Source organism: Globicephala melas, chromosome 3 (genome assembly GCF_963455315.2).
Source record: "Globicephala melas chromosome 3, mGloMel1.2, whole genome shotgun sequence".
Lineage (NCBI taxonomy): Eukaryota > Metazoa > Chordata > Mammalia > Artiodactyla > Delphinidae > Globicephala > Globicephala melas.
In genome coordinates, this window is record NC_083316.1 from 157176080 (window position 1) to 157233876 (window position 57797).

A 57797-nucleotide genomic window follows, 5' to 3' on the forward strand; every position below is an offset into this window, starting at 1 on the left:
TCCCAAGAGAGATTCGTAAGCCCGCTGAGAAAGGTGCTCACCCGCTACCTCCCCTCGGGGGTTGATAAAATCCGGAAAAAGTAGGAGGGCTGAGTGGGATTAGGAAGGTGCACAGCCTCGACGTTTCCTAGGGAGGAAGGGACTGCAACCCTCTTTAGGGAAGTGCTTGCCTGCAACATCTGCTCCGAGGTGCAATGAGGCCATAAGCCTCATTGCGGGCGGGCTGCAAATCTAGTAGTCCCCCAATCTGGGCCCCCTCGCAGTTCTGACTCCCCAGAACTGGACTGGGATGAAACGAGTAGGGAGGGGGAATTGGGCTCCAGGGGCCACAGGGGAAACTCACCCAACCAAGTTGTCAGTTACTTGCCGCGCAGTCTTCATTTGGATGTTAGGTGGTCGTCTGGGTGGATCTTTTCAAGTCCAAAGGGATAGAGCAATAGTAGAATGAGAAAGACTGAGGGGGAAAAGCCTTGGCCTCAGTGCGCTTCTTCGCGGCCAGAGAACTGGTCTCTGCCGGATCCTGCAGGTGACGTCAGCTGCCCCTTAGCGGGCTACTTGAATCTACGTGGCTCAGGCTAAGGCCCAGCCACCTTTCAGAGGGGAGCCATAGCCCAGTAGGCGGATCGAGATTATGGCCTTTGAGGCCCCGCATTGGGTGCCAGAAAAGACGTTGCAGGAAAGAGAGTGGGGTGCGAGAGGATGGTCATATCCCAAGTCATGTCCGAGTCCCTGGGATGGCCGCCAAGTGTGGGTTCTTGGCTTCGTGCAGGCAAGCATTCAAGAGCAAGACGTAGTAAAGTGAAAGAAGGTTTATTCAGGGAGCTACACACTCCATAGACAGAGTGTGCGCCATCTTGGAAGGCAAGAGGCCTCAGGGTATGGGCTTGTCAGTTTTTATAGGGGTGGGTAATTTCATAGGCTAATGAGTGGGAGGAGTATTCCAGCTATTTGGGGGAAGGGGTGGGGATCTCCAGGAATTGAACCACCGCCCACTTTTGACCTTAACACGGTCAGCCTTGGAACTGTCGTGGTCCATCTTAGACCTAGGTGGTTCTAATCAGTTTATGTCGTGCCCTCGGGCTGTCATTGTTTTAGGTTGTGCCCTGCCCCCTTCCTGTGTCAGTATCACCTCAGTCTTGGCAGGGGAGAACTGACAGGATAGTGGAGTGGTAAGAATTTGAATTTGGGTTCTCCTCATTTCTCATTTCATTTCCTTCATGTTTTCCAAGTAGAAGCCTGGACCCCATTATCTTTTTTTTTTTTTTTTTTTGCAGCTGAATATGATATACATAGGTGTGGGTTTGGAGACATTTTTTCTGCTTGATATTCTCTGAGCTTCCTCGATCTCTGCCTGTTTTGGTATCTGATATTAATTTGGGGAAATTCTTGGTCATTATTGCTTCAATTGTTTCTTGTGTTTCTTCTCCTGGTATTTCCATTATGAGTGTGCCACAACTTTTGTGGTTGTCTCACAGTTCTTGGATAATCTGTTCCTTTTTTTTCTGTCTTTGGTTTACTTTTCAGTTTTTTTTGTTTTTGCGGTACGCGGGCCTCTCACTGTTGTGGCCTCTCCCGTTGCGGAGCACAGGCTCCGGACGCGCAGGCTCAGCGGCCATGGCTCACGGGCCCAGCCGCTCTGCGGCACGTGGGATCTTCCCGGACCGGGGCACGAACCCGCGTCCCATGCATCGGCAGGCGGACTCTCAACCACCGCGCCACCAGGGAAGCCTTACGTTTCAGTTTTTGAAGTTTCTATTTCTTGACGTATCCTCAAGGTCAGAGATTCTTTCCTCAGCTGTATCCAGTATACTTGTGAGACCGTCAAAGGCATTCTTCTTTTCTGTTAGTGTTTTTGAATTCTGGTGTTTGCTTTTGATTCTTAGAATGTCCATCTCTCTGCTTACACATTACCCATCTGTTTGCTCTTGTCTGTTGTCTACTTTTTCCACTAGAGCCCTTAGCATCTTAATCATAATTGTTTTAACTCCCTGGTCTGATAATTCCAGCGTCCCTCGGCCCTATCTGAGTCTGGTTCTGATCCTTGCTCCCTCTTTTCAAACTGTCTTTTTACCTTTTGGTATGCCTTGCTTTTTGTTGTTGTTGTTACTGTTGTTAAAAGGAACTGACTGAAAGGAACTGCTATAAATAGGGCTTTAGTGATGTGACCTTGAGGTATGGGGGAGGAGAAGCATTTTATAATCTTATGATTAGGTCCCAGACTTTTAGTGAGCCTGTGCCCCTGGGCTATGTATATCACCAGCTTCTCAGTGTTTTCCCACCCTTAGGTGGGGCTGGATGGCTAGAGGGATGGGGTTGGGTAGTTCCCTTCTCCCAGACTGGTGAGATTCTGGGAAGTTTCTCTTCACCGCAACCTTGTAAAGAACAGGCTGCTGGGGTGTATTTCCAAGTGGTTACTTTTCTCCTCCCCCCAGCCAGGATTAGGAGAGAATTTTTCTTTGATCTTCACTGCCAGAATCTGGGAGAGCTCCCGGAGGTAAAACTCACAAAGTGTGGGGACCCCCAGTGACTGGAGCCCCTGGAGTTTTTAACTTCCAGATTTGACCACGCTGAGCCCCCAGCAATTTGTCAATTACAGTTCAGGTTTTCCTACCCCAGCACCTGTGCCTAAGGAGGTTTCTGCTTGTGAGGAAGTTTTTAGCTTCATTAAGTTGTAGTTCTCTGAATCTGCGGGTCTCCCCAATTTGGGGAGCAGTGGTTTGCCCTGTGACCTCACTTCCCTGACAGATCTAAGAGGAGTTGTTGATTTTTCAGTTTGTTCAGCTTGTTGTTTGTTAGGATGGAGTGATGACTTCTAAGCCCCTTACATGCTGGACTGGAAACTGGAAATCTGGCCCCATTCTCTCTAGTCAAGGTAAGACATCAGCACCAAAGTCTGAACCTCAGGAGGGCCTGGGGGTGAGGTGAGCAGGGTCCTGGGATAGTCAGAGCATCAGGTGGACCTTGCCTTCCTCTGGGTTCAGGCTGTAACAGGTTTTGTTAGCACAAGTGTGTGAAGTGTGTGTATGGTGAGGGGCGGCGTTGCAAGGGTGGGTGTTCTAGGGGGTGGGTACAAGTATCTTCCTTCTCTCCCTTTTTTTCAGTATCAGAATGGCCTTGTGTGATGTTGGCGTTCTGTGAAATTGTTTATGTTCAACAGAACACCAAGTCCGAATTGTAAGCTGGTTGATGGTGTCAGGCCAGTTTCAAGTTGTCAGGGGCTGCTTTTATGTTTCCTGGCATTTCTCACCATAATGAATGTTTTTTTTTTTTAATTTTCATTTCATGTTGGAGTATAGTTGATTAACAATGTTGTGTTAGTTTCAGGTGTACAGCAAAGTGATTCAGTTACACACACACACACATATATATATATATCTGTTCTTTTTCAAATTCTTTTCCCATTTACATTATTACAGAATATTGATCAGAGTTCCCTGTGCTATACAGAAGGTCCTTGTTGGTTATTGATTTTAAATACAGTAGTGTGTATATGTCAATCCCAAACTCCCAATTTAGGCTTCCCCCCATGTTTCCCCTTTGGTAACCATAAGTTTGCTTTTAAAGTTTGTGAGTCTGTTTCTGGTTAATAAGTTCATTTGTATCATTTTCTTTTTTTAGATTCCACATATAAGAGATATCATATGACATTTGTCTTTCTCTGTCTGACTAACTTCACTTAGTAAGATAATCTCCAGGTTCATCCACATTTCTGCAAATGGCATTATTTCATTCTTTTTAATGGCTGAGTAAAATTCCATTGTATATATGTACCACATCTTTTTTTTTTTATTGGGGTATAGATGTTTTACAATGTTGTGTTAGTTTCTACTGTACAGTGAAGTGAAATAGAGTTCCCTGGGCTATACAGCAAGTTCTCATTAGTTATCTATTTTATACATATTAGTGTATATATGTCAATCCCTATCTCCCAATTCATCCCACCCCCACTTTTCCCCCTTGGTGTCCATACATTTTTTTCTCTACATCTCTGTGTCTATTTCTACCCTGCAAACCGGTTCATCTGTACAATTTTTGGTAGATTCCACATACATGCGTTAACATATGATATTTGTTTTTCTCTTTCTGACTTACTTCACTCTGTACGACAGTCTCTAGGTCCATCCACATCTCTACAAATGACCCAATTTCGTTCCTTTTTATGGCTGAGTAATATTCCATTGTATGTATGTACCACATCTTCTTTATCCATTCATCTGTTGATGGACATTTATGTTGATTCCATGACCTAGCTGTTGTAAATAGTGCTACAATGAACATTGGGGTGCATGTGTCTTTTTGAATTATGGTTTTCTCTGGGTATAAGCCCAGTAGTGGGATTGCTGGGTCATATGGTAATTCTATTTTTAGTTTTTTATGGAACTTCCATACTGTTCTCCATAGTGGCTGTATCAATTTACATTCCAGCCAACAGTGCAAGAGGGTTCCCTTTTCTCCTCACCCTCTCCAGCATTTACTGTTTGTAGATTTTTCTAATGATGCCCATTCTAACTGGTGTGAGGTGATATCTCATTGTAGTTTTGATTTGCATTTCTCTAATAGTTAGCAACGTTGAGCATCACTTCCATGTGCCTCTTAGCCATCTGTATGTTTTCTTTGGAGAAATGTCTATTTAGGTCTTCCACCCATTTTTTGATTGGGTTGTTTGTTTTTTTGATATTGAGCTGCATGTGCTGTTTCTATATTTTGGAGATTAATCCTTTGTCCATTGATTCATTCACAAATATTTTCTCCCATTCTGAGGGTTGTCTTTTTGTCTTGTTTATGGTTTCCTTTGCTGTGCAAAAGCTTTTAATTTTCATTAGGTCCTGTTTGTTTATTTTTGTTTTTATTTCCATTACTCTAGGAGGTGGGGCAAAAAAAGATCTTGCGGTGATTTATGTCAGAGTGTTCCTCCTATATTTTCCTCTAAGAGTTTTATAGTGTCCAGTCTTCCATTTAGGTCTTTAATCCATTTTGAGTTTATTTTTGTGTATGGTGTTAGGGAGTGCTCTAATTTCATTTTTTACATGTAGCTGTCCAGTTTTCCCAGCACCGCTTATTGAAGAGATTGTCTTTTCTCCATTGTATATCCTTGTCTCCTTTGTCATAGATTAGTTGACCATAGGTGCATGGGTTTATCTCTGGGCTTTCTATCCTGTACCATTGATTTATATTTATGTTTTTGTGCCAGTACCATATTGTCTTGATTACTGTAGCTTTGTTGTGTAGTCTGAAGTCAGGGAGTCTGACTCCTCCAGCTCCACTTTTTTTTTTCTTTCTCAAGATTGCTTTGGCTATTCAGGGTCTTTTGTGTCTCCCTACAAATTTTAAAATTTATTGTTCTAGTTCTGTGAAAAATGCCATTGGTAATTTGATTGTGATTGCATTGAATCTGTAGATTGCTTTGGGTAGTGTAGTCATTTTCAAAATATTGATACTTCCATTCCAAGAACATGGTATATCTCTCCATCTGTTTGTGTCATCTTTGATTTCTTTCATCAGTGTCTTATACTTTTCTGAGTACAGGTCTTTTACCTCCTTAGGTAGGTTTATTCCTAGGTATTTTATTTTTTGTTGCAATGGTGAATGGGATTGTTTCCTTAATTTCTCTTTCTGATCTTTCATTGTTAGTGTATAGGAATGCAAAGATTTCTGTGTGTTAATTTTGTATACTGCAAGTTTACCAAATTCATTGATGAGCTCTAGTAGTTTTCTGGTTGCGTCTTTAGGATTTTCTGTGTATAGTATCGTGTCATCTGCTAGCAGTGACAGTTTTACTTCTTCTTTTCCAATATGTATTCCTTTTTTTTCTTTCTTCTCTGATTGCCATGGCTAGGACTTCCAAAACTATGTTGAATAAAAGCACCTTTCCAAAATTTACAAACAGCTCATGTGGCTTAATATCATCAAAACAAACAACCCTATCAAAAAATGGCCAGAAGAACTAAATAGACATTTCTCTAAAGAGGCCAAGAGGCACATGAAAAGATGTTCAACATCACTAATTATTAGAGAAATGCAAATCAAAACTATAGTGAGATATCACCTCATTCCAGTCAAAATGGCTATCATCAAAAAATACACAAACAATAAATGCTGGAGAGGGTGTGGATAAAAGGGAACCCACACACACACAAAAAGTGGTGAGAGTGGACATCCTTGTCTTATTCCTGATCTTAGAAGAAATGCTTTCAGCTTTTCACTGTTGAGTATGATGTTAGCTGTAGGTTTGTCATATATGGCCTTTATTATGTTGAGGTAGGTCCCCTCTATGCCCACTTTCTGGAGAGCTTTTATCATAAATGGGTGGTGAATTTTGTCAAAAGCTTTTTCTGCATCTATTGAAATGATCATATGGTTTTTATTCTTCAATTTGTTGATGTGGCATATCACAGCAATTGACTTGAAGATATTGAAAAATCCCTGCATCTGTGGGCTAAATCCCACTTGATTGTTGTATATGATCCTTTTATTGTATCGTTGGATTCAGTTTGCTAGTATTTCGTTGAGGATTTTTGCGTCTATGTTTATCGGTTGTTTGGGGCTGCTTTTATCTTTCCTGGCATTTCTCACCATAATTAATGTTAAAATAATTTGTTTACTATTTAGAAAATAAACAGACCTCTTTAATTATATTCCAAACTAAAGAACAAGGAATTAAAAGTAAGCAGGCAAACCGAGGTATATGTTAACCTTCAGGTGACAGGGGAAGATCTTTCTAAATTTAAGAAGGAAATTTCACAGATTGATCCTTGAATATAATATCTGTTTATCAAGACACCCATGTATAAAGCAAACAGATAAGTGTCAAATTGGTAAATTTTGTTAAATTTCACGAAAAGAGAGATTGATTAACGTCCCCAATATATAAAGAGAGCCACTAAATAGAGACATACACTTTGACAGAAACATGGACAAAACCCCTGATTAGCAATTCATGGAAGAAATAGAAATAGCCAATAAAGATGCAAAACTAGTATGTTTATTGATTATTTTTTAATTTGAGATACCTTTCTACTTATCAGATTATTTCTGATTGAAAAACTAATGCTACCTGGAGATGGAATGGGAATGGAGCTGGCTGGGGTCTTGATGGACCCCAGAGATACAGCCCATCTGGGGTTTGTGTTCATAACAAGTTCCCAGCAGATGTCGCTGTTCTCTGAAAATTATGAATGGAAGCAACAAATCACGGTAGTGTGTGTCTCACCAACAAACATCACAGCCATTTACAGATTATATCGCAGTTGTTGCAGATACCTTGAAATATTGTTTATGTTGATCACTTCTTTGCAATTACATCATTTGTTAGTCCTACTGCTCTATCTTGTTATTTACTGTATAATAAGTATATGTTACTATTTGGTCGAACCATGTGGAGTTCCTAGTGGTTGTTAGACCATTTTGACATAGAAAAATGGCCCACCTAAATAAAATTTGTTTTAGTTTTGGATAACCAAGGGTTAATACAATAACTTTCCTTTGTAATACTGTGTATTTTGAATGTACCTCAAACATTCTGAGAAGGTGTCCATGGTACAAAAAGGGTTAAGACCCCTCCTTTGGTGCAATGGTATTCTTCCTAGGCTGCCCATTACAGTCACCCACAAGCCTTACATTCTTTTATCTTGCTCCCAACTGAGAGCTTTTGATTTAACTGGTCTGGGGAAGGGCCAAAGGTACTTTTAAAAGATATTCATGTGATGGATAAAGAAGATGTGGTATAGACAGTATTAGCCATAATTTTTAAAAAAACTTGACCATGGAGGGCAGTGGGAATAGGATGGAGAAGACACAGATAGAAGCTAAATTTCTTTGAATATACCTTGTTCTGTAGCCTTGACTCTGAACCCATGTAAATATTTTACATAATTATAAAAAAATTAAAATTTCAAAAATTCCTCAAAAAAAAGATGTGGGGTGTGTGTGTGTGTGTATACATATACATATATATATATATATATACACATATATGTAATGGAATATTACTCAGCCATAAAAAGGAATGAAATATTGCCATTTGCAGCAACATGGGTGGACCTAGAGATTATCATACTAAATGAAGTGAGTCAGACAAAGACAAATATATATTACATGACTTATATGTGGAATCTTAAAAAATATATACAGATCAACTTATTTACAGAACAGAAGCAGACTCACAGACATAGAAAACAAACTCATAGTTACCAAAGGGGAAAGGGGAGGTGGAGAGGTGAATTAGGAGTATGGGATTAATAGATACACACTGTTATATATAAAATAGATGAGCCACAAGGGTTTGCTGCATAGCACACGGAATTATATTCAATATCTTGTAATAACCTATAATGGGAAAGAATCTGAAGCTGCACACCTGAAACTAAACAATATTGTAAATCAACTACAATTAAATACAAAATAAATAAATAAAATATATTCACGTGATTCCGATAGGCAGCTAAAGCTTGGAACCATTGCTTGCGATGACCTCTTCTCCATCCTCCTCAAATCCCCGGGGCAGGAAGAGCAAATTGAAATGAACTGCTAATCCAGCTGGGAAAGCAGCAGAGTACAGTGTAGCCCTCTCTCCCCAGCACACTGTTAAGAAACTGGAGAAAGGCCCAGACAGACTCTCTGGGCCTTGATCAGTGGGTCTTTTCAAGTTGACTGCTTAAAAGCCACCCAGGTTGCTTGTTGATAGAGCAGATTTGGGGCGGCGGGGTCTACCTTCAGAGGGTCTGATGTAGTACATCAGGTGTGGGATCAGGAAGTCATTTTTCCACAAAGCTGCTGGGAGATGGTGGTGCAGGTGAGCCACCCGCATTTGGAGAAGCACTGCTTTGGGGGTGCTTCTCTCTCTCTTCATGCTTGGTTCAGCCCCCCTGCAAAGCCTGCCTCAGTGCCTCCTACTCAATAAGCACCTCTCACTCTCCCTTGGAAGCTGAGTCCCTCCCATGGCCATGCTGACTCAGTTGCCTCTCAACAGCTTTCTGCTGCCTTGGGGTGTGGGGTGCCTGGAGAAAGGAAAAGTACTAAGTCCCAAAGGAAGAGCCCCATTCACCGCCCCTTACTTCTAGTAAATGCTGAGGAAGTACAAAGCTTAAGTTCTTCCGTCCTCTGACCTCTCTCTGCCCACCTGAATAGCTTCTTGTCCTTTGCCTCCAGCCCCTCCCATCTCCTCCAGCCCTGCACTCAGTGACCGCCATCCCACTCTCTTCCCTGAGGCCCTGTGTTCTGCCCTCTCCTGCCTTCCATGTAACTGGCACCTTTCATCCTGCATTGCCAGTCCGCACTGTCAGTGACCTCAGTTTCCTCCACCTTTATCTTACCTTCCGCTGCAGAGCCATGTTCCCCCTGCTGACTGGCAGGAGAAGTGGGCATCCTTCCCAACTGTTTCCTGGAGAAAAAAGATCATCAGTGGTGCAGTAGAGGTGAGGGGTTAGGTGCCATCCTTGGAGTTTGACATCCAGCAAGATTTTGTTGTTGTTTTGTTTTATTTTTTATTTTTTGACTGCACAGTGGGGCATGCAGGATCTTAGTTCCCCGACCAGGCGTTGAACCTGTGCCCCCTGAAATGGAAGCGTAGGGTCTTAACCACCAGGGAAGTCCCACATCCAGCAAGTTTTGACCTCACCTGGCCTTGGGGGTGCCTCTGAGATTTTTCTATTCCTTGTTCTGAAACTCTCTATGCAGGTTAAAAAAATTAAAATCCCCAAGGGCCCTCCCCTGTGTGAGGCCTTCTTGTAGCTCAGAGAGTGGCAGCTGGTGGTTCTAAGGGTGAGGCAGGACCGAATTTGGAAGTCAGCGAGCCTCGTGTTTGTGCTGCAGTTGGGAAGCTGGTGCAAATGGAGAGCTGATGAAATCTGCACAATGGACTGTTAGGTCCCAAGAAGGAGGGGCACGAAGGACGAATTAATCTGTTCTAGAGAAGTGACTGGGAGATCAGGTGTGACTCACTGAATCTCCTCTGGAAGGTACACAGGACCTGCACTCCTAGAGAACCTTTGGGACAGTGTTCTCTTTTCACACCCATCTGGGGACCTCTGTTGAGCACAGCTGCTCTTTTAGCCTCACTTGTCCTTCCCCATCTATATTCCTTGCACACCCCATAACCAGCCCCACTAGAACTGCTAGGAAATATACTGGGCTCCAAACCTTCTCTGGCAGCGGTGACGACCATCAGCCCATTGCTCCCCTCCCCACAGCAGTCTGATTCTCCAGGCTCCTAAAATAGATCCACCTGAGTCAGAATCACCCAGACCCTGTTAAACCTGTGGGTCCTAGGGCTTCTCTCCCGACTTCCTGAATCAGAATGTTTTGGGGTGGAGCTCATGAATCTGCATTTGTGACAAGGCCCTGGGCAATTCTGAAGCGTCCTAAAGGATAAAGACCAGCTCCAGCACTTCCTGCTGTGGGGGCTGCTGCCTTTTTTTTTTTTTTGCGGTACGCGGGCCTCTCACTGTTGTGCCCTCTCCCGTTGCGGAGCACAGGCTCCAGACGCGCAGGCTCAGCGGCCATGGCTCACGGGCCCAGCCGCTCCGCGGCATGTGGGATCCTCCCGGACCGGGGCACGAACCCGTGTCCCCTGCATCGGCAGGCGGACTTTCAACCACTGCGCCACCAGGGAAGCCCCTGTGGGGGCTTCTGAAGCTCTGTCCACCCTGCCTTGCCTGTCTTGGGGCCTTGCCTGCTGATTTGTGATTGTTTCCAGCTGTCACTTTGCAACTTGGCCTCCCTGAGAACAGCATTCATCTTTGGTCTGCAGTGCCTGGCCCTTAGCGAGCTCTGATCCATGCTCCTCTTTCCTCCCACACCAACAGCAAATGCCTGATAAAGTCTCTCGTGGAGGCTAGTAGAGGAGGTAGGGAGAGAGGGCTGCAGGAGAAGCACAAGCCGCTGGATTTTTAACTGGTTGATGCGCACAGTGGTTTGGGGTCCCTCTGGAGTGGAATTTCCAGCAGCCCCGTCCGCTTCCACAGTCTGGAGGAGCTGCTGCGTCTGCAAGTAAAACGTGAGTGACCATCACTGGGACAGGGCAGGGCCCCTCTCAAGAGCAGAAATAGAATTCCTTGTGAAAACGGTTCAAGTTGGAGATAGGATGTGATAGGTTTCAGTCCGAGGGTCCACTGGTCCAGAAATCACCTGAACATCTCCAGGGTTGTGGGAAGGTGGCAAAACAGTGGCCAGGGCAAGCTTTAATATACAAGCTCTACTTGAGCTAGGTGACTTGCTTCACTGTTCCCCAAACAAAACACAACCTTCCCAATGTCAATCTGGCTGCGTTGGCTACAGCACATTCTGAATGGTTTCGGAAGGAAGTGATGGTGATCCTACTTTAATCTAGAGTCTGCAGGGAAGGGGCAGGCAGTGGGCTCAGCACTGTATTTCAGCATCCTGAGGGTTAGCTTGTCCAAATGGACAAGCCCTAAGGCAGGCTAGGAGACTAGGGCGAGCTACTGCCACAATCCAGTTGCCCATGATGGTGTCTCAGACCAGGTGATAAGAAGTGGTGCAATCTGGGTTTATTGGGGAGGTAAAACTGATAGAATCTGCAGACAGACTAGGCTGAAATGGGACAAAGAGGAGTTAAAGATGGCACCAAGGACTTGAGCAACAGGAAAAATGAAGTGAGTTAGCATTTCCTGCAAGGGCGGGGAGCAAGCTGGTTGGGGAGAGGGTAGGATGTCAGAGGCTCCCTTGTCTTCAGGTTATGTTTGCTGGGCCTCTTAGGCGTCCTGGTTACTCTCACCACCCATCCACGCCACCATTCCCTTTTGCCTACACCTGAGAAATGATCTCCTGACCTGTCTCCCTACCCTCACTTTTAAAAAAAATTTTTATTTATGTATAGTTGATTTTAAATGTTCTGTTACAATGTTCATTGCAGCACTATTTACAACAGCCAGGACATGGAAACAACATAAGTGTCCATTGACAGATGAATGGATAAAGAAGATGTGTCACATATGTACAATGGAATATTACTTTGTCATAAAAGAAATGAAATTGAGTTATTTGTAGCAAGGTCGATGGACCTAGAGACTGTCATGCAGAGTGAAGTAAGTCAGAAAGAGAAAAACAAATACTGTATGCTAACACATGTATATGGAATCTAAAAAAAAAGGGGGGTTCTGAAGAACCGAGGGGCAGGACAGGAATAAAGACAGACGTAGAGAATGGACTTGAGGACATGGGGAGGGGAAGGGGAAGCTGGGACGAAGTGAGAGAGTAGCATGGACATATATACACTACCAAATGTAAAATAGATAGCTAGTGGGAAGCAGCCACATAGCACAGGGAGATCAGCTCAGTGCTTTGTGACCACCTAGAGGGGTGGGATAGGGAGGGTGGGAGGGAGACGCAAGAAGGAGGAGATATGGGGATATATGTATATGTATATGTATAGCTGATTCACTTTGTTATAAAGCAGAAACTAACACACCATTGTAAAGCAATTATACTCCAATAAAGATGTTAAAAAAAAAACATGATACAAACAGATGGGGAGATATACGATGTTCTTGGATTGGAAGAATCAATATTGTGAAAATGACTACACTACCCAAAGCAATCTACAGATTCAGTGCAATCCCTATCAAATTACCAATGGCATTTTTCACAGAACTAAAACAAAAAATTTCACAGTTGGTACGGAAACACAAAAGACCCCAAAGAGCCAAAGAAATCTTGAGAAAGAAAAACGGAGCTGGAGGAATCAGGCTCCCTGACTTCAGACTATATTACAAAGCTACAGTAATCAAGAGAGTATGGTACTGCCACAAAAACAGAAATATAGATCAATGGAACAGGATAGAAAGCCTAGAGATAAACCCATGCATGTATGGTCACCTTATCTTGGACAAAGGAGGCAAGAATATACAATGGAGGAAAGACAGCCTCTTCAATAAGTGGTGCTGGGAAAACTGGACAGCTACATGTAAAAGAATGAAATTAGAACACTCCCTAAGACCATACATAAAAATAAACTCAAAATGGATTGAAGACCTAAATGTAAGGCCAGACACTATCAAACTCTTAGAGGAAAACATAGCAGAACACTCTATCACATATATCACAGCAAGCTCCATTTTGACCCACCTCCTAGAGTAATGGAAATTAAAAAAAATAAACAAATGGGACCTAATGAAACTTCAAAGCTTTTGCACAGCAAAGGAAACCATAAACAAGATGAAAAGACAGCCCTCAGAATGGGAGAAGATCTTTGCAAAGGAAGCAACTGACAAAGGATTAATCTCCAAAATATACAAGGAGCTCATGCAGATCAATATCAAAAAAACAAACAACCCAAATCCAAAAATGGGCAGAAGACCTAAATAGACATTTCTCCAAAGAAGATATACAGATTGCCAACAAACACATGAAAGGATGCTCAACATCACTAATCTTCAGAAAAATGCAAATCAAAACTACAATGAGGTATCACACCAGTCAGAATGACCATCATCAAAAAATCTACAAACAATAAATGCTGGAGAGGGTGTGGAGAAAAGGGAACCCTCTTGCACTGTTGGTGGGAATGTAAATTGATACAGCCACTATGGAGAACAGTATGGAGGTTCCTTAAAACACTAAAACTAGAACTACCATACAACCCAGAAATCCCACTACTCGGCGTATACCCTGAGAAAACCATGATTCAAAAAGAGTCATGTACCACAATGTTCATTGCACCTCTATTTACAATAGCCAGGACATGGAAGCAACCTAAGTGTCCATCGACAACTGAATGGATAAAGAAGATGTGGCACATATATACAATGGAATATTACTCAACCATAAAAAGAAACAAAACTGAGTTATTTGTAGTGAGGTGGATGGACCTAGAGACTGTCATACAGAGTGAAGTAAGTCAGAAAGAGAAAAACAAATACCACATGCTAACACATATATATGGAATCTTAAAAAAAAAAAAAAAGGTTCTGAAGAACCTAGGGGCAGGACAGGAATAAACATGCAGATGTAGAGAATGGACTTGAGGACACGGGGAGGGGGAAGGGTAAGCTGGGATGAAGTGAGAGAGTGGCGTGGACATATATACACTACCAGATGTAAAATAGATAGCTAGTGGGAAGCAGCTGCATAACACAGGGACATCATTCGGTGCTCTGTGACCACCTAGAGGGGTGGAATAGGGAGGGTGGGAGGGAGACGCAAGAGGGAGGGGATATGGAGATATATGTATACGTATAGCTGATTCACTTTGTTACACAGCAGAAACTAACACAACATTGTAAAATAGTTATACTCCAATAAAGATGTTAAAAAAATAAGAAAATTTAAAAAATTAAAAATAAAATTAAATAAGTATATAAATGTTGTTTTAGTTTCATGTATACAGCACAGTGATTCAGTTTTACATATATACCTATATTCTTTTTCAGATTCTTTTCCCTTCTAGTTTATTACAAAATATTGAGTATAGTTCCCTGTGCTATACAGTAGGTCCTTGTTGATTATCTATTTTATATATAGTCGTGTGTATATGTTAATCCCAAACTCCTAATTTATCCCTCCCCCCTTTCCCCTTTGGTAACCATAAGTTTGTTTTTTATGCCTGTGACCTACTCTCACTTTTTATTTTCTAACTTCTGTACCCTGAAAGAATACTTAAAAGTGAAAAATCTGATTTTAATTGTGGGTGTGACCCATCTGCCATGGTCTCCTATGGCAGACCATATGTGGGGAACACCTAGCTCTCTTCTTGTGTCCCCAAGGCCTCTCTCTGTCCTGCCCCCAAACCTCCTCCAGTCGCTCATTTACCCCAGCCCTGCTGTAATTATCAAGTTCTTGGGGGCTCCCTTGGTTCTGTGGCATGGACTGCACCTTTCCTTCTCCCCAGCCCTTTCTCCTGGGCCATGATGAGACATCATTCAGGCCTCTCTTCCTTTCAGAGATCTTCCATCCCCTGCTCAGGTAGGGATCCCATCATGCACCCACGTGGCTCCTGAGTTTCCCAGTTCCTAGCTCTCATGCTCCTGCCACATGTAAGTGGTCTATGCCTTCACTTCCCGCTAGGCCATAAGACCCACACTGGATCCTCAGCCCCCCAGCATAGGGCCTGACACCCTCTGAGCTTTGAGCACATTAGTCAAATCTACCAGTGGATGATTTGCCAAGCACCTGCTGCAGGCGAAGCTTCCCGTTCTCTGAAAGTAAGACCACAGTGGCCTGAGTCTTAGTGCAACTGGGCCTGTCTCTGAGGTCTTGTGCAGGGCCAGTGGCTCTCCACGTCTATTTATCCTGCCTGATTTTGCAGAGGTCCTTGTGCTGCCACATGGGTCTCTACTGTTCCTCATTCCTTTTCTTTTCAATTAAGATGACTGCCCTATTTCTCTAGGAATTCCGCTGTGGCTCCCTCACCGCATGGTTCTGGAGCTACTAACTTCATGAATGTGGGGACACAGGTCCTAGCCCTCCTTTCTCTGAGATTTTGGAAACCTACATTCCCCAAATCTAGGCTACCTTTTTCCTTTTTTTTTTTTAATAGATTCCACATATAAGTGAGATGGTACAGTATTTATCTTTCTGACTCATTTCACCTAACATACATAATGCACTCAAGATCCATCCATATTGTCACAAATGGCAGGAGTTCCTTAATTTTTATGGCTCAATAATATTCCACTGTGTGTATATTTATTTATATACCACATTTTCTTCATTCATTCATTGATGCACACTTAGGTTGTTTCCACATCTTGGCTATTGTAAATAATGCTGCAATGAACAGGGGAGTGAAGATATCTTTTTAAGTTAAGTGTTTTCATTTTCTTTGGATAAATACCCCAGAAGTAGAATTGCTGGATCATATGGTGGTTCTGTTTTTAATCTTTTGAGGATCCTCCATACTGTTCTCCATCGTGGTTGCACCAGTTTACATTCCCACCAACAGTGCACAAGTGTTCCCTTTTCTTCACATCCTTGCCAACACTTATTATCTTTTATCTTTTTGATAACAGCCATTCTGACAGGTGTGAGGTGATATCTCATTGTGGTTTTGATTTGCATTTCTTTGATGATTAGTGATGTTGAGCATCTTTTCATATATCTGTTGGCTATCTGTATGTCTTCTTTGGAAAAATGTCTATTCAGATTCTCTGCCCATTTTTAAATTGGATAGTTTATTTTTTTTCAATTGAGTTGTATGAGTTTTTATAATTTTTAGATTAAAACCCTTTATCAGACATGATTTGCAAATATTTTCTCCCATTTAGTAGGTTACCTTTTCATTTTGTTGATGGCTTGTTTTGCACTACCTTTTTTCTTATTACTTTATATTCCAGAGCAGTTTTATTTTTTATTTTGTATGTGTATTTTTTTTTTTTTTTTGCGGTACGCGGGCCTCTCACTGTTGTGGCCTCTCCCGTTGTGGAGCACAGGCTCCAGATGCACAGGCTCAGTGGCCATGGCTCACGGGCCTAGCTGCTCCGCGGCATGTGGGATCTTCCCAGACCGGGGCATGAACCCGTGTCCCCTGCATTGGCAGGCGGACTCTCAACCACTGCACCACCAGGGAAGCCCAATATATTTTTTAATTGAATAACTTTGACATATAACATTATGTAAATTTAAGGTATGCAACATGTTACTTTGATACATTTATACATTGTAATGTGCTTGCCATTGTAGTGATATTTAACATATTACATAATTATAGTATAATATTATTGTCTATATTCATTATAGTGTGCATTAAATTTCAAATGCTTATTTACTACTTGCTGCAAGTTTGTATCCTTAAACAACATCAGTCTTATCCCCCTAACCCCCATGCCCTGGTAACCACCATTTTACTCTGTTTTTTACCTGTCAGACTTTTTTAGATTCCAAATATAAGCTATGTCATATAGTACTTGTCTTTCTCTGTCTGATTTATCTCACTTAGCATAATGTGCTCAAGGTCCATTTTTGTTGTTTCAAATGGCAGGATATCTTCCTTTTCATGGTTGAATGATCCATGTGAATATATACCACATCTTTTTTATCCATTCATCTGTTGATGGGCATTTAGTCTGTTTCCATATCTTGGCTATGGTGAATAATGCTGAGATAAATGTGGGAGTGCATATAGCTCTACAAAATAATGTTTTTATTTTCTTTGGATACATACCCAGAAGTGGAATTGCTGGGACATATGGTAGATCTATTTTTAATTTTTTGAGGAACCTCTATATGGTTTTCCATAGTTGTTGGATGAATTTACATTTCCACCAACAGCAGGATTTCCTTTTTACCACATCCTCACCAGCACTTGTTTTCTCTTGTCTTCTTGATGATACCCATTCTGATAGGTGGGAGGTAATATCTTCTTGTGGTTTTGATTTCCATTTCCTTGATTATTAGTGATGTTGAGCATCTTTACATGTGCCTGTTGGCCATTTTGATGTCCTCTTTGGAAAAATGCCCATTTAGTTTTTCTGTGCATTTTAAAATTGGATTTTTATTGTTGTTGCTAAGTTGTATGAATTCTTTATATATTTTGGATATTATCCCCTTATCCAATATATGATTTGCAAAATTTTTCTCCCATTCTATAGGTTGTCTTTTCATTTTGTTAATTGTTTCTTTGGCTGAGCAGAAGCTTTTGAGTTTGATATAGTTCTATTGATTAATTTTTGCTTTTGGTGTTTGTGTTTTTGGTGTCATATACAAAAAATCATTTTCAGGACCAATACTGAGGAGCTTCTTCCTTACACTTTTTTTTCCCCTAGGAGTTTTGTGGTATCAGGTTTTATGTTTAAGTCTTTGATCCAGTTTGAGTTAATTTTTGTGAGTGATGTGAGATAGCGGTCCAGATTTCTTTTTCTGCATGTGTTTCTTTAGTTCACCCAGCATGATTTGTTGAAGAGACTCTTCTTTCCCCATTGGGTGTTCTTGGCTCCCTTGTCGAATATTAGTTAACCATGTATGCGGGGGTTTAATTCCAAGCTCTCTATAATGTTCCATTGGTCTATGTGTCTATTTTTATACTAGTACCATGCCGTTTTTATTACTATGGCTTTGTCATATAGTGTGAAATCAAGAAGCATGATACCTCTGGCTTTGTTTTCTTTTCTCAGGATTGCTTTGGCTATTCAGGGTCTTTTGTAGTTTCACATAAATCTTAGGATTATTTCTTCCACTTCTGTGAAGAATGCCTTTGCTATTTTGATCAGGATTGTGCTGAATCTGTAGGTGGCTTTGGGTAGTATAGCGATTTTAACAATATTAATTCTTCCAATACATGAACATGAAAAGTCTTTCCATTTGTTTGATTTCTTTCAGCAAAATCTTTACTTTTCATTGTACAGATCATTCACTTCCTTGGTTAAATTTATTTTTAAGTACTTTATTGTTTTTGATGCTATTGTGAATGAGATAGTTTTCTTTTTTTTAATTATTTATTTTTGGTTGCATTGGGTCTTTATTGCTGTGCGCAGGCCTTCTCTAGTTGCAGTGAGCGGGGGCTACTCTTCGTTGCAGTGCACGGGCTTCTCATTGCGGTGGCTTCTCTTGTTGCAGAGCACAGGCTCTAGGGACGTGGGTTTCAATAGTTGTGGCACACGGCCTCAGTAGTTGTGGCTCACAGGCTCTAGAGCACAGACTCAGTAGTTGTGGTGCACGGGCTTAGTTGTTCCGCGGCATGTGGGATCTTCCTGGACCAGAGCTCGAACCCTCATCCCCTGCATTGGCAGGCGGGTTCTTAACCACTGCACCACCAGGGAAGCCCCGAGATAGTTCTCTTTATTTCTTTTTCAGATGCTTCATCGTTAGTGTAAAGGAATGCAACTGATTTCTGAATATTGATATTGTATCCTACAACTTTACTGAAACTATTGATTAGTTCCAATAGTTTTCTCTCCTTTTTTAAAAATTTTTTTTCCTTCATTTTTATTTTTTATTGAAGTATAGTGATTTACAATATTAGTTTCAGGTGTATAACATAGTGATTCAATATTTTTATAGATTATACTCTATTTAAAGTTACTATAAAATACTAGCTATGTTCCTTGTGCTGTACAATATATCCTTGTAGCCTATGTATTTTATACATGGTAATTTGTACCTCCTAATCGCATACATCTATCTTGCCCCTTCTCCCTTCTTTCCCCCACTGGTGACCACTAGTTTGTTCTCTATATCTGTGAGTCTGTTTCTGTTTTATTATATTCATTCATTAGCTTCATTTTTTAGATTCCACATACAAGTGAAAACATACAGTATTTGTCTTTCTCTGTCTGGTTTACTTCACTAAGCGTCATACCCTCCAGGTCCCTCCATGTTGCAGATGACAAAAATTCATTCATTTTTATGGCTGAGTAGACCACTCTTGCAACTCCTATTCAATATAGTACTAGAAGTCCTAGTTAGGGCAATTAGTTTTTTGATTGACTTTGGGTTTTTTAATATGTGAGACCATATCATTGGCAAATAACAACAGTTTTTCTTCTTTGTTTCCAATTTGGATGCCTTTTATTTCTTTGTCTTGCCTAATTGCTCTAGCTAGGACTTCTAGTACTAAATGGGAGTGGTGAGAGTGGACATCCTTGTCTTGTTCCTGATCTGAGAGGAAGAGCTTTCAATTTTCCTCCATTGAGTATAATGTGAGCTATATGTTTGACATATATATAGCCTTTATTGTATTGAGGTATGTTCCTTCTATACCCAATCCATTAAGGGTTTTATTCATGAAAGGATGTTGTATTTTGTCAATTTTTTTTCCTGTGTCTCTTGATATAATCCTGATTTTATCTTTCATTTTATTGATGTGATGTATTACAGTTATTGATTTGTGTATGTTGAACCATCCTTGCATCCCAGGGATAAATCCCACTTGGTCATGGTATATAATCCTTTTTATGTATTCTTGAATTCAGTTTGCTAATGTTGAGAATTTTTGCACCTATATTAATCAGGGATATTGGCCTATAGTTTTCTTTTCTTGTGGTATCCTTATCTGGTTTTGGCATGAAGGTAATGCTGTCTTTGTAAAATGAGTTTGGAAGTGTTCTCTCCTTCACAATATTTTGGAAGAGTTTAAGGAATATTGCTGTTAATTCTTCTTTAAATGTGTAGTAGAATTCACCAGTGAAGTTGTGTGGTCCTAGAGTTTTCTGTGTTGGGAGTTTTTTGATTACTGATTCAATCCCTTTGTACTTATTATTGGTCTGTTCAGATTTTCTATTTCTTCCTGATTCAGCCTTGATAGAAATGTATCCATTTCTTCTAGGTTATGCAATTTGTTGGAATATAATCGTTCATAGCAGTCGCTTACGGTTCTATGTATTTCTGTGGTATCAGTTGTAATGCCTCCTCTTTCATTTCTAATTTTATTTATTTGAGTCTTCCTCTCTTTTTCTTAGTCTAGCTAAAGGTTTGTCAATTTTGTTTATCTTTTAGAGCAGTTCTAGGTTTACAAAAAATCGAGCAGAAAGTATAGATGATTCCTGCCTACCCCTTGCCTCCCCTACTCAAGGTTTCCCCTATTATTAACATCTTGCACTGGTGGTATATATTTGTTACAACTCATGAACCAATATTGATACTTTATTATTAACTAAAATCCATAGTTTACATTGGGGTTCACTCTTGGTGTTGTATATTATATGGGTTTTGCCAAGTGCATAGTCATATATCCTCATTACAGTATCATACAGAATAGTTTTGCTGCCATAAAAATCCCCTGCATTCCACCTATTTATCCCTCCCTTTCTCCCCCCAAACCCCTGATAACAATTTTATCTTTTCATTGATTCTATATATTTGCCTTTTCCAGAATGTCATATAGTTGGAATCTTACAGTATATAGCCTTTTAGATTGGCTTCTTTCACTAAGTAATATGCATCTAAGGTTTTTATGTGTCTTTTTGTGGCTTGATAGATTATTTCTTTTATTGCTGAATAATATTACATTGTATGGATGTACTACAGTTTGTTTATCCATTCACCTTTTAAAGAACATCTTAGTTGCTTCCAGTTTTCAGCAATTATGAATAAAGCTTCTATAAGCATTCACATTCAGATTTGTTTTTTTTTTTTTAATGTGGACATAAATTTTCAATTCATTTAGGCAAATACTGAGGGGTGTGATTGCTGGATCATATGGCAAGGCTGAATTATGGTCAAAAGACTATGTTTAGTTGTGTAAGAAACTAAACTGTCTTTCAAAATGACTGCATCATTTTTGCATTCTCAACCAGCAGTGAATGAGTGTTCTTGTTGCTCCACATCCTTGTCAGTGTTTGGTGTTTGTCAGTGTTTTGGATTTTAGCCATTCTAACAGGTGTGTAGTGATAACCTGATGTTTTTATTTGCAATTCTCTAATGGCATATGATGTTGAACATGCTTTCATATGCTTATTTGTCATTGGTACATCTTCTCTGAGGTGTCTGTTTGGATCTTTTGCCCATTTAAAAACTGGATTTGTTGTTGAGTTTTAAGCATTCTTGGTATATTTTGGATACAAGTCCTTTATCAGATATGTATTCTGCAAATATTTCCTATCAGTCTGTAACTTGTATTTTTATTTTTAACGCTTTCACAGAGCAGAAGTTTTAAATGAAATCCAGTGTATAATTTTTTTTCTTTCATAGATCATGCTTTTGGTGTTTATCTAAAATCTTATTACCGAACCAAGGTCTTTTAGATTTTCTCCTATGTTATCTTCTAGAAGTTTTGTAATTTCGTATTTTACATTTAGGCCTATGATTCATTTTGAATATTTGTGAAAGGTGCAAGGTCAGTGTCTAAATTCTTCTCCTTCTTCTTCTTCTGCATTGGATGTCCAGTTGTTCCAGTACCATTGCTTAACAAAGATTAGTTGGCTGTATTTGCCTGGGTTTATCTCTGGGTTCTCTATTTCTTTCCATTGATCCATTTATTCTTTTGCAGTGTCACACTGTCATAATTACTGTAGCTTTACAGTAAATCTTGAAATTGAATTGTGTCAGTCTTCTGACTTTGTTCTTCATTATGATTGTGTTGGTTACTCTGGGTCTTTTGCAGATCCATATTAGCTTCAGAATCAGTTTGTTGATATTCACAAAATAACTTGCTGGGATTTTGATTGGGATTGCATTGAATCTATAAATCAATAGGAAGAATTAACAGTTTAGCAATATTGAATATTCCTTTCCATGTACATGGCATATCTCTACATTTATTTAGAATTTATTTGATTTCTTTTATCACACTTCTTAGATTTCTTCATATAGATCTTGTATCTATTTTGTTAAGTTTATTCCTACGTATAATACTTTGTGTGTGTGTATGTGTGTGGGGGGCATGCTAATGTAAATTGTATTGTGATTTTAGTTTCAAATCCAACTTGTTCATTGCTGGTATATAGGAAGGCAATTGACTTTTGTATATTAACTTTGTGTCCTATAACCTTGCTATAATCACTTCTTAGTTCCAGGAGTTTTTTGTCAATTCTTTGGGATTTTCTACAAAGATAATTATGTCATCCTTGAACAAAGACATTTTTATTTTTTCCTTCACAATCTCTATGCCTTTTATTTCTTTTTCTTGTCTTATTGCATGAGATAATTTCACTGACTACGGATTTCTAGGTTGGTGGTTTTTTCTTTCAATACTTTCAATACTTCACTCAATTCTTGCTTACATGGTTTGTGACAAGAATTCAATGTAATTCCTAACCTCTATAGGTAAGGTTCATCTATAGATAAGGTGTTTTTTTCCCTCTGACTTTTTTCAAGATTTTCCTTTTTGTCTTTGTTTTCTGCAATTTGCATATGATATGCATAGGTGTAGACTTCTAGTGTTTTATCCTGCGTGGTGTTCTCTGAGCTTCTTGGATTTGTAGTTTGCTGCCTGTTATTAATTTGAGGAAATTTTTAGCCATTATTACTTCTAATACTTCTTCTGTTCCCTTCTCTCTTTCTTTTCCTTTTGGTATTCTTATTATGCATGTGTTACACCTTTTGTAATTGTCCTACAGTTCTTGAATATTCTGTTCATTTTTTCTATGTTTTTCTCTTTTTATTTCAGTTTGAGAAGTTTCTATTGAGATATTCTCAAGCTCAGAGATTCTTTCCTCAGCCCTATCTATTGGTGAGCCCAGCAAAGGTATTCTGCATTTCTGTTACAGTGTTTTAGATTGCTAGCAATTTTTTAAAATTCCTTCTTAGGGTTTCAGTCTTCCTGCTTATGTTATCCATCATTCTTGCAATGTTGTTCACCTTTTCCTTTAGAATTCTTAGCATATCAATCATAGTTATTTTAAATTCCCAGTCCAGTCATTCCAAAATCATTGCCATATCTGAATTCAGTTCTGTTGCTTTCTTTTTATCTTCAGACTTTTTTTTGTCTTGCCTTTTAGCATGCTTTGTATTTTTGTTGAAAGCTGAACTTGATATATTAGGTAATAGAAACCAGATAAATTGGCTTTAGTGTGACAGTATATGTTGATCTGGCTGGGAGTTATAATGTGTTTGCTGTTTGCTGTAGCTGTAGTTGTCTGAAATGTCAGTTTCCTCTAGTGTCCTTGTTTTTCTTTGTCCTATCAAGTCCTCGTTAAATAGAGTCTGAGCCTTTCAGTTTTTTTTAACTATAATCCGCTGTCATGGTGCAGGGGTTCTGTTGCTGAGTTGGAAGGCGGCACTGGGGAGAGGGAACATTCTATAGTCCTATAATTATGTCTCAGTCTTTTTGTGGGTCTGGGCCCCTGGGGTATGATCTTCACAAGTGCTTCTCAGCCTCCCCCTCCCCTCTTCTACTGACAGGAAGTCTAGAGGGGCTGGCTAATTGCCCTTCCCCAGGTCAGATAAAGTAGTTTCCCTTGAGTGCTGGCCTTTGTCACAGAGAATTGGAGGAAGAACAGGATGCTCTGGCAGATTTCAACATGGTTGCTTTTGTTCCTGCTGGAAGCATGAGGGGATTTTCCTCCAATCTTCACAGTGAGAACTTGGTGGGGCTCCTGGAGGTGAAACTCAGAAAAGTGGGAGAGGGGACTAAACTGGTCCCCGCCTAGCATTTTGAACTCTCAAGCTTGTCCACACTCTGCCCCCAGCAGTTGGTTAATTGCAGTTTGTGTTCCTACTGGTACTGTCTCCACCAGCAGGCTTCTCTTCTGGGGCTCCCTGTGAAACAGGAGGGAAGGGGGCAGAGCACAACCCTTAAAGAGTGACATAGCCGTTGAGGATATGACATAAACTCATTAGAACCAACTATGCCCAATATGGTGGAAGATTTGACTTCCCTTAGACATTGAGCCTCATTTTATGCATACTGTAATGCATTAGCATCTAGAAGATGCACCCACAGGTGCCATGACTGTTCTGAGGCCGACCATAAAAGGCCAAAAGGTGGGTGGTGGCTCAATTTCTGGAAATCTCCGCCCCTTCTCCAAGATGGAATAATCCTCCCATTTTATTAGCCTACGGAATTACGCAGCCCATAAAAACTAACCACCCCACATTTTAGGGCCACTCTCGCCTTTTGAGATGGACTGCATTCTATCTATAGAATGTGTAGCTTACTAAATAAATCCACTTCTTACCTATCATTTTGTCTCTCACCGAATTCCTTCTGCATTGAGACATAAAGAACCTGAGCTGCAGTAAGTCCTGACACCAGGTGAGTGATTTTAACTAAAAGACAGTGGGTTCAAGTGCCGATCTGAGTTTTGGCTGAGTAAAAGTCCTAGTTCGTGGGTTCAGTTCCCAACCTGAGTTTTGGCTGGGTTTGAATCCCATCTGAGTTGTGTGGTTTCACCCATAAGCTGTGATTCTCTGTATCTGCCTCTGTCTCTAGTTACAGTTTGCCTTGTGACTTCAGTTCTCTGATGGATCTAAGAAGAGATATTGTTTTTCAATTTATTCAGTTATTTTCTTATTGTAAGAATGGGAGTGATGCTTCTAAGCTTTTAATAGTGCAGAGAAGAAATCCGAAATCTAGGTTACTGTGCCTGAGGTTCCTTAGCTGACAACAGAGGGACCTAATTCCACTTGAATGACCCATTTCCTTTCACTGACTTTGGTTTTTTTCATGCTACTGGTGTTTCTCTTGCTTCTTTGATCTACTGAGAGCAGCAAAGAAGGTGACAGTTAAAATTGTGGTCAGCACCTGGCCCTACAATGAGGTTGTGAACTTCCAGATTCGTAGAAGGCAGATGACAGGTGGCCCGCAGCTTGTGTGGGGTTTACCATGCTAAAGCCAGCTTCAGTCCCAACAAAGACTCTGGCCCGCACCCCCGTGCGGCCCAGCTAACCTGCTACTTCTCTGTTTCCCAGTCCTAAGGTTCTCCCAGGTCTCTCACTGACCAGCTCTTCTCCAAGGGCTACCTCCAGGGAAAGTCTAGAGAACATCCAGGGAGGCAGCAGCCGTGACATAATCAGAGTGCCAGCAGTGATGTGGACCTTTGTCTACAAAATCTTCTCCAAATTGCTGCTGGGAAAGAAGACGACAGTGAGAGTTCCTCGGCCTGATGTGGACTGTGGCAACCAGTATACAGGGGTCTGCTGGCTGGAGGAGGAACCCCCCAAGTCTCACCAGTGTTGGGGATGTCCTGAGCCTTGGCCCCTGTGGAACTGAGTTTCAGACCAAGACTCTGGGAGCAGGCATAGTCACTGGACACAAAGCTGCCTGGAGCCAGAGTGGAGCTACCAGTAGAAGAACCAGGGAAGGAAGCAAGCAAAGTGGTGGGAGTGTGCTGAAGGCCCTGCCCGGGGCTGCAGATACAGAACCAGAGACGCCCATGCTGGAGTAAGGCTGGGAGAGTACCAGTATGATTGTTTGCAATGATTCTTTTAAATTATTTTTGAACATCCTTTCTTAACCTTTAAGAATCAGAATAGTTAACATCTGAAACATTTTCTGTATCAGTTAGTTTTTAGGTGTTAGAAACTGGCAAGAAGCCTGAGAGGAGGCTTAATTCTGGAAGGTGTGTCTTTTACAACAATTTCAGTGTGAAAGACATTTTTACAAATGAATTTTGACTCCTGTGGTGAACACACGCTGATTCACTGATGCATTCTAGTATCTGATATGGTCACGGTCTTCAAATGAAAAAGCAAGCACTTGCTGTCCTTTGAAATATCTGCTGCATCTCCTGCTGCTGTGTGTGCGTGAGTGAACCTGCTTTTGTGGTTGTATTTTTTGTGTTGAATAGCTACTTTGAATTTTCATGATTATGCTTTGATTATTCATAATTTTTCATTTTATAGAACTGATGTGTGTTGACAATAAACTAAATAAAAGAAATAAATGTGTGAAATAAATAAGTGGTTAAAAGAGATCATTTCCTTTGGGGGACAGAGGATGGGAAGGAAACTGGAAAGGGGGTTCACTGAGGTCTTGGGAGTTTGAATGCATATGTTGAGAGGTAATTACTCTCCCTGGGGGTGGAGTCACTTGCGACTCCCCTAAGCCAACTCTCAAAGAATCATGTAATTTTCGATGATGCCTGCAGGAAGAGCTTGTCATCTTGTTTGATAGGATTGTTGATCTACCCAGAGGAAGAGGAAACTGGGGGATGTGGTCCTTGAAGAGAGCATGGCCAGCCTGCACTCAGTATGCACACACATGTGAGTTTCCCATGGGTCAAAAGAACATCTGGGAAGCTAGCCAAATTGAACCACTTTGCTGCATCCTTCTCAAGCATGCTGTCTGCAGGTGAGGGAATCCAGGATCAGAGGAGCATTGGGCTGTCCTGGCAGGAGCAGGATGGAGCAGAGATTAGGGGTTCGGCCAAAGCTGAGGGAACTGAGGAATAGGGAGGATCTGGGGAGGCTGTGGCTGCACCAATTCTCTCATCTCCCGTTATTGCCTCATCGCTGAAGGAACAGCAAGAGCCTGTGAGAGGGATCAAGAGGAAGTTTCCGGAGGCAGAATGGCCCCCTCCCCACAGCAGGCCCCCGACCTGCTGGGATCAGAATTGGATACAAGGGGGCTTCCCTGGTGGCGCAGTGGTTGAGAGTCCGCCTGCCGATGCAGGGGACACGGGTTCATGCCTCGGTCCGGGAAGATCCCACATGCCGCAGAGCGGCTGGGCCCGTGAGCCATGGCCGCTGAGCCTGCGCATCCGGAGCCTGTGCTCCGTAACGGGAGAGGCCACAGCAGTGAGAGGCCCGCGTACCACACACACAAAAAAAGAATTGGATACAAGGTCAGAGTTTGCAAACTGAACAGTATAATCAAAGTTGTATGAACACGATATGCTTTGTTCAAGATGCTATTGAGGGACAATAAGGAAGGATTCCACAGAGGAAATCAAAGGCAGTGATTTGAAAACTATAACAGACATGACAACATGTCATGTTACTACCCTGTGCTGTTAAGAGTGTTCAATCAGATCAATTCGATTATACATTTAAAAAAGATTTTCTTGTGATTTTTTTCCCATTGAGATGAGGCAGAAGGAAAAGAATCATCAGCTTACTTTTTAAATTTTAAACAGAAGCAATATATGCTCCCTGTAAAAATGTACGTGCACCGTAAAAATTTATAGTGCCGTAGTACCCCCTAGTATGAATAAACCATATATATCTGTTCTCCTAGTAGCAAGTAGGTAGTTCCAGACACCTGCTTTCACACTGCTTCTGCGAGCATCCTCTTGTATCTTTAGGTATTGGTGTGAATATTTCTGTAGAACAGATTTCTGGATGTGGAATTCTTGGTCAGAGGACGTTCATGTTTAGAAATCAGTACACGTTACCGAAATTGACCTTGAAATGGCTCTACCAATTTATAAGCCCACCAAAAATGCGCCCAATCCATGGGAATCTTTGTCTTTTCGTGTAAGATTTCTATGGAGCCAATGATAACTTGACTTGCATGCTGTTGTCACAGTCTAGCTGCCCTCTCAGCTCTGCCAGTTTTGGTGAGTTAACCATCACAAAGGCTGCCTCAAGCAGGGAAAGCCTCATATCATAAGTGTGTTTTGTACACTGGATTGGGGTCCATACATAGATGCTGTGTTCACCCTTTCCCAGGTTTGCGGGATAGCTGCATGGAAAATGGGAACAGTGGGCAGAACTGAATATACCACGTCCTAGTTTTAGAAACTTGCCAGAGGGTCACTGGGTGTGGGCTGGAAAGAGATGGGTGTGGATTCTGAATGTTCCAGCCTCCTAGGTGGCCTCCAGCATGGCCTTTATGGGTCACAGAACATGTAGCTGAATGTCTAAGATCTTTAATGTTGCCTTTTGTACCAGCTATATACCCAAATGTTTTCATACGCAAAACTCTTAAAGCAATAGATAATGATTGCATATGGTCAAGGAACATATTTTTAATGTTATCACAAAACACCTGTGAGGACTTCAAACTATATGCACACTAATGTAAATGATTATAGAAAATAAAACCTCCGGGCTTCCCTGGTGGCACGGTGGTTGAGAATCTGCCTGCTAATGCAGGGGACATGGGTTCAAGCCCTGGTCTGGGAAGATCCCACATGCCGCGGAGCAACTGGGCTCCTGAGCCACAACTGCTGAGCCTGCGCGTCTGGAACCTGTGCTCCGCAACAAGAGAGGCCGTGATAGTGAAGAGGCCCGCGCACCGCGATGAAGAGTGGCCCCCGCTTGCCGCAACTAGAGAAAGCCCTCGCACAGAAACGAAGACCCAACGCAGCCAAAAATAAATATAAAAATAAATAAGTTTTTTTAAAAAACTTCCTTTCTCTGAATATCATTCATGGTATGTAAATAAGGCTATAATTGTATTATAACAGGTGGCCGAGCATATTTTCATAAGCTCAAAAATGTTTGATTTGTTAGAGAAACCACAGGAGGTGACCAAATGCCTTACGTGAAATTGTATAAACTCAGTGATGGGCTGGAGCTGGTGTCTCATGAGAGCTGATCGAGGGCATCTCTTCTCAACTTCACCAAAAAAGTCACATCAGCGGCTTGAAATCAGCCACAGTGCGAGTCAAAAAATGCTACAGGGCTTCCCTGCTGGCTTAGTGGTTGGGAGTCCGCCTGCCGATGCAGGGGACGCGGGTTCGTGCCCCGGTCCGGGAAGATCCCACGTGCCGTGTAGCGGCTGGGCCCGTGAGCCATGGCCGCTGGGCCTGCGCGTCTGGAGCCTGTGCTCCACAACGGGAGAGGCCACAACAGTGAGAGGCCTGCGTAACGCAAAAAAAATTAAAAAAAATAAAATCTAGGTTGACGACCAAATAAATATTTCCTAGTATAAATCAGAACATCACACCCTTCTTACATTTTCCCTGCCCCAGCCCTGGAGTCCACCATTTCTCCAAGGAGCCTTAGTTCCTTTCAGTGGTAAATAGTACTAAAAACTAAGTTCTGGGTGCAAGGTGTGCTCAATGGTACAGGGGTGTTATTGTTTCTAAGCCCTCAAAGCAGACAGAGCTAGGAACTATATGTATGTGCACACACTACCTATCTATCATCTATCTATCTAATCTATCCATCTATGTATCATATGTGTGTTTCATCTATTACATCGTAAAAGCCATGAGTTCACAATTATTCTTTCATTCTCTCCTTTCGCTTCTGTTTTTCGTCTGTTGTTGTTTTTGTATTTCTTTTCTCTGGCTGAAGAGACAGCACACTTAGTGAATTTTTTTCTTTGATCAACCCCTTGTTGAGCGATTCTTGTCATTATTCATTTTAATGTTCAAATTGTCCCATGATTGGTCAGTGGAGCCCCTTCGACCTAGCTCCGATGTCTTTTTGTTATGTTCCCATCAGTTTTTTGACATTTTTTAAAAAATTATTTATTTATTTTTGGCTGCAATGGGTCTTCGGTGCTGTGCGTGGGCTTTCTCTAGTTGCGGTGAGTGGGGTCTACTCTTCGTTGCAGTGCGCGGGCTTCTCGTTGCGGTGGCTTCTCTTGTTGCGGAGCACGGGCTCTAGGCATGCAGGCTAAGTAGTTGTGGCTCGCAGGCTCTAGAGCACAGGCTCAGTAGTTGTGGCACACGAGCTTAGTTGCTCCGCAACATGTGGGATCTTCCCGGACCAGGGCTTGAAACCGTGTCCCCTGCATTGGCAGGTGGATTCTTAACCACTGCGCCACCAGGGAAGCCCCCCGGCAGTTTTTGAGCATATTTGTACATTACAGCAAAAGTTGTTCCAGATTCACCTGTACTTTCTCTGCTCCAGCCCTGGAACCCACCATTTCTCCAAGTTCATTTTAGTGGGAATTGACAGTGAAAACTAGGATCTGAGCCCTAAGTGAACTCATTGTTTATGAAGTGTCCTTGTTTCTAGATCATTCTAGAGCTAGAAAATATATACAAAACTATTAAAATACACAAGTTAACTGATACCTCTAATTTTATCCAGTGAAGTTTCTCCTCTTTTTCCCCCATTCCAGTTTCTTTCATGTCTTCCACAGTGAACACCCTGACTAGCAGCAACATGAATATATTTCTACTCATCAGCTCAAACCTACAACACGCACAAATAAGCTTTGGAATTGCCTTTTTTTTTTTTCAAAGAAAATCATATTCTTACATGTACACATACACATCTATTGATACATGGGCAAAGGTCTCGCTTTTTCCTATTTCGGCTATACTGAGCCTTTTAAGCCTTTGCTGGCGTTTTGGTTCATACACTGGGGTCGCTGTGTTTGTTCCGTCTAGAGGAAGCGGGAGAGCAAAGCACTGACTGGGTATCCAGGAAGCCGCCCAGGACCCAGTCCTGTGGCCACGAGGGCGCCTCACCACATGGCCAGGGCGGGGTCCGAGGGCTCATAGGGTTGTAACCAGGTGTCACTGTCCTCCTCTTCGGGGACGCGTTTCTCTCTAACTGGCAATGGGCGGATGGTAAGTGGATCTGGGTGTTCGTTGCCGTCATGGGCTCTAGGCCTGAAATACGCGCAGAGTGCCCCAGAGAAGGTGTCCGTGAAGGTGAAGATGTGGGAGCCATTGGATACATTGAAGAAGGACAGCTTTCCCGCCTCGCAGTCCAGAAAGATGCCCACGCACCGGGGTGGCACGCGCATGGTGAGCGCGATGCGGTGCGGGTCCAGCACGAAGTACTCGCAGCCGTTCCACAGCCCCATCACCCAGTAGCCACCCGCCGGGCTCAGGCGCGCCTGCCCTGCGCGCGGCACCTCTGCCAGGCACGCACCTAGGAACCAGCGGCTGCGGCGGCCCACGTGCACCTCCCAGTAGTGGCGGCCCGTGGAGAAGCGCTCCCGGCTTAGAACGCACATCTGCTCGGAGAACCGCTGGGGGTCACCGGCCGCTGAGCCTGGCGCCATCCTGCGGGAGGACACGCTCTTGCCATCCTCGGAGACCTCCAGGCTGGGGTGGGCGGAGCCAGGATCCAGGGTCACATCCACTGCGCAGAGGCATATGTTTAGTGCAGGTGAAGGACGGTTCTGCCCCTACTCCCACGCCTGTCCCCTCCCCCGACAGGCAAACCCTCTGGCTCTCCTGATGGACCAATCAGTGGAATAGTCACTCCCTCTCCTGCAACCCCCTTCCCACCACCCTGGTACTGAAGGGGCATGAAAGTCGCTTCCTAATTTTTGAAAGTGATTAGAGGAATCCCATTTCTTTCCTGAACCGGAAGGTTCTTGAATTCCATGGTGCCATGCAGAGCAGAGAGAGCAAATGAGGTAGGTTTGTGGGGATAGAGGTGGGCTCACTTTCCCCAAGACCTGATCAACCGGAAGGAGCTTAGGGCTGATTCTGTCCCGGCTGCTCTCACCACCCTGTGTAACCATGAAATCACTAGTGAGCTCTGGGACTCTTTTACAGCAATTTTAGGATCTTAAAACTGTAGGGGACCTCTGAGATCATCTAGTCCAGTACCCTGCACTCCAACACCCCATCCCCCCCCAAAAAAACCACACCCATTTGATGGATAGGAACCCTCTGTCGGATGATGTGGGAGGTTCCTTACAAACTCTGTATTCTCTCCTGCAAAGAGGCCCTAGTAGCAACCTTTCTGCCAGTTGGAAACAAATCTAGTAAAACCCGGAAAGCTAGGTGCGTGTGGGAGCATGTGTGTGCACACAAACGTGTGCACGTGTGAGTGCAATCACATTAATGCATGTGAGCATGTATGTGTGCAGGCATATGTGTCATATTATGTGTTTTATAAGTGAGCTTTTGTGTCTGTATGTGGGGCCCATACTTGGCTCCTGGACAGACCCTTCCTCTAATCTCAGTTCTGGATACCTCCCTTCTACTTAAGATCCAGCCAACCTAATTCACAAGGCACAGTTCCTTGGCTTCAGTTACCTGCATGTTGTTGGGCTGCTCTCCACTCTGAAACCAAACAGAGAGGAAAAAGAAGCTCAGAGATCTGGGTCAGTAACCCTAGAACCTTGAGGGCGGCTCAAAATGCAAAAGGGACGCCTACAAACTAAGTAACCTCGTTCCCACCATGATAGCTGGCTTGGATCCAGACTGGCCTGGGTCCACCATGGCATCTTCCCGGGAATTTGGGATTGGGTAGGGGGCTGGTGTCAGTGCTGGCTTGTACCAAAGCTGGGCACAGGCTGAAGTTGTGCTGGGAACAGTGGGATGACAGAGTATGTGGGCAAAGGGAACCAATACAAGCAACTGGGATACCTTAAAGGATGGAAATGAAGCCTCAATCTCTGACTGGCTTAGTCTCCAGGAGGCCCAGCTGAGCTTGGCTCCTGTCCTAAGACATCCTCTGGACACCCTGTCTTGCCCTCTTTCTTAACATGAGCCATTCTGTGTGGATTTCTGTTTTGTTTTATCTTGTTCTATTTTACAACAAAGAGAGCACCAAAGTCACAAAATGCAAAAGCAATAGAAGACATTTTCAGAGCTCCATAAATTTACAGCAAGGCCCTGCAACCCTGATTTTGCATCAGAATAACCAGTAGATCTTTAAAAATATAGAGCTTTTGCATAGAATAACTTAATTCGACAAAGGTGTCAATTCTCCCTAAATTTATCTATAAATTCAAAGCAATCCCATATAAAACTACTTTTGGATTTTTTTAGAAACTTCATAAATTCATCCTAAAATTTATATTTTAAAAAGGTCCATTAACTTTAAAAAGGAAGGGGAAATGGAGGAGGACTTGCGCTTTCAGGTACTTTAAAGGCCAAAGTAATATGTGACCAAAAGACAGACCCATGAAGACCTGGGAACTGAATATGCACTAAAGGTGATACCCAAATCAACGGGGAAATCGTGGATGGTGTCGTAGGTGGGATTGGGAAAACTGACACCTTATTCGGAGAAAAATTGCTGGGTTCTTGTCTAACACCACATAAAATGGTGAATTTCAGATGGATTAAAAACCTGCACATAACACATATACGGTGAGTAGAAGAAAATGTTAAGAGACTGTCTTTGTGACCTAAATGTAAAGAAGATCTTCAACAAAACTTCAGAAACACAAGCCATTAAGGTAAAAATGTGATGCATTCGCTTTTATCAAAATTGGTTATTTCGGGGCTTCCCTGGTGGCGCAGTGGTTGAGAGTCCACCTGCCGATGCAGGGGACGCGGGTTCGTGCCCCGGTCCGGGAGAATCCCACATACCGCGGAGCGGCTGGGCCCGTGAGTCATGGCCGCTGAGCCTGCGCGTCCGGAGCTTGTGCTCCGCAACGGGAGGGGCCACAGAAGTGAGAGGCCCGCGTACCGCAAAAAAACAAAACAAAACAAAACAAAAAACAAACAACTGGTTATTTCTTTTCAATAAGGGGCACCATTGGACAAAGCTAATAGCAGGTGACGGAAGAGAAGAAGGAATTCACAATGTATAATAACAATGAGGGATTACTATCCTATGTGTATATATCATATTCTACAATAATAATAATATTGCATGAAGGATGCCTGCAAACCAAAAGGCTCCATTCCCCAGCACTGACACCAGCCCTGTCTTGTGAAATCAACAAGAAAAAGATAGCAATGCCATATGGAAAACAGGCAAAGGACAGGAACTGCTAATTTTCAGAAGAGGAAGCACAAAAAGCCAGCTGGCATATAAAGAGATGCTCAAGCTTCTTAGTGTGCAGAGGAGTGCAAACCGAAAGAACAATTACTTGTCCCCGTTGACTGGTAAACTTAGAAAGCCGGCTCACACGGGATGTGGGCACAAGGAGCCTCCACGCACTGCGTGAAGGATGATGGTGCTGCTGCAGGACATCCTTCCATCCCACTTAGTGACACATCCCCCACGGGCCAGCAGTTCCCCGCGGGGGTACACATCCCAGAGAAATCTCCACACAGAGCCAGAAGGCAACACGTGTTCAGATATTTATTCAGCCTTGTTTGTGGTGGTATAGAGTTAGAAGCAGGCTGGATGTCTACTCCAGGAGGGTGGCCAGCTCAAAGGGAGTGCTCTGCAGCAAGGAGATACAGACTAGATTTACATGTGGCAGCAGGGGTGGATAGTAAAACACAGCAATGAGTGAGATAAGCAGGGAACAGCACGAGACTGTAAATGTCTTTACAGAAACTGAAGTGCACCGCACAAAACAGAAATTCACCTCTTGCAAGAATACATACAAAATAAAGATACACATTAGACTGTTTGTTTTATGGGGGGAATGGAGGAAGGTACAGGGAGAAATAATTACATATAAGGTAAGATACCTTATATTTACATATAAGGTAACTCTCACCAGGAGTGAGGGTCTTTGAGGGGGGACACCAGGAAGCTAGGTGATTCTGATGTGCAACCAGGATTGGCACCAATGATTTACCGTATGCTTACACTTCAGAACAATATGAAAATAACTATAAAAGTAAAACTCAAATATAACCTATACCAAGCAACATAGATTAGTACATGTGTGTAGCTATGGAATAAACCAGAATGAAGCATAGTTGGTTAGTCAGAGCAGGTGACTGGGATGCTGAGATGTGACGTGGACAGTGGGAGGAAAACGGGCTTCACTCACCAGCCTGGCCTTCAGCCCTTCTCCAGTCTGAAGTAGCCAAGGAAAAACAGAATTAGAACAGCAGGTCCCTGCAGCTTCCTTGTTCACACGTCAAATTTTGCACCCACCCCTGCGCCTCTCCCCTTTCTCCTGCCACCCACACAGCCAGCGGAGTTCCAGCCTGGCCATCATACCTGGCTGGGAGATAAGACGAACATACACGGATAACCACATGCTACAAGGTGGACAAGAAATAGTTCTAAGGGGGAGTCACTTACCCAGCTCCACTTGAAGTTTCCCTGTAAGCAGAACACACAGAGAAAACATCAGCCTTTGGATGAGTGGAACCACCTTCCCAAGGCAGTTAGGCCACTGGGAAGAGGTTTCTTAGTCTTAAACCACTGCTCACCCCGACCCCATCCTAGATGCTGCATCACCCATCTGCAGGATTCTTTTTTTTTTTTTTTTTTTTGCGGTACGCGGGCCTCTCACTTGTGGCCTCTCCCACTGCGGAGCACAGGCTCCGGACGCGCAGGCTCAGCGGCCATGGCTCACGGGCCCGGCCGCCCCGCAGCATGTGGGATCCTCCCGGACCGGGGCATGAACCCGTGTCCCCTGCATCGGCAGGCGGACTCTCAACCACTGCGCCACCAGGGAAGCCCATCTGCAGGATTCTTACACCTCATCCTATTCTTTGCCCTAAGGCAGAAATCCGCACAGCGCTGGGAAGGGAAAACTGGTCTTGCTACTGAGGAACCTCTTTCAAGGGTTCTGGTCTGGTTTGGAGAGGCTACTGCTCACTTGCCCTGTAATACAAGCTTTTCCTGGGGAGGAAGTCCTGTGTAAGTCCAGGCACTGAGCACACCCTGCAGGAGCCTCAGGGTCACTTACTGGGTACATTATTTAAAGAACTAGGAGGACATCACACTCAATTATTTCCCCAGGCCAGATACCAAAACTCTAATATTTTGCCACTAGAAACGCATTCCTCTGATTTCTCTAATCTTTGTCTTTTAAAAGTAAGACTGGGAAAGGCAACAATATACACGAATTCGGCCTGTGATGTTAATGAATTATTGTGGCTCTTTTTGTTGTTTGGTTGATTGCCTTTTTTGTTTTTGTTTTCCCCTCCATGACTAGGTAGACTGCAAGACAAGCTTCAACTTTACTGCTTTGTCTGGTGTTTTACTGGGGCAGACAAGGTGGTTCTCAAGGTCTTCCCCCACCCATGGTGGCCTTCTCCTCTCCTCTATCCCCTCTTCCTTTGGATTCACTCTTCCCTCCTCCCCCCACACGGTTTCAAGGCGCTGAGTCCCCCTGGGAAGAAAAGTGGATTTGATAAATTGCTTTCACTTTGGTGCAAATTAAAGCTGGCTTCCTTCCCGGTGACATTTGCATTAAAAAGAGGTTATCCTAGGAAGATGAACCAGAAGGAGTAGACCTTTTACAGTGGAATTGTAAGTGAATTGTACAGTTGGCAGGAGAGGGCCTGGCAGAGTCTTTCCAGAGGGTCTTAGGTCAGGCTTCCTTGACAGGTGCACACAAATCGGTTTCGGAGGGGAAAGGCGGGAGGCGCAGAGGGATGGATTTCGAATTAGAGCGCTACCATCCATTGCTCTCCAAAGGGGGCCTAAAATCACTGAACCCCTGCTTCCACCGTGTGCCGGGGTTAACCCCCTAGCCCACAGCCAGCACCGTGGGCATGGCACCCAGAACTTACCCAGCTCTTCTGTGAGTTTCCCTGGAGAAAGAAACGAAGAAAAGAGGAAAATCTACGTGGATCACTGAGGCCTTGCATCTCCAAAGTGCACAGACTTGGGACCCCATGTGCTCTGGAGAACCAGTTTGAGCTGGACTCGAGGGAGGAGCAGGCTCCGAGGCAGGAGAAGTGGAAGAAATCCTCTGCCGCCCCCCGCCCACCCCCGTCTCTGCCCTCTCCCCAACCCCCCCCCCCCCCCGCTGTGACCTACGCGTCTTCTTCACCCAGCGTCCCCACTTCTGCGAGTCAGGGATGCGCGCGAAAAGCGCGTCTTTCCCTCTGCTTACCTTTGTCCTTCTCCGCCTGCTTCTTCAGCTTTTCTGCAAGGAAGAAAAAAGGGGAGCAGACGTGAGTGTGCGCGCTCCCCTGCCTGTTTCCACGACCCATGCCAGCCGTGCCTCCGCAGGATGGCCCCTCAGCAGTGCCCCGCTGTGGCCGCCTCCACCACTTTGCTCTTGGGCAAAGCCAACTCCAGGAGGGCAGCCCCCAGCCTGCCTGGTACCTTGGGACCTCCGTTGCCTCCGAAAGAAGTACAGCGCCAGCGTCGGGAGGAGAGCCAAGACGAGCAGCGGTCCCACCAGAGTCCCGAGGAAAGCTCTCTTCCAGGGAGAGGTTCCGGGTAAAAATACGTCTGGAAAACACCCCACATGGAGTTGTCTCGATTTGGTCTTCGCTAAACATGAGAAGACTAGTCTAGACACTGCGTGCCGGAAAACCTTCCCAGTGCCTGGTTGACGCTTCCTGGGCCCCAGCATAGCCCTCTGTAAAACGGGCCTGAGAACCAATCTGCAGTGCTCTAGAGAGAGGTAGCGTCAGAGGACCAGCGGCGAACTTGAAACTTGAACTTGCGCAGCGCAGAGGAAAACACTGCAAACTGAAGGATGCGAAAGGAAGGCGCTGATGGGCGCTGCCCACTCCTCCAGCTTAGAACTTCTGTGACCACAGCCCTGACCTTCCTCTACTTCTTCCTACTCTTGCTTTACATCCAAGGGCATGACAATCCAAGGTGTTGATACCTGAAACCCAGTGGCTAACTGCTCTCTACCACTCTGACGAATCCACACGTCATCTCCCGCTTCTTGCAAACCTGGCTTCTACTTCTCATCACACCTTTGGAAGAACTGTTAGCAAAGCTTTGACAGCTGACTGACAGTTCTTCTCTTCCCTCTCCAGGCTTCCTAGGGAGGATCTGCCCAGCGGCAGAATGTGGCTCAGGGTTCGCAAGGACAGTGGCTGGACAGTAAAGAAATGAATGCAAAATAGAGAGCAACCCTTTAGTAACTCTTGCGGCAATTTAATAGAATAATTTTGTGTCTGTTGAAGATAATAAGAAATTGGTGCTTTTATCATAGTAAAATATACATAACATAAAATTGACTATCTTAACCGTTTTAAGCTTATAGGTCAGCAGCCTCAAGTATATTAACATTGTTGTGCAACCATCACCACCAGAACTTTTTTCATCTTCCCAAACGGAGACTCTTTACCCATTAAACACTGACTCCCCATTCCCCCCACACCCCCCAGCCCCTGGTAACATCTATTCTACTTTCCCTCTCTATCAATGGACTCTTCTGTGCACCTCATATAAAGAGAATCATACAATATTTGTCCTTTTGTGTCTGGCTTATTTCATTTAGCATAATGTGTTCTTTCAGTTTTTAATTTTATTTTTCTAGCAGTGCATTTTTATTGTCTTGGTTAAAAGTATTGAGCTACAAAGGATTGGTCCTTCACCACAGCTGTTTTTGAAGCACTGACTTAGGGGTTAAAGGGCTCAGGGTCCTATGCCCCCCTGACCTCCAATCTCCAGTCTCTCCTGCATCTTTCCAGCTCCTCAGATAGCTACACACATTTCCATGTCAGGACCTTTGCACTTGAATGGCCTCTACCTGAATGGCCTCCTTGCAGATATCCACGTGACCCACACTCTTTGTCAAGGGTAAACACAAATTTAAAAACTGGATTTCCCCTGGTGCAAAAACGGAGGGAGATTCCCCTTTCCCTTCTCTTAGAGTATTTCCTTTAGAAAATGTGTAAATTCTTTCTCTATCCCCTCAAGATGTATACAAATCTTTTTGAAAGTTAAATAAGCCCCTTGCCAATTTTAAAACCCAGGAATGTTTTTCTTAAGGAGCTAGAGCCATCTCTTTGAAATGGAAACATCAAGGAGAAAGTACCCCTATCTCCAGGTCTGCTGGGAGTTTCACTTAGGCACCTGGCTCCAAGTTGTAATTATGTGCTTGTCATAGAGATAAGAGATATCTTATTTCTCCTTTGGATAAAGACAATTAGCTAACACAGATGTTACTCCTTACCCAATGACCAGGTAAATTTCGGGTGAACTATGTGTGACACACGGTGCTTATCAGGTCCTCTTACCCGAGGACAAGTTATCGCTTATAAGGGTGAGATTTCTTTCTGTTATGGTAATATCACTATTGATTTGGACCAATGTGAAACATGGCCCATAGGTTGGGTTTATCCTCAAGACTTAAAACAATTAGAGCCATGAACGTTAAATCCTTCAAATGGGTGCCTCACGATAAAACTTTGATCCTATATAATGGTCTTCCTTTGAACTCAGTGCCTAACGGTCTTCGTCCCTGATCCACCACTTTTAAATCCATATATACACTCCACCCCGCCTTAGCCTGCTTCCCTGCTTCATGTTTCTCTGTCTCAGATAACATCTTCTAACATGTGCTGTAATTTATTCTTTTGTGTATCTGTTTCCCCTGCTGGAATGTGGACCTGAGGCCAAGGGTTTGGGGAACATTGTGGGTGATCGATAAATATTGTTTGAGGGATAAAATTAGGAACACATGGGCTCTCATGATGCCCTCTAATAACTAGAGTTTCTGGATTTTAGGGCCTGGTCTTTGGTTCATAATGTTGGCTTTCTGGGACCTCCCCCAATTACTGTTTGGGTTGTCAGTTGTACACTCAGTAGGTTCCTGATATTACGGCTGACTTTCAAGGTGTCAGGTTTAGCCCCCCCCCCATACACAGCCAGGCTCCAGTGCCACTGTGTCCCAATAGATGGTCTCTGGGATAAAGGACATGGAGAACTTGAAGACTAGGAAGATGACGGTGCACTGGCGCCCACTGACCTGCTATCTGGACCACGAACTCTTTCTTCTGGCCCAGGAGGAGGTTCTGGATGGAGCAGGACACATTGCTGTGGGCCCCCCCTTGGACGACCACAGAGGTTTCCAGACTGAACAGGCCTTGGGCATCCTTGACGATGACTTCAGTCTCTGGAGGCAGGCATCGTCCCTGATGGTCTGTCCACTGAGACTGTGGCTTGGGGTACCAGCCACTGGAGGTGCACCTTAGCTGAATGCCTCCCTGCTTGAAGCCCTCAAGGGAGATGTGAGGGTCCGAGCCCAGCCCTGAGAGAGGCAGGAAGAGTGAGAATGATGAGGCTCCTTCCCAGAAGTTGTATGCGAAGTTCATGCCACCATTCACCATCTGCAGTCACCATAAGGCATCGTGACTGTGACTGCTCTTAACACACTTGCGGGCTGGCAGCCCTCCACCAGTGGACTATAAGTGACAGGCTAAATCACCGGTGGCGTGTGGGGACAGCACTACCTCTGAAGGGCGTTTTAAAATAGGGAAGGGCTACTAATATTTAGTCATACAATGCAAGGGACAGTCCCCCTAGAATGAAGAGTAATCCCACCCCAGATTTCAATAGATTGTCTTTTCTCTCTCTTGAATCCCACTGGCACTCAAGTGGCTTTGTTATATATACTTCTTTATCTCTCTATCCAAGTAAGCTAGCTTTATATTTTGAATATGCAAAACATTAAGATGGTTTAAACATCAATACTGTAAAAAACAGTAGATCAAAAAAGCCCCAGGGGCTTCCCTGGTGGCGCAGTGTTTGGGAGTCCGCCTGCCGATGCAGGGGACACGGGTTCGTGCCCCGGTCCGGGAAGATCCCACATGCCGTGAAGCGGCTAGGCCTGTGCATCCGGAGCCTGTGGTTCGCAACGGGAGAGGCCACAACGGTGAGAGGCCCACGTAACGCAAAAAAAAAAAAAAGTGGGGACTTCCCTGGTGGCACAGTGGTTAAGAATCCGCCTGCCAGTTCAGGGGACATAGGTTCGAGCCCTGGTCCAGGAAGATCCCACATGCTGCGGAGCAACTAAGCCCATGCGCCACAACTACTGAGCCTGTGCTCTAGAGCTTACGTGCCACAACTACTGAAGCCCATGTGCTACAACTACTGAAGCCTGCGCGCCTAGAGCCCGCGCTCCGCAACAAGAAGCCACCGCAATGAGAAGCCCGCGCACCGCAATGAAGAGTAGCCCCCGCTCCCCGCAGCTAGAGAAAGCCGACGCGCAGCAAGGAAGATCCAATGCAGCCATAAATAAATAAATAAATAAATAAATAAATAAATAAATAAATAAATAAATAAATAAAGGTAGGAGGGGGCCTGCTTCCCTACACCTCCACCAAGAGTGTGTGATCCAAATATTGAATGTTTGCCAATCTGATGCGTAAAAAAATTGTATCTCCGTAGCTTTAATTTGCCTTTTTCTCACAATGAGTAAAGGTAATCATCTTTTCTTATGTTTCAGGGCCATTTGTGTATCTTTTTTGTGTGCATTTTTTTGTTCATTTTCTAATGAATCTTTCTTTTTAATACTTTTCTTTTTTAAATTAGAGATATTTTCCCTTTCTCTGTTCTTTTCTATCTACTCTTGACCTGTTTCCAAATGGACCATTTTCTCCTCTCTGTTGGGGCTTGACCAGGTCACGCACCTGCCACCTCCAGCTCCCAGACCGCTTCCCCAGTGAAGTCGCTGGAGAGGAAGCGGCACCCGTATGGACCCTCGTCGGCGGGAACCACGGGGTGGAGCCTCAGGGTCACGCTGCCATCAGCGATCTCGTCCGTGACGAGTTCGGTCCTGTTCTGGAACTGCGCCATCTGCTGGCCATAGAACTCCTGCTGTTCCCGGTACAGGTGCACCACGTCAGAGGTCCGGCTCCGGAACCAGCGGATCTCCATGTGCTCGGCGTCCCGGTACGGCGACAGGTGGCACGAGAATTCCACCTCATCCCCGACGTGTGCCAGAATGGGTTCCCCATGGCCTACCACCCTGAATTCCTCTAGGACGAGAACCCAGACAATGGCCCAAATCAGCACTCCTCAAATACGATTTTTTGCAGTAAACCATTCAAATGACAAAGGTGAGACGCTCTACAGGATGACCGGTCCGGTTGCTTGAGCAAGTAATTGTCATGAAAAAGTTGAGTGTGCCACATTAAAAAATACACAAGGAACATCACAACCAGATACAAATGTGTGGTGCTGGACTGGTAGCTGGTTTGAACCTACCAACTGCAAATATTATTTTGGGGACAGTTATGTAAATATGACCAGGGCATTAAATTAAATGGAATCTTTGGCAAAAAAAAAAAAAAGCAAGTTTCAAAACCAAATGTACACTATCCTCTTATTTGATTAAAAATTTGACATATTTGCGTGAATGTGCAGAATAAAAGACCTGAAGGGAAATAGACCAAATTATTGGTAGTGATAATTTCTGCCTGGTGGGAATAGATGTTTTCTTATTTTTGCTTTGTCTGATTTTCTAACATTGTATAATGCACATGGACAGCTTCTGTAATAACAAAGGGTATTAAAGTAATCTGGGGGGGGGGCTCCTTGTTTCATGGGTTTTCCTATCTAAGGCCAAACCCTGCTTTCAAGATTTTAATTTATCTGGATCTTTCATTTGATTGTTCTCTGCAGTGATGTCTCTGTATGGCTCCTCTACTCCCTGTTTTCTGCAATTTCCATGAGAGTTGCTATTCCTGCTGCAGTGCCTCTCTACCCAGCATGACTTCATTCATTTTTCTGGCTTCTGTACACCTCCTTTCCTTCTTTCAAAGCTCAGCTTAATCCCACCCTAAATTCTTCCTTTATGAATCTCTCCCATCCTTCACTTTGCCCATATAGCATGGGGGCACCTTGCTTCACTCCATTTGAGAACCCCTGTTGCCCACTGGGTGTAGCCCTGATACTATCCCTACCAGCTTCCCTCTCCAGTTTCTCTCCAGCTGTCCCTGCCCCCGTGCCTGACGCCTGGCCCTCTTCCTGGGCACAGCCTGCCTCAGTTTACTCTCCATCTGTCATCTTCGCGGAGAATGTGCATTCTGCAAGGCTCTACTCAAATAATACCTCTTTTCCATGGCCCTTCATGGCTTTCTGGAAAAAACAAACTGGTCTCTTAGTTATGCTCCCAAATCCTTGGGTACATTTCTCTTGCAGCTCTGGTCACATAGCTGGACAGCTGTGTATGTCACGTCTGTCCCCCTCCCTTGAATGACTGAGGATCTGGGCTGTGCCTAGTCACCTTGGTATCCCTGGTTTCCAGCTCAGGGAATTAGGGAATTGTATTTGCATAACTAGTTTACACTCTCTATTAGTTGCTTCTTTCATGAGAGATGGTAAGATTAGGATCCTCCCTGCCGTTCAAAAGCTATGGTTTATATGCAGGAGAGGAGTTAAACATATTTTCCAACGGGTTCAGCCTAAGCACAGACCAATAAGAATCTCCTGGCACCCTGCTGCTATGCCTTCTGCCATGCTTGTGAGCTGTGGAGTTGTGGGTGGCTGCAGGGATGGTGGGGGAGCACTGTGGGGCTGGATGGTGTTTGGGGGCGTGGCTGTTTAACAACTGGGATGGAAATCTTATATTTTAGCCCCTGGCACAGCCTGGTACCAGGCTACAAGATCTCAGCCCTGGAATCACCTGCAGGAGGGGTGGGCAGAAGCTGAGGTGCTCACGTCCTGGCTGTCTGGGCTGCAGATTAGACAGGTTACCTGAGTGCATCTCCCCGGGCTGAAGCAGGAGGAGGAGGTGAGTGAGGAAGGAGAGACTGCTGGGAAGACGTACTCGCTGGCAGGAGTCCAGGGAGACTGGGAAATCCATCACTTTTCCTCAGCAGTGGGGGCCACCTGGAAAGGGCAAAGAGGTACTGGAGTGACGTAGGAGAGCTGGAACTCCGTGCATCAGGCCTGACGTCTGTCACTGCCTCAATTATTTTTTGTCTGGTTCTTGCAGGCTCCAGCGCCTGGCTTCTTTTCAATCATAGCCAGATGTGAGAGCTGCTTCTAATTTTAACAGACGGCACTGCTTATGGCATTGTTGGCCTTGCTTGGACTCACAGAGCTGAGAGAGGACAAGGCCAAAGGGTCCCAGAGGAAGCAGCTTCTGAGCTTCGCATTGTTTAGAGCCAGGAACAGAGCCATGCATTGTGTTGGGGCTGAGCTAGGATTTAGTGACTTTGCCCAAACAAAGGGAAACCTATGAGGATTCCCAGATGCATTTTCCTTCTCTCTGCCCAGCTTTGCTCCCAGTTCCCTTTGACCTGGAACATCAGGTCCACAAAACAGAGGAACAAACACAGAGTTCTAATCTTTCCAAAGTAGGATGCATGCCTGGCTGCCTTTTAACTCCAACCACATCTAGGACACCTTCTTCCATCCCTGAGGCTTCAGGTGGAGCTCCCAGGAGGTCAGCTGGTGACTGTCACTGAGTCAGTAGCATCTTTGAGACCATAGTGATGGTACCGTCCCATCTAGCCCTCCCCGTGCCTCATCTGTGGCACTGGAGACCCAGCCTCAGGCAAGGGCTGTTCCCTCTTCACTCCTGATGCCCCTTTGGGACCTGAAGTAATGCCTCACAGCTTGAGAACCAGTGAGCCTGGGCAGCTGTACATCTTGGGAGATATATAAGCCTCTCCACATTTCTCCTCTATTTAGTTGTGAGACTTTAGACAGATTATGGACCTTGCTGAACCTTAATTTCTTTGCTTAAACAATGGAAGAAACCAGTCCAACTCAGAGGGTTGTTAAGCTTAAGCCTCCTATGGGTGGCATGGGTGCTCTCTAAAGAAAATTCAGGGACTTCCCTGGTGGTCCAGTGGTTAAGACTCCACGCTTCCAATGCAGGGGGCCCCCGGTTCGATCCCTGGTCAGGCAACTATATCCTGCCTGCATGCCACACTAAACTCTCTCATGCCACAACTAGAAGATCCCACATGCCACAACTAAAAAGATTCCGCATGCCCCTAACGAAGATCTTGCATGCGGCAACAAAGATCCCGCGTGCAGCAACTAAGATGCGACACAGCCAAACAAATAAATAAATATTAAAAAAAAAAAGTCAGCTCCTCTCTCTGCCTCCATCTTCTTCCAGAGGCTGCCTCCCTCTCCTTTCATGCCATCATAGCACCCCCAGAGCAGAAAGCCCTATGCAGTTTCTACTCTCCAACTCCCCCAGTCTCCCTCCTCCCTCTGTCTGCCACCCCACTCCACTGTTTGGTTTTCCTTTTCCCACAGACCTGCGAGGTGGCTCGTGTTCCTGGGGTCCTGTGGCTGCAGAGTCCCAGTCACACTCTCACTAGCGGGATGTAGATGAAGGACTTTATTTTTTTATTGAAGTGTAGTTGAGTTACAATGTTGTGTTAATTACTTCTGTACAGCAAAGTGATTCAGTTATACACATATATATTTTTTTAATATTTGTTTCCATTATGGTTTATCATAGGATATTGAATATAGGTCTCTGTGCTCTACAGTAGGACCTTGTTTATCCATTCTATATATAAAAGCTTACAGTAAAAAAAAAAAAAAAAAAGTTGAACTCAAAAAGAGTAGAATGTTGGTTACCAGGGGCTGGGAAGGGGAGGGGGAAATGGAGTAAATATTGGTCAAATGGTACAAACTTTCAGTTATAAGATGAATAAGTTCTAAAGAGCTAATGTACAGCATGGTGATCATAATTAATAATACTGTATGGTATACTTAAATTTTTCTAAGAATAAATTTTTAGTGTTCTCACCACACACAAAAAAAGGTAGCTATGTGAGACGATGGATATGTTAATTAGCTTGACAATGAATGCACATATCAAAATATCACATTGTATACTTTAAATATATACAATTTTTATTTGTCAATCATACTTCATAAAGCTGAGAGAAAAAAGTATTAGCTTTTAGTAAATTGTTTTTCTGCAACTATTCAGGTGGTCGTATATTTTTTTCTTCTTTATTTCCTTTAATCTGTTTTTCAATTGATTTATTTACCTAAATTGACAAAATTCTTAAACTAAAATTGTTAACAATAAAAAAAGAAAGCTTACAGTAGATAAAGGACTTAAAAAGCTGCTGGTCGTGCAGCAGAAGACTAGTCTAAGGAGGTGTGCAGGTTAGTTAATGGAAGGGAGGCTCCTTGACTGACCTCTGTGCTGGAAGGACACTGGCTGACATGACTACAGCAGGAGGGAGGGGCAATGGCCTATGAGTCGAGTGGGCCAGGGTCTGCGGGCCCTGCCCTTCCACACGCAGGTGGGAAGACAGAGGGGCAAGCTGGGGGGGCTCCATTCATGTTTCAGAAGGGACCCCTCAGGGAGGAGATAGGAGTCCCCTCTGAAGTGTGCCTGGCTGAGAGCCAGCAGCTACTGGAATCATTATTCACACAATAACCAGCAGAACAGAGACCTTGGGCCAGGGTCCAGGCTCAGGCTGGACAGTCCAGCCTCTGGCCCTTTTGGCTGATGGCAGGAATATGTCTGTGACAGGCCTAGAACTGGCAGCAAAGGACATAAAGCCCCATGGGGTGAAGCCACGAGGGTATATCAGCACCAGCTAATGCCTTCCCAAACAAGAGGGGCTCAGAGAGTGTTTCTGGATCCATCTGGATCGGCCAGACTCTGAGGAATTGGTCAATACTTGTGCTAGGTGCTAACCTGAGTCCTTCCCAAGGCAGCAATGGGGCATTAGGCAGGCCCACAGCAGGGGGCAGGGGCACCCCACAGCAGGAGCACGTGCTCCAATATTCCCAGGTAGGGGGAGGCTGCCACCTGTCAGTCAGTATGTTCCAGACACTGGAATTACTATCAGGACGGCAGTTCTCTGCTGTGATACATTCGTGGGATTTCAGTCACTGAGGTTGCAGGGGGAAGAGGTCATAAACACACATATACACATGCATGTGCCCACAGTAATAAAAACTAATATAAATCGAGCGCTCACTATCTACCAAGTACTTACCTATATCACACGTATTATCACCATTATTATAGGACCAAATTACAGGCAAGGAAACTGAGGTGCAGGGAGGCCAAGTGACTTGCCCTGCACACACGGCTAGAAGGTGGTGGAGTGGGAGTTCCTCCCAAGCTCTGCCCTTCTCTTGATACAGGTTCCTCACCAGCTGTCGTGTGTCAAAGTTGGGTGCACCCTCAGTTTTCCTGTCCCCCAAACTGTGACCCCCGTTAGGAATCGCCTGGTCACAGACTGCAGTGCTCACCCTGACAGCATCTCACATGCACTGAAGAAGTGGCTTGAGTCCCCATATGTCAGCCACAAGACTAACCAACCAACAAATGCACAAAAATTTAAAAATCCACTTCTGATAAAACAACTTAAAACTGGAGTTTCCCTTAGACCTTATCAACAGCATCTTCTCTAGCAGGAGGTAATGCCTTGTGGCACCTTTCCTTCCAACGCTCAAGGACCTGACTTTAAAGACTTTAATAGGAGGGAGACAGTCTGGCAAATTCTGGAAGGGACTTCAGAAGGGCTGAATGCCCCTTCCTGATCTAAAGAGCACCCTACTCTCCAGTTGCTACCTGAAGTTTGCCTTTTCCAACCTCCCTTTGCAGTTGAAAGTCTCTGATCCTTACCCCTCTGAAGGGAAACACTTTCTGATTTCAGCTATTCGCATCACAGTGTAAATAGATTTCAGATTCTTTTTCTGAAAAGAAAAAGAATGGGGAGGTTTTGCTGGGGAAAGTTGAGACTGGCCACGTTGCATATTTGGGGAAGAGAGAGGACCCAGTGAGGGGAAGCACAGCCAGAAAGGGGGTCTCAGGCTGGAGCTAAGCTTTGCTGGTGGGGTACATGCTCCCTGCTCTCCAGGGAGCCTCTGAAGACGCAAGGAGGAATAAAGGTCGTGCACACCTACGCCAAAGAAATGCTGCTGAAACGCGGCTACCTTCCACCCAAGCCTATCTTTCCTCTTCCTTCTTCTTTCCTTCTCATTTTTTGCCTAGCCTCACTCCAACCCCATTCCAGTTTTCTCCTCCTGCATCCCCAATTCCTAAACAACATTTATGTTCCCCTGATTTCCAGTCCTTCAGCTCTTGAATTTCTCTTTAAAGTTTTTTTGCTGTACGCGGGCCTCTCACTGTTGTGACCTCTCCCGTTGCGAAGCACAGGCTCCTGACGCGCTGCGCGGCATGTGGGATCTTCCCAGACCGGGGCACGAACCTGTGTCCCCTGCATCGGCAGGCGGACTCTCAACCACTGCGCCACCAGGGAAGCCCGTTTAAAGATGATTATATTCTGCTTTTGCTAATTTGTAAGCTTGGGCTGCGTGTGCTTTGCCCTTCTCCCGTTCTCTGTATCCTAAGCTACGAGCCCCCAGGCATAGGGTTTTTGCACTCTTGCACCCCGCTCCCCTTCTAGCACCTGCTGCAATGCTCTGCCTTTCACAAGCTGTCAATTAATGCTCACTGGCTTGCTTTGGTTTTTATTTCAATAGGTCCACAAGAGGGTTTCCACCCCTTGTCTCTACAGGAGATGAACTGTCCCAAGGAGGGACCCTCTTTGAGGCTTCGCATGGCTTGAGGGGGAAATGGGATGTGTCAGAATCCTTCCTCTTCAAGTGGGGCTGCCTAAATGGGCATCTCCCCTTGGTCACACTGACATCCCTATCCTGCAGCCAGGTTCAGCTGATAAGATGGTGCCAACCCACCTTGCGCTCTCTCCTAAGCCCTCATTTCTGCCTCCCATTTCTGAAAGGTGGAGGGTTCGACAGGCATTGAGAATGAGGCACATACCTGGCAAGTAGCAGCGAAGGGTCCAAAATGGCAGATGAATCGGGTGATCTCAATTTCCCTGCAAGGCAGACAGTTGTGAAGTATTCAGATTCCAGATGCTAAGGTCTCCTAGACATGGGCTGGCAGTTCAGCTGAGGGGAACCAGCTCATCTTTGACAAAATTACCCACCCACCTTCCACCTTAAGACACAACGCTGCTTGCTCTGCCCTTTGCTATAAAAACCAAGATAGATAGAACAAAACGAGGAAGTCTCTGTCACATCCTGCCTGTGTGAGGAAAACCATAATTGAATTTCCATGGAAAGTGTCCCTCCAAGGTCTTAGAAGGAGGGGAAAGGTATCTATCTGGGAGATTTGTAGAGACTGCAAACTACAGAGGCTCAGAGCAGGGAAAAATTGCTCCAGCTGGCTGCCCGGGATATCTGGGGCTCCCGGGAGGCAGGATGGCCATGCCTGGCTAGCCCCTCTCTCTTCACCATCATAGCAAAAGATACAGAGACAGGACAGGAATATCCACTAACTAAGGGTTAGGAAAGGTCTGGTGCTCAACTCTTACCCAGCTATACCCTCCTCTGCAGGGTAAGGGCAGTAAGAAAAATAACCCGGTAACTTTGCCATAAGTAAAACCTGCAAGAGCTGTTCACATACAGCTTGGAAATACAGTGGGGTGCTGTACTGGGATTTCTCTAATGGAGTGGAAATCAAAAAATAAGAAGCAATGACTACCTCACCTCACCTCATTTTGCCATATGCCACTGTGCAACTTTGGTATTAGTGGGAGAGAAGCACAGTGGACCAAGGTGCCAGCCACCTGGCTGTACCCCGACACTGACATCCTTCCTAGGGGACAAGTCAGATCTGTGATACGGGGTAACTCAAGCACATGGAAGACTCCCAGAAATGCCTGTTTGGGGAGGGGTCTGTGCAAGTGCTAGGGTTCTGGGTTAGTGGATGGAGGTGAAAACAGTGAGCTTTGGGGCACCAATTTGAAGGTCATGCTTCATATTCTGGCAGGCTGGTGCATGCATCCCAGGCTTATGCATGCACAGACACATCCCAGGACAGCAAAGGGGGCTAAGTGGTGAGCTCAGATGGTGAGCTCAGGTCCCTGGGACTGGGGAGACAGAGGGGTGCTCAGGGACAGATTAAACATAAAATTGACACAATAGGGCTTCCCTGGTGGTGCAGTGGTTGAGAGTCCGCCTGCCGATGCAGGGGACACGGGTTTGTGCCCCGGTCCGGGAAGATCCCACATGCCGCGGAGCGGCTGGGTCCGTGAGCCATGGCCGCTGAACCTGCGTGTCCGGAGCCTGTGCTCCGCAGTGGGAGAGGCCACAACAGTGAGAGGCCCGTGTACCGGAAAAAAAAAAAAAAGTAATGCCAAACTCTCAAGTATATGAATTAATCATTCTCTTCTGCTAAGGAAAAATAGCAAAAGAAATGGCGGTAAGAGCAGCTTAAGATAAGCTTGTGAGCACAGATGCAGGTTTGGGGGAGAGTCATCTTCTCTCCTGAGTTTGAGAATACATAACATGTTTTCCTTCATCTTCAGAGTCCATGCAGAAATTTGTATCACCCCTCTCTCTACCTCTCAATACTCATTCTAGCTTTTCCAACCTTCTTTCTTTTTATTCTTGGCCCCTAATCTTTACGAGTGAAGCACGCACGGTGGTCACTTTCACCCCATGCATTTACACCCGGCGTCCTACCCACCTCTTCTCTTTGCCAATCTCTTTCCCCAAGTTCCTGCTAAAAACTTCTTCCAATGTCTTCATGGATGAATTCCTCCACCTCTCTCTGCGCACACACTTCCTCCTTCTCACTCTTCAAGTTGCCCCATACAGTTTGAACTTGCATAAATGTCTAATGGGGCCACATTTACAAATGTCTTTATGTGTCTATATTTTCTTTTCATCTACAATTCTGGCTCCCGGTGTTCAGTGCCAAGTCTCCTTGACCCCTGGCATATTCTTGGGTACCAGCAGAGATTCCTCCTCATGAAAGATACTAGCTAATCGCATAAGTTGATACACAAAAGAGGAGACGGTCATTAAGGGAGATGGTTTTTGCTCTGCACTGCTCAGGGGCAGAAAGATTTGCTAATTTCTTTTTTTTTTTTTTTTTCTTTTGCGGTACGCGGGCCTCTCACTGTTGTGGCCTCTCCCGTTGCGGAGCACAGGCTTCGGATGTGCAGGCTCAGCGGCCATGGCTCATGGGCCCAGCCGCTCTGCGGCATGTCGGATCTTCCCGGACCGGGGCACGAACCCGTGTTCCCTGCATCGGCAGGCGGACTCTCAACCACTGCACCACCAGGGAAGCCCAGATTTGCTAATTTCTTACCAACCTTCCCCCAGCCCAAAGCGTGGCCTCCTGAGCTTTCCTCAGTACATACCTTCTTTTGTTGTTTTCCAAGAAACTCAGACTGAAAGTCCTGTGCCCATCAGCTGGCAGGGCACCCACCATTGTGCTTCTGTCACACAGACGGTGAAGTGCACACATGCATTGAGAGAGAGGGAGAAGCACACTACCTGTTCTCTGAACTGCAGGCGCTCATCTTTAGCTGGGTCCTGGGAGGTGTAAAGGGCTGCAAGGGCTGCACACACCCTTCCACTGCCCAGTCACCAGTCTCCAAGGTCAGCAGGCATTTCTGGGGTGACTTGAAGAGTATTGCCCAAAGGCATCAGTGCCCATTGGGCACTCCAGCCTCAGAGGAATTCCTTTCCGATAAAGAATTAGCCAGCATCCTCTTACAACGTGCAAAACCATATAGAATGAAAATCGGTTGTAAAGAAGCCACCAGCTGAATGCGGATCCTGTTGAGAACTGCCTGAGGGGGAGGAAAAAGGGGGATATTGTTCAGAGTTGACCTCTTCCAGTGACTACTAAAATGTTTGTCCCACAGCTGGGACAACACACCAACTCCTGAGCAGACCCCAGGAAGGAAAATGGAGGAGGGAACAAAGAGACTAAAATTAGAGGTCAGTTCCTCCACAGCGTGTAGGAGACAGAATATCTTAGAGATCACCTCTCCCGAGCCCCTCATTGCACAATCCAGAACCAAGCTGCAAAGTGTGTGAGTGACTCCACCAGCGTAACAGGAAGGCAGAGTTTCCATGACACCACATCCCTTGGGAGGTGCACACCCTATGGCCTGGGTGCAGTTCTGAGAATCTGCCCCAGGTGAGGCCGAGAGCTGGTCACGGACCCAGTTATCTCTGTTCAGACTTGGCTTTCAAGCCCGCAAGGGCGATGCTTCCCATCATCCCACTCCTGTTGCTCTGTGCACCTTTTCTGTCTTGTCTGTCTTGGCTTCTGAAGGGCAGAAATTCATTATTACACACAGAGAAAGCTGCACTGACTGTGTTCTGTGCATTTGTGTAATGATTTCCTTAGAACGGAAGGGGATTTCTGGATAACAGAGAACATGCCTTTAAGGTTCTGATGACTACCCTCCAAAAATGTTACACCTATTGCCACTTTCAGCAGCAGGGTGTAATGGTGCCCATCCCTGTGCACACTTTTAATAAATGCTGAAGTCATACATCTCTTGCATTTTGCTAAATTTATTTTAGTGTGTCTTTTCCTATCTCTCGTTCATGTTTATGGTCTACTTGTATTTCAGGGCTGTGAGTTGTCTGTTCTGTCTCGTTTATATTGGATTGCTTACCTTTTCTCATCAATTTGTAGGTGTTTAGATATTTTGTATACTGATTAGAATAATTTTACCCATTGTTTCTGTTTTAACTTTACTTATGGCATCTTTCATCTTAGAGAGATGTAAAGTTCTAATGTAGATAAATATGCCAGTATTTTATAGCTCCTGGGGTCTGTTTCATGTTTTGAATATCAATATAATTTTTTTTTTTTGCGGTACGCGGGCCTCTCACTGCTGTGGCCTCTCCCGTTGCGGAGCACAGGCTCCGGACGTGCAGGCTCAGTGGCCACGGCTCATGAGCCCAGCCGCTCTGCGGCATGTGGGATCTTCCCAGACCGGGGCACGAACCCGTGTCCCCTGCATCGGCAGGCGGACTCTCAACCACTGCGCCACCAGGGAAGCCCTTTGCTTCCTTTTTCAAAGTGTCTGAAGTATATTTATATATTTGCTTCTCCATATGGACTTCAGAATCGTCTTCTCTATTTTTCAAAATAAACATCCTGGGATTTGGGTTAGAATGACTGACATCTTTATTATATGTTAATTTTCCATCCAAGAATATTGTCCACTTTTTGTCCTTTAGTATAGTCTTTTTGTTTGCTTCTTCAGGCACATTGTTAAAATTTTTTCTCCTAGATTTTATTTCATAGATTGTGTGGCTATCATGAAAGGGATTTTAAAAAGTGTTTTTATTCCTTATTATTAGAGTATGGGGAAAAATCATTGTCTTCTTGTTTATATCTTGCACCTGACCACCCTTTAAAGCTCTCTCATCAGTTCAAATAATTTTTCAGTGGATTCTCTTGGGTCTTCTAGGTAGACAACTTTATCATTTGCAAGAAATAAATTTTTCTTTCTATTTAAATATTTATGCCTTTAAAATCATATTTATATTCAAAACATGAAACAGACCCCAGAAACTATAAAATAAATTATTAGCATATTTATCTACATTAAAATTTTATATCACTCTAAGATGAAAGATACCATAAACAAAGTTAGAACACAAACAATGGATAATGTATATGCCACAAGATGAAGTCTCTGTATTTTAATAAGAGAACTTAATTTGTCACATTTATTGTGGTTACTGATTTTCTTTGACTTATTCTCGTCCCCTTACCTTATGTTCCTATGAGACATGCTTTCTTCTTGTGTATTTTCTTTCCTGACTGGTTGGATCATACAGTTTTCTTTCTTTGTGCCCCCTCTAGTGGTTTCAAGGTTCTAGAACCTATTTCTATTTGTAACTACTCTTAAAAATGTATAAGCCTGTATTTTTTCCCTCAGTGTCTAGAAGTGCTGGTTACTTCTGAATGAGACAAAATATTGGGCATGCTTTACCTCTCTTCTCTTCCTTTCTACTCATCCCCCTCCAAACTCCCAGGTTTGATTGAAATAATCTGGAAGTTTTGTTTCAGATGCTTTCAAATACAGTTTTTCCTTCTTCTATCTTAGGAACTATTTTCTAAAAATTACATTAAAAAATCATGAGTGCATTAGCAGCAATTACAGTAACAACCACAACTTTTGGCAATTTTATTGCACATCACTGTTTCTTGTGTTACATGTCTCATCTACTTTATCTTTCCTTGGCTTCATCTTGCTTGAAATATCCTCCAGTATTTTATTTCCATAAATGTCCTTCGATAGTGTAATTTCTCTGATTTCCTTCATTTCTGAAGATCTTCTTTTACTTTCTTAGTTGAAAGATTATTGTTCAAAAACGTGAATGTGTGTATGGGAGGAAATGAAACTGTAATAGTCCCGTGGGAAGAGGGGTGAGGAGGTAGAAGGTAGTGTAAAGGACTTAATCCTGATCTCTTCCAGCAGAGTCAATAGACAGGGACTGGTGGTATTAACACATAATTTAGACGTCAGGAAGTAATTACAGAAAAACCAAACCCCAAAGCCACAAAGTTCTCCCTCTGGCAACACAACTAGGATGATTAGGGAAGAGATGAAGCAGGGAGGGAGGTTAAAGGACTATGGTTTTTTGGTTATGTTTTTTGTCCAATTTTACTCTTTAAACATGAGCCTGCATTACTTTGATAAAATTAAGGGGGTTTTTTTTTGTGGTACGCGGGCCTCTCACTGCTGTTGCCTCTCCCGTTGCGCAGCACAGGCCCCGTGGCCATGGCTCACGGGCCTAGCCACTCCGCGGCATGTGGGATCTTCCCGGACTGGGGCACGAACCCGTGTCCCCTGCATCGGCAGGCGGACTCTCAACAACTGCGCCACCAGGGAAGCCCAAGAGGTAGGATTTTTTTACCTGCTCCCTCTGTGTTGAGCTGGGGTGTAAAACCATGGGATGGTTGCTCCTAAGCCCATTAAGAACTGCTTTTTGACCACAGTCCTGTGGGACTCCTGAATGTATGCCCTGTTGTCTATCAGAGCCAGTGATCCAGGGGCACTTCCCTCAGGCAGCAGCTGCAAAAGATCAGGTAGCAGACATGTGTATAAGATTCTTCCATGGAGATACTGGTGACTTGGAGTGAGCTAGAGAAAGAGGGCGAGGGGGATGTTCCCACACTTCCCTTGTCTCCCTGGAGGATTGCAGTCAGCCCATAGATGCAAGCTTGAATAGAAGCCTGACCCTCAGGTAGCAACTTTGGAAGTATACAAATAGACCCCTTTAAGGGAAAAACCGGGGAGATGGGAATTTCTGCTCCCTCTACAATAAGCCAGTTAAGAACTGCTTCTTTGTTTGTTATAGTCTGTGGGGCTCCTGAATGGAAGCCCTGTTGGCTATCAGAGCCATGTGACCAAGGGAGATGTCCCCTTGGGCAGCAGCCACAAAAACTGAGGCAGAGACATATGTACAAACTCCTTTCAGTCGGACAATAGCTACTTGGGCAGGAGGGAGAGGGTGATGGGGAGTGCCTGCAGGCTTTTCTGGTCTCTGAGGAGGATTGCATCAGCCTTGAGATGTGTGCTAAATTAGAAGCCTGATGCTCAGGTAGCAGCTTTTAAAGTGTGCAGATAGACTCCATGCAGGAAAAGACTGGAAGATGGGCACTTTTTTCCTGCTCCCTCAGCTCTGAGCACTGGGATGATAGCTGCAGTTAAGTGTTCGCTCCCATTAATAACTGCTTCTTTGTTTGCTATAGTAGTTTGTGGGTCTCAGGTGCACAAACCCCATGACTTGCAGAGCTAGGTGTTTTGGAGGCCGATCCCTCTGATGGGAGCCTTAAAAGTTGAGGTGCTAGTTGTGTATTCCAAACCCTTCACTCTTCAGACAGAAACTGGGAATTGGGGGTGGGGATCTGACGTTTTGGCACTGTACCAGGGGTGGGGTTTTTGGCAAGAGTGTGTCCCAGCCTTTCCTACCTGTTTTGATGTGGGTATTTGCTCATTAGCCCAATGTGTAGGAGTCACTCAGCCAGTTTCTGGATTTCTTTCAGAGGGGGTCGCTTCATGTCTAACTACCTCTTTTGTGTGTCCATGGGAGCTGGGGACGTTGTAGCAAATATAGAAATGAGACTTTTCTGACAAACAAGGAAAATAAGCAAACAATGAGTAGGCTGGGGAAACAACATAAACAGACCTGAAACAGTTAAGCAATCTTGGTTATTCTTTAGCTGTTACTACCAACAAACACTTGTAGCTAGACTTGTCCTTCACAAAGCTAAACAAAGCTAATTACTGACTCCATATGAATTGTACAATCCACCTGGCATTTACTCTCGCTGCATTCTTTTGTAGCAAATCATCCCTTGTAGCTGTTTACATTTCAGAAAAGGGTCTAAGGCCCATAATGCAGAGATGACGGAACCAGTTACCAGGCTGCCTGATGCCAGCAGTTGTTACCGAGTCCAAGCTCGCTCTGCTCGCCACGCGAAAAGCCGGCAGACCGAGAAGATGGCAGACTAATGTCTGAAAAACCATCTTTTCAGGGCTTGGATGCCAGTTTCTTTTATAGCACAGAGAGGGGAAGGAGATGAAGTAAAGTAAAAAGGCCATAAGTTTTGCAAATATCCCCTGGCATGGCCCCCCTCGGGGAGGGGATGTGTTAATTTCTTCTTTCTTGCGGCCGTCTAGTGGTGGGCGGGGTCATATTATCTCACTGCGAGCTGAACAGAGGCACTTCAGTTTAACATTCAGGCAGAGGGGCAGGGTTCCCTGAGGCAGGCCATTATGTATGATTAAAATAACAAAAGCAAGGAAAAGCAAAGGTTAAAGTCAAAGAAACAGATCGACGATGGAGTCCGATTTAGCTCTTCCTTGTTACAAGGTGACTGTTTTAAAATATTGCAAGAAGAAGCAGCAGAATGCAAAGACCTTCACCACTTTGATCCTTATCACTTACCCTGGACAGAGAGTTCCACCCATAAGACCCCCTGTAATTCCCCAGGACAGGGAGACACAGTTCTTGAGGTGCTAGCCTGCTGTGTCTTCCTTTTGCCTGGCAAAGAAAATTAAAAACCTCTCTATTTCTTATCTTCCAAATCTCTGTCTCCGTATTTTTATTCAGCATCGGTGCACAGGGAGCCGAGATTTGGCAACAGAGAGTTTAGAAGCCTCCAATGTCACCATCTTTAAAGACCACCTGTGGCACTGTACGCTTTTGGTGCCTGTGGTTTCACTCATTGGGCTATTAGAACAGCTGAATCCGGGAATATTGACATCAGATGCTGGTGAGCATGTAGATCTGTATAAATCTTGATCTATGTGTATTTTATCTTTTTATGTAAAATGAGGTACAGGATCAAGTTCAGTTTCTTCTAAATGGATAACAACTGTGCCAACATCCTTCGTGAATGGACTGTGTTTTAACACACAATGTCAACTCTGTCTACATCAAGTTTCTGTTTAACCTTGGATTTGTTTCCTGGCTCTCTGTTCTTTACTATCGGTCCACTTGGCTATCTCTGCGCCCAAAATGTTGGCTGGCTTAATCATCACAGTTCTGGGATATGTCTTGATATATATGAGACTAAGATTCCCAGTCTTGTTCTTATTCTGCTGTGTCTTGTCAATTCCTGGCTATTTGCTCTACCACATAAAAATTCACTTACAAAGTTCTAAGAAAACTCCACTGAGATTTTCAAAGAAATTGTTTTGAACGTATAGATTAATTCTGGGAGAAATGATATCTTTAAATTACACATATTTTATCTGAAAGATTTTATGTCTCTCCTCTTATTTCAGTTTTCTTTAGTGTCTTTTAATAAAGTTTCATAATGTTCTTTAATAAGTTTGCAAATATTTTATTGGACTTATTCCTAATTTACACACTTTTGATATTGTACATGGCATGTTTGTTTTTCTATCTATGCTGTTTCTTTGCTGTTGTATAGAAGTGCAGTTTATTTGGGTTATTAATCTTAAGTCACATGAATATGATGAATTCATCCGTAGATTCTTCTAGATTTTCTGTGTAGCGGCCATTCTATTTATTCCTTTCTAAAGTTATAACTTTTTCCCATTTTATCCCGTATTGAAATGACTAGTACTCCAGTATAGTTTTGGAGAGCTATATTTAATGCAATCATCTTTATTATGTTCCTGATTATGTGTGGTGTTTGCTGTGATGATATACAATTTGCATGATGTTTGCTAAGTTTTTTTTTCTTCAACAGATTAAGGAGGTTCTCTTTTAATTCTAGATTCATAAGCAATTTTCTTCTATTTTGGATTCACTAAAATTTTAAATCATCAATGGATGTTGAAATTTATTTGTTTTTCACATCTGTTAAAAAATTATAGTTT

The 57797-nt window shown here is 44.0% G+C and overlaps 1 protein-coding gene across 1 annotated transcript; it reads right to left on the bottom strand.

The window, feature by feature from the left end:
- Nucleotides 1-29954: 29954 nt before the first annotated feature.
- Nucleotides 29955-43538, bottom strand: BTNL9 (butyrophilin like 9). Its single transcript, XM_030880346.2, has 10 exons — nt 43402-43538; nt 41334-41681; nt 39671-39952; nt 37060-37188; nt 36845-36877; nt 36519-36539; nt 35077-35097; nt 34820-34846; nt 32169-32195; nt 29955-31260 (listed from the first exon to the last, which is right to left on the bottom strand). The coding sequence occupies exons 1-10, from the start codon at nt 43508-43510 to the stop codon at nt 30635-30637; spliced, it is 1623 nt and encodes a 540-aa protein (XP_030736206.1). The 5' UTR covers nt 43511-43538; the 3' UTR covers nt 29955-30634.
- Nucleotides 43539-57797: the final 14259 nt, after the last annotated feature.

Bases quoted from the DNA above. Each gene is read 5' to 3' on its own strand.
- BTNL9 (XM_030880346.2), bottom strand. From the start codon at position 43,510: ATGGATTTCCCAGTCTCCCTGGACTCCTGCCAGCGAGTACGTCTTCCC. The intron at 37,189-39,670 runs GTCAGTGGGCGC...GGTGTTTTCCAG, and splicing joins GTTCGTGGTCCAGATAGCAG to ACGTATTTTTACCCGGAACC. The intron at 36,878-37,059 runs GTACCAGGCAGG...TCTTCCTTGCAG, and splicing joins GAGGCAACGGAGGTCCCAAG to AAAAGCTGAAGAAGCAGGCG.